This window comes from Elgaria multicarinata, chromosome 11 (assembly GCF_023053635.1).
Source record: "Elgaria multicarinata webbii isolate HBS135686 ecotype San Diego chromosome 11, rElgMul1.1.pri, whole genome shotgun sequence".
NCBI classification, from domain to species: Eukaryota; Metazoa; Chordata; class Lepidosauria; order Squamata; family Anguidae; genus Elgaria; species Elgaria multicarinata.
In genome coordinates this window covers 16065587-16126957 of record NC_086181.1, presented here as the reverse complement: position 1 = coordinate 16126957, position 61371 = coordinate 16065587, and the positions used below count along the sequence as shown (strand labels likewise).

Below are 61371 nucleotides of genomic sequence, written 5' to 3'. Positions count from 1 at the left end.
AAGGAACAGGCCGTGCAAAACATTTCAGACGGGCATGAAACAAAAGTTAATGTTTCTCAGATTTCATTTTAATTGGATAAGATGGTTTACGGAGGCCCTCTAATATTTCTCTGGTAAAGCATCACCCATCCAAGCTCTTTCAGAAAAAGCCAGGGAAACAGCACGTCTTGTCCATTTCAGGTTGAGAGAAGTCTGGAATTTGCAACAGTTGGCAAGCAGGAGAAAATCATGTTCTCTCCTGGGGGTTCTCTGGCCTTTGGCAAGGTTTGTAATGTGAAAGACTGCCGAGATGAATCACCTGTTGTCTTTTTAAAGTTTCCAGCCCATAAAAATATGCACAGTTCCGAGGCAGAAGTGGCCTTGGAAAACAGCATGGCTGAGCTACTGTGAATCTCTTTGATTGGAGTTTTATTATTTTATTATGTTGTCTTCCTATTGTATTTTTCCTCTTTTGTTAGCCCCCCTGGAAGTGCCAGATGGCATTGGATAGAAATCTTAGAAATAGATACATGTTTTATTTATTTTATAACATACACATGCCACTATTCTGTTCAAAATAGGATATTCACAGGGGCTAACAACTGCTGGAGAGGGAGGGGGAAGAAAAATTAAAATATATGTAAAACTCAAATGTAATAAAATAATCAAAATCATAAAATAAACCAGCAGCAACAGAGAGGGGAAAAAATGACCATCGGAACTAACCATCCATCCCAACTAAAAAATGGTTTGAATTAAAAATGTGGGGTTTTTTTTTTGTGTGTGTTTTTACAGAGTACTGGAAGGTGGATAGCTGAAAATCCCAGGGGATTTGAGACAGGTGAACATTCTCAGGATGCCTGTTTGTAAACCTGGCATATGGAGAGTATTGTGAGTAACATCACTTTGTTAGGCAGATTGAGAAGCAACATAGCGCTGTGATAAGGGCACACACATTGTTCATTAAACGGGTTCAGTCCCTGTTGATTCTCTGGCTCTTATCTGAAACCTTGAAGAACTGCTGCCATTTAGTGCAGATCAGCCTTTCCAAAGCTTGTGCCTGCCAGATGTGTTGGACTGCAATCCCCATCACTGGCATGCCAGTGGGGTGATTGGAGCTGTAGCCTGAAACATCTGGAGGGTCCCGACTTGGGGAAGGTTGGTGTTGATCAGAGTTGTGCAATGTGATGCCCTCCAGGTATTATGGACTACAACTTGCAGGCCATTGACTGGAGCTCATGGGAGTTGTAGACCAAAATGTCTGGAGTGCACCATGTTACCGCCCCACTGATGTAAATAATGGACCAAGGATCTGACTTGGCATTTAAGGCTATTTCCTCTGTTTCTAGGTTGCTGGTTAAAAGTCCAGAATGATGTTTCATCGCTGGGAGCCAGAGGCTAGAAGATGGTCACCTAGAAGGGGGGGGGGATTTCTGTGGTTTTCAATGAGTTTCATGCCATGGCCTGGAGAAGGTGACATCCAACCCCGCTGAGAGGAAGGAGCAGCAGAGGCATGCTTTGTGTGTATCTGTGAAACAGGCTCTGGCCATTCTGAAGACAGAAGCAGAAAAAGAGAGAGAGAGAGACAGAGAGAGAGAGAGATTGTTGAGACTTGGCTGGAGGTGAACACATCTTTGGGGGCTTTCTTGGAGGATCTAATGTCAGCAGTTGGGCTACTTGCTATTGGAGCCTTTCCCGAACTCCTCTGCTTACATATTTGCAAAGAGTTGTCACAAGGACTTCATAAGCCTCCAATGCTCTCTCATCCAAAGGGAACTAAAGGCCCCATCCTATTCATATTTAGACACAAAAAAGGCCTACAATTCCCAGCATTCCCCAGCCAGCCATGCTGGCTAGAGAATGCTGGGAGTTGTAGGACTTAATCAAACATGCATAGGATTGCACCCCAAACCTAGTAGTCCTGCCCCTGGCATTGCTCACTACTTAGGGGGAAGTGGTAGAGGGCACCTAACGGTAGGGTGACCATATGAAAAGGAGGACAGGGCTCCTGTATCTTTAACAGTTGTATTGGAAAGGGAATTTCAGCAGGTGTCATTTGTATATATGGAGAACCTGGTGAAATTTCCTTTTCATCACAACAGTTAAAGCTGCATGTGCCCTGCTCTCTTTTAAATCTGGTCACTCTAGTATAGCTGCTGCAGCTTTAACTGTAGTGATGAAGAGGGAATTTCACCAAGTTCTCCATATATACAAATGACACCTGCTAAAATTCCCTTGTCTATGCAACTGTTAAAGATACGGTAGCCCTGTCCTCCTTTTCATATGGCCACCCTACCTAACGGCATAGCAACATGGCCATTTCCTTGACAGGAATCACAAAGGAGGAGCCCGGGATCTTTGAGCTGAGCCATTTTTATTTGAAGATGGTGGGTTCTAAGCAACAGAACAATATGCGTTGCAGGCGTCGGGTTCTTTAAGGGCTCGGCTCTCTGCCAATTTCACTCCCTCTCTTCTGATATTCCAAAGCTCTGGAGTCTGCAGGATCCTCAGGACGACTTCCTCGAAGGCATTTTGCACTCCATCCTTCATCTTAGCGCTGGCCTCTGGGCAGAAACAAAACAATGCAGAACCATCTTTCGTAAGCATAAAAGGCGATGATGCCCTTAAAAGCTAGTCTTCCCCCAACTCCAGCGGTTTTGGACTACAGCTCCCATCAGCCCCAGCCAACAGGCCAATGGTCGGGGGTGATGGGAGTTGTTGTTCAAAACAACCAGAGGGCACCAGGTTGGGGGAGGGCTGCCTTGAATGAGTTGGCAACAGCTGGAGCGAAGAGTCACCTGACTCCCTGCTCTGTTTGTCTAAAAATGAAGCCGGAAATCAGGCAGCAGGAGGAGACAATGGGGACGGACTCCAGACTCTCGGTCTTTGGGGAGCAGCGAGCAGAGAACTGGGGCTGTATTGGTTGGGACGGAGAAACTGTGGTTGTGGCTGGACCATTAGACTTCTGCTGTCTCAAGTCATTCAGGCCTTGGCCTCCCTCTGGTAGTAAAGCTGTCTCTGGGTTGTACCACTCTAGATTTCGGCTGGACGCTCCCATCATAGAATGCACCGGTGGGAAGCTCATTTGTGGGAACTACTAATTTTGGGGAATCAGCTGGAAACCTCCTGCCGATGCCCTTGCCCTTTTCTTAGGGTTGCCATTTTAAAACCCTCTCTGCTCCTTTGATCTTGAACTGCTGCACTCTGACGTGCTGCATACCGACACGCAAAAACTGACACGCTGCCTGCCACATGGAGAAACTGACAGGTGCAGCTTTTCCTGGCTTGGAGATGAAAAGGACTTTGCCTGCTCCGTTTCTTCGTGCTCAGTAGCTCTCCAAGGCACGAGGGCAGGGGCAGTAAAAACAGAAACGAAACGGTGCCTGCTTCCTCTGCAAACTGTTCTTCTCCACTATTTCACCCCTGGCATACCAGCTGGCCCCTTTCCGGGTGTTCCTCACATACCTACGAAGAGCATGGAGTGTTTCCGAGCAAACTGCAAGCCTTCCCTTCTTTCTACCTCGCGATCGGGCTACGGATAGGGAGAGAACACTATTAGGTACTGGGCACGACTGGCCGAACATCTGCATACCAGGATAATTTATCTCAGCCTTCCCCAAGCTGGTGCCCTCCAAAGGCCTTGGACTACAACTCCCATCAGACCCAGCCAGCATGGCCAACGGTCAAGGATTGGGGTTCCGGTTCAAAGCATCTGGAAGGCACTAGCTACAGGAAGGCTGCTTGCTTCCTTCTGAATTGGCAAACGTAGTACGAAGCCAAAGCCAGGGACTCTTTGTTTTGTTGTTACTCGATTTAAGTATTTTCTCAAGAGGTAAAAATAAAACGCTTTTTTAAAAGGAACTTTTAGGATTTATTGCATTTGCTGGATCCTCCCAGGGTAAGAGATGGGCAAGGACTGCTATCGCTGTAATGAGCCGCTCATAGAAAGCTGGCTCTCAGATCTGCGAGGGCACATGAGGTCTCTGCCATGGACTCACTGTGTGGCCTTGGCCAAGTCGCTCTCTTTCAGCCTCTGCTCCCTATCTGTAAAATGGGAAAATAGCAAACTACTTCGCAGGGCTGTCGTAAGGGTGGCTGCAATAGGATTTGCAGAGCATTCATGTCAAGGGGAGGCCCACAGCCCAGCAGGGGAGCCGTGGCCTATCCCTGGAGCCCTGAGGCGGATCTTCCTTCTTGCTGTTACTGCCTCTTGATCTGCCCTCTCCAAGCAGGTGAGCAAGGGAGGAGGAAGAGGAAGAGGAGGAGGAGGAGGAGGAGGAGGAGGAGGGCACAGGTGCTGTGGATTTGGCCCAGAGAGACTGAGCAAGTGAATGGGCATGCCCCAAACCTGGAGCAGACATGGACTAAAGTTATATAAAAATGTCATATAGGACCGATCCTGGTTAGGATAACTCCTTTTCTTGAGTGCACTTGGAGATGGAAAGGGGTCTGGGAATCGACAAAGCCCGCAGCAAGATGAAGGGCTTTCGATTCTTCTCTCTCACATCCCTGCATGAAACAACGGCAGGGCTGTTATCTCTGCTGCGCTGCTGACGTGAACCCACAGTGATCTGTGAATGAACCAAGAGAGTCAGCAACAGCCCGGGATGCCTCGTTTGCACACACAAGGGACTGTTATCCAAAGACACCTCTGGGTCTGATTTGTATCAAACTCCCATGGGGCTCCCAAAGGACAGACAGAAAGCTGCTTGCGTTCCCTCGTTGCTTACTGCCAACTGGAACCTATTCTGGGCATCTCTGATTCTCTGCACTGAAAACACATGGAAACTGGCATGTATGAATGTTCAGAATAAAACTTTTTCTGAACTGAAGGTCTAACCAATTGCCTTGAGACAAAATTTTAGGCTGACTAAATCTGTGCGAACACCCCCCCAGCCTGCTGCCCCACCTTTGGCGTTTTACACTTTAAAAATTGCTTTGAGACTCGGGAAAAAGGCTTTGAGATTGATAAAGAGGGCAAGCCAATCAGCTCCAGGAGAACTGGTTCCCTGACTGGCCGCCCCTTGAGTCAATCAGTGATGAACAAATCCAGCATCTGCTGGCGACCAGAAAAAACAGTTTTCCTCCTGAGTTTGATCCCAGGGGCAAAAGTGTTCATGGGTCAAAAAGGTGTTGCCGAACTTGAGTTCGAATTATGTCTGAATGCACCTGAAACAGCAGCAGAAAACAAGAGCCTCTCTCGTCGCCGGCTTCAGAGGCAGAGGAAACGGATTGCCCTTTATTAAGTCAGGGCGGGAGGAAGATGGAGAGACATGGCCCAGGAAGCTGAGCTATGGAGGCGGCTGGGCCCTCTGGCGAAGCGTTTTGGGAGGCAGGCAACGACGGCCGCAAAGCACCAGCAGGCCCCTGCAGGCTGGGACGAGACTCGGGAATGATACAGAGGGAGGGAGCGGCGGTAATTACAGGCTGCCTTTGGAGTCCTTGCTGCCTTCGCCACGAATGCGGTCTGCACTTCAGCTGCCCCAAAGGCTGCATGCGGTCTGCATGAACCGCCGGCAGACGCCAAATGTGGGCGGCGTCTTCATCGGGCGCGCAACTTAAAACGCTTGGAGGGCCACTTCGAGGCCACATCACATTAACCACGGGAAAGCAGTGCTCTTCCAATCTGAACTCCAACCTTGGCATCCATTGTCTATTAACCCCATAGAGCAGCCTTCCTCAACCTGGGCCGCTCCAGATGTGTTGGACTGCATCTCCCAGAATGCCCCAGCCAGCTGGGGCATTCTGGGAGATGCAGTCCAACACATCTGGAGCGGCCCAGGTTGAGGAAGGCTGCCATAGAGGCATCCCATCAGCATGCGGTGTGGTGCAGTGGTTAGAGTGTTGGACTCGGACTCAGGAGACCCGGATTCTAGTCCCCACTGGGTGACATTGGGCCAGCCACTGACTCTCAGCCTAACCTACTACACAGTGAGCTGCTTTGGGTCCCTTCCATGAGGAAAAATGGTCGGAGGTAAATGTAATAATTTATGAAACAAAATGTATTCTCTCTGCACTGCGTAGCACTCTCTCTCTCTCTCTCTCTCAACCCTCCCCGGGTATATATTTTATTTTTATTTAACATGTATGTATGTTAAAATACATCTATGTTAATGACTTATAATTTTGTTGTGTTTTTTTAAACGTGTTTTTTTTAAAAAATATATACAATGTATGTTTTATACTTTGTAAGGCCGCCTTGAGGCCCAGTATTGGGCAAAAGGCGGGATACTACTACTACTACTACTACTACTACTACTACTAATCCTATTTATAGACTACTTGGCTATATTTAAAAAGACATCTCGAAGCAACTGACAGGTCTAGTATTTCATTGAAACTGTTTTTAGCTGTCTAAATTGTTTTAAATTTTAGCTATTTAATTTTTTGGATGCTGCATTTTCTGCTGCATTTTTGATGCTGTATTTTATTGTCTTATGAACTGTTATAAACTGCCCAGAGAGCTTCAGCTATGGGACAGTATAGACATGAAATAAATAAATTAATAACACATGTATTATTATTTCAAATGTAAAATGCAGAACACCCACCATTGAAACATCTCTACCCTACAGCATTCTCTCTCTTGTCTCCCGGCACAACTGCAATCAACTCTTCGTTCGCTGCCCTCCCCCACCCACCCGGCCCACATGTCTTTTTACAGTCCAATTTCTCAAAGACTCCCATGTTTTTCCTCCTTCTGCTCCCAGAAATCTCTCTGCGCGCCTTTCTCTAACCGCAGCCGTCTCTGTCTCTCAGCTTTCCCCCTCTGTCTCCTCCTGGGGAACTGGAGGAAGAAAAAGTCCATCCTGCTGAAGTAGGGTGACCATATGGAAAGGAGGACAGGGCTCCTGTATCTTTAACGGTTGTATAGAAAAGGGAATTTCAGCAGGTGTCATTTGTATATATGGAGAATCTGGTGAAATTCCCTCTTCATCAAAACAGTTAAAGCTGCAGGCGTCATGCTAGAGTGACCAGATACAAAAGAGGGCAGGGCTCCTGCAGCTTTAACTGTGGTGATGAAGAGGGAATTTCACCAGGTGCTGCATGCATACAAACGACACCTGCTGAAATTCCCTTTTCTAAACAACTGTTAAAAATACAGGAGCCCTGTCCTCCTTTCCATATGGACACCCTAACTGAAGTCCCAGGACAGGTGATCAGCCTCCGCCAGGAGGACACACCAAGACGGGCAAAGGGAAAGCAGGGAAGATGCCCACAAGGCATCTTGCTACTTCCCTCCAAGCCCTGCCTTTGCAGATCATCAGACATGGGGGAAATCGCATTTCTGTACCGTCGCTTTACCTCCTGCTTCTGTCCCACAATAGACAAGCAGCTTCCTCTTTCTTCACACGGGGAAGAAAGCAACGACCATGTGGCCTGTTCAGTGGGCGTTTCTATTGCGCAGCTTCTCCTGCACACATGAGCTCTGGGCCTGGCTCCTTACATTTACTCGTGAGGAACCGGGACGAAACAACGAAGGTGGGCCACACGTTCCGCAGTCTCGGGATCATCCCGAGACCATGGAAAAATCAGAATTGAAGGGTAGGGTGATATCTCGGGCCAAGGGAGGGATCGTCCCTCCCTGCTCCCGGGATGCCCTGAGCGTCATATGGATGCCCAGGGACGATCCCGGGACAATCACCGGGATATCGCCCTGTCTCGCCATGCCCTTAGGCAGGCCAGTCCATGACCATCACCACTGTCTAGGACACGAAGGATGTGGATCCCCCTTCAGCCCCATTGGCTGGCTTTGGGCTCAGGCTACGGCCTCACAACTCACCTCATCGATTTTGTTGCCCACCAGCATCTTCACCACACTTTTCTTTGTATACATCTCCAGCTCTTGCAGCCAGCTCTCCAGGGCCAGAAAAGTCTCTCTCCTGGTGACGTCATAAACTGGACGGCAGGCAAAACACACACACACATCATGAACAAACCTTCCTTTGCCAAGATGACTTTGCGTTCACATAGAAGAGTATTTCAGGAGGACTAGGAGGGAGAAGAGGTTGTAGGGTGACCATATGAAAAGAAGGACAGGGCTCCTGTATCTTTAACAGTTGTATTGAAAAGGGAATTTCAGCAGGTGTCATTTGTATATATGGGGAACCTGGTGAAATTTCCTCTTCATCACAACAGTTAAAGCTGCAGGTGCCCTGCCCTCTTTTAAATCTGGTCACTCTAGTATAGCTCTGCACCTTTAACTGTTGTGATAGAGAGGGAATTTCAGCAGGTTCTCCATATATACAAATGACACCTGCTGAAATTCCCTTTTCTATGCAACTGTTAAAGATACAGGAGCCCTGTCCTCCTTTTCATATGGTCACCCTAAGAGGTTGCCCCAGAGCACCTGATGTAGCTGGGCTGGAGGATCCCTTCATGGACGCTTCGAGATCTCTATGTGGGGCCTGGGAAAGATTTAGTGCAGCCTTTGCCCACCTGGGTCCCTCAAGATCCTCACTCGAGAGCCTTCTAGCCTTTCTCTTTCTCCAACTTTTCTGTTTTTCTCATAAGCTGACGCTTCTCGAGCTTTAGGCTGGGTGAGGCAGTTGCCTCAGGCAGCAGATTTTGGGTGTCATAAAAAGGCAGCAAATTTGTAGGTATTTAGTTTGTTATTATCCATCTGCCAAGGATGGGGAAGAGGAACTCATGGGATGTTCTGCCTTACATACCTTGTCTGGTTTTGGATGCTATGAACCTTACCTTGGGTGGGTGGGTGGGTTACACCATTTGCCGCTCTGCCTCAGGCAGCAAAATGTCTTGGAACAGCCCTGACCAATAGGGCTAGAAACTTGTTTGTGAATTTTTTAAAAAGAAGTGTAACAAGATTGCAGATTGCTGTAGCACAGACCTGAAGAATAACAATGTTTTCAGCTGTCGAAACTTCACTATGCAGTCACCAGATGTTGAACTCTGCCTAAACAGAAGTAACATCGGGGCCTGCTCCTGCTGGACTCTCCCCCCCCCCCCCCACAGGGCAAACTGCCATCTTGGCCCTGTGGGGAAGAAGAAGGACCGAGGGGACAGAGCAGGCAGAAGTAACATCGGGGCCTGCTCCTGCTGGACTCTCCCCCCCCCCCCACAGGGCAAACTGCCATCTTGGCCCTGTGGGGAAGAAGAAGGACCGAGGGGACAGGAGCAGGCAGAAGTAACATCGGGGCCTGCTCCTGCTGGACTCTTCCCCCCCCCCCCACAGGGCAAACTGCCATCTTGGCCCTGTGGGGAAGAAGAAGGACCGAGGGGACAGGAGCAGGCAGAAGTAACATCGGGGCCTGCTCCTGCTGGACTCTCCCCCCCCCCCACAGGGCAAACTGCCATCTTGGCCCTGTGGGGAAGAAGAAGGACCGAGGGGACAGGAGCAGGCAGAAGTAACATCGGGGCCTGCTCCTGCTGGACTCTTCCCCCCCCCCCCCACAGGGCAAACTGCCATCTTGGCCCTGTGGAGAAGAAGAAGGACCGAGGGGACAGGAGCAGGCAGAAGTAACATCGGGGCCTGCTCCTGCTGGACTCTTCCCCCCCCCCCCACAGGGCAAACTGCCATCTTGGCCCTGTGGAGAAGAAGGACCGAGGGGACAGGAGCAGGCAGAAGTAACATCGGGGCCTGCTCCTGCTAGACTCTCTCTCTCTCTCTCTCTCTCTCTCTCTCCCCTCCCTCCCTCCCTCCTTGACTCCTTTTCCTTGTGTGTCATGTCTTTATTAGATTGTAAGCCTGAGGGCAGGGACTGTCTTTTTTGCGAAGTGTAAGCCGCTCCGAGAGCCTTTTTTGGCTGAGGAGTGGGGTATAAGTATGATAAATAAATAAATAAAAATAAATAATCGGAACCAGTTTTTTGACCCCAGCGGCAACAAAATAATATGTGACCTTTGTGAGTCATTAGGGTGACTCTCTTTTCTTTAATTTATTTATATTTATTTATTTATTACATTTTTATACCGCCCAATAGCCGAAGCTCTCTGGGCGGTTCACAAAAATTAAAACCATAATAAAACAACCAACAGGTTAAAAACACAAATACAAAATACAGTATAAAAAGCACAACCAGGATATCAATATTTGGTAGAGGAAACCAATTAATCATATTGGGTGACTCCTTTGACACAGGGTAAATGGTGCTGAAGTTTTGTGTTAACAGTTGTATAGAAAAGGGATTTTCATCAGATGTCACTTGTATGCATGCAGCACCTGGTGAAATTCCCTCTTCATCACAACAGTTAAAGCTGCAGGAGCCCTGCCCTCTTTTGTATCTGGTCACTCTAGTTAAAGAGGGCAGGGCTGCTGCAGCTTTAACTGTTGTGATGAAGAGGGAATTTCAGCAGGTGTCATTTGTAGGGCTGTGCTCTGCTCTGTTTCGGATCAGCGAAGCAAGAGCAGAGCGACCCGATCCGCCTCCACCAAAGGCAGATCCGAATCAGGTTGGGGGGGGCAGCGGATCGAGACAAAGTGGTTTGCTCAGTTGCAGAGCGCCTCACTGCGATCTGGAGCTCTTATCGCCATTTTGAGCCTTTTTGCCCATTGATTTGTATTGGGCAAAAATACACCTGTACCTTCTTTGTTTTTAAAGCTAGATCCCTGAAAATTACTGTGCTTAGAGATTAATGATTGGGGGTCATTTGTGTCAATTTTCAAAAATATACATTGTGCGGTTTGCTTGCAATGAATTTTTATTGAATAAGGATCAATTTAGAAGCTAACATGGTGCCCAGTTACATGTCTGTATCTTGAAAAATGATGGAGATGAATGCAGTTTTGTAAATGGGGGTAATGGTTGAGGGTTAAAACGTTAAAAAAATCGCTAAAAATCAGGGCATGATCTGATTTCCTTCAAAGTGGCCTTGCCTAAGGATCTATGTGGAAGCTATCATGGTGCCCAGTTCCATGTGTGTATCTTAAAAAATAACAGAGATAACTGCATTTCTGTAAATGGGGGAAATATTTTAAATATTCCCAAAAAATCAGGGCATGATCTGATTTCCTTCAAAACTGGCATGAATAAGGATCTATTTAGAAGCTATCATGGTGCCCATTTTGATGTCTCTAACTTGAAAACTAAAAAAGTTATAGGCTTTTCACCTTTGCAATGCAAGTCTAAAGGAGGAAAAGCGGAGCTCTGATCCGGATCCGGAGCAGAGGTGGATTGACGTGAAGCGGAGCGGACCCGATCCGAAAGTAGCAGATCGGGATCCGGAGCGGATTGGGGGGGTCCGTGCCCAGCGCTAGTCATTTGTAGGCATGCAGTTCCTGGTGAAACTCCCTTTCCTATACAATTGTTAAAGATACAGGAGCCCTGTCCTCCTTTACATATGGTCACTCTAGAGTCATTGCTCTTTAAATCAGGCAGATCCATTTTCAAATTCTTCTAGAAGCAGGACACTACCTGAAGTTTCTCAGGGCCTTTCTCCAATGTCTGTTCGTTACTTCTCTTGCAGAGTCCATTTGTCTCCTAAGTTGCACTTCCGCTGTGGGTACGATGCAGTTTTGTGAGCGCTCAAAGGCGAGTATTTTATACCTGGGAAAATGTATTTCCTCCCACGAGAGCATCCAGCACAACTGTAACTGCTGTGCAGGACGTGGTTTTGTGAATGTCACAGGCACACCTAGTGCCTGCAATTAGCGTTCAGCCGTAGAACTTTCACTTGGCGTGACTGAATTGCTTTATGGAACTTAGAAAAACACTTTTCTTTTTTTCAGAATGGAACACAGGGGGAATATTGCAGGAATGTCAAAATGCACTTGGAGGCTCAGTTTGATTTGGAGAAAGGCCCCGAAACTTGAAAGGCTATTTACATTAGCCCTAACTCAACACCAAATGGAAATGTTGTAGAGAAGCCAAGCTATGGGGCCTTCCGCTTTTACATTTAAAGTATTTCCCCCCCAAAAAAGTACATGATTCTCTGCCAAGGAAACAACAACCGCCAACCATCAACGTAGCGGCGTGGGAGTGCAACACTATTAACTGTTGTTCAAAGTCTGCCCGTGCCAGCTACCCTTACAAGGAAAGACGGTACACTTCCTTTTACCTCCGCCTTAATGTGTTTGACTTCAGAGTTGTGCTAATTACAGGCCTGTTCTGTCTGCCACCTACCTAAAATTACACCTTGAGCGCCTCGATAATAGCTGGGAGTCAGCGTTCGAAATCGCTCCTGCCCTGCTGTGTCCTATGAAAAGGAAACAAAGGGATTTCGAACAGAAAGGTCATTTAAAACTCAATGGCACAAATATTTTTGGGGAAAAAAAGTTTATGGGGACCCGGCTGCCTTCCGTATAAATGTCCCGGCTTAGAATACGTTTTCAAGTGGGCAGGGGTGCGTGTGAGCAGAGCAGGGGTGCAGAACCTCCTTCAGCCCAGGAACGAATTCCATTTTAGAGAAGCATTTCAACCTTTTAGAATGGGGGAAAACTGCACTAAAGCTGGGAAGCCACCGAACAATTGATGGATGGGGGAAGAAAAGTGGGGCCAGGGGAAAGGAATCCCAAAGGGCCGGATTTGGCCCCCAGGCCTGAGGGTCTGCACTTCTGCCCTAGACTTAAAAATAATGTCACAACCCAAATAATCAGCAAAAGTGTGCCTTAGATGCACTATATATGTACACACACACACACACACACACACTTCAATTTTATTGAAATGTTCTCCAGGTGCGGTAGCAGTTTGCACATGCTCGGCTTCGTCCATTTTCTTCTGCTGCCCCTTACGCCTGGAACGCTCTTCCAGAACATTTGAGAACTACAAGTTCAATCGCAGCTTTTAAAGCTCAACTAAAAACTTTTCTTTTTCCTAAAGCTTTTAAAACTTGATGTTGTGCGGACTTTATACTGTTAGTTTTACCCTACCCTGTGCCTGCTTACCCTACCCTGTGCCTGTTGGCATTCTCTTCCCTTCCTTATTGTTTTACTATGATTTTATTAGATTGTAAGCCTATGCGGCAGGGCCTTGCTATTTACTGTTTTACTCTGTACAGCACCATGTGCATTGATGGTGCTATATAAATAAATAAATAAATAAATAAATAATAATAATAATAATAATGAATCAGTTGTGAGCGATTGTACAAGAATTATACATGCTTTATAACTTACTTAAAATGCATCAGGACAGAGAAAAGGAAGTACCCCTTCACACCAGATGTGGGGATGGCCGCCAATTTGGATGGCTTTAAAAGGGGACTGGGCAAATTCATGGAGGAGAAGGCTATCAATGGCTACTAGCCCTGATGGCTATGTGCTACCTCTAGGAGCAGAGACAGCCTATATACAGCAGTTGTGGGGGAACATGGGTGGGAGGGTGCTGTTGCACCATGTCCTGCTTGTTCATCCCTGGCTGATGGCTGGTTGGCCACTGTGTGAACAACGTGCTTGACTAGATGGACCCTTGGTCTGATCCAGCAGGGCTCTTCTTACGTTCTTATGTTCATTCCTCCCCTCAGCCCCAACAAAGATAAATAGATGAACTTGTACATCCTTGAACCTGCTCCTGTTGTATATGCGAATAGCCAACTCAATTCTTAAGCGCTTACTTCAGCAGCACATATACTATGCTCAATTCTCCAAGTACCATCACGTATGCAGCCAAAACAGCACCACCCATACCCAAGAGGGAGGGGTCAGAATGCTCAAGGGACCTCAAAGGTTGGCAGTTGTACAAAAAAGCTTTGGGGGGGGGGAATCTTAAAGAGAGGGAGAAGCAAAAGCAGGCCGCTGGGGACTGAGCGTGCTCAGTGACCACAGAATGCTGTGTGTCTTGGGGGAGGGAGGGAGGGAATGGAATGGAGAAGCCTAGAAAGGGGCATGACTGGCTGCAACCCTGAACAGGAGCACTGCATGCTGCAACTTTTTGTTGCAGGCCCCACTTGTAGATTAATATAAAGGATTTTATAAAACATACATGCCTTTATATACTTCTCGTCTGAGTATGATACTGGTATATTCCCCTGTGTAGGGCAGGGGTGGGCAGAAAATAGACCTTCAGACGTTTTGGATTTCAGCTCCCAGCATTCCTGATCATTTGAATGGGTGCAGTTTCTCCTGCAACACTATGATGGGAAGCAGGTCTGCTGAAATTTCCCCTTGTTGCGTGTGCACATTCTACATTAAACTGCGGGAGGTGGTTATCAGGACATATGGACTGAGGTGTCAGCAATATGCAGACGACACCCAGCTTCATCACTCTTGTTCATCAAAATCCGGTGAAGCAGTGGCTGTTCTGAACCAGTGCATGGATGTGGTAATGGACTGAATGAGGGACAATAAACTGAGATTCAATCCAGACAAGGTGGAGGTACTGTTAGTAGGTGGTTCACCTGGCTGTGATGTTCAACCTGTTCTGGAGGGGGCTGCACGCCCCCTAAAGGATCAGGTTCACAGCATGGGGATGCTCTTGGATCCAGCATGGTCACTAGAGAGGCCTAGGTGGACTTGCTGGCACGGAGCACCTTTTATCAGCTTAGGCTGATACACCAACTACGTCCTTATCTGGACCAGAGATATGGTTATCCATGCACTGATAACCTGTTTGTTTGTATTTGGAGGGGGGCGGGGAATATCTGCAATGCTTTATAAACAGTGCTGCCTTTGAAAATGATCTGGAAAGTTCACCTGGGCCAAAATAGGGCAGCGAGATCATATTATGCCAGTACTTTTCCATCTGCATCGGCTGCCAGTCCATTTTCAAAGTGCTGGTATTAACATTCCAAGCCCTAAGTTTTGGGCCCAGGCTACTTGAAGGTTCGTCTCCATCCATCTAAACCCTCATTTGTGAAATCAACTTAGAGCCCCTACTCTGTGCTCTTTTGGGAGCCAGTTGAAGGTTTCTTTGGCCCTTTCTACACTGTCGTTTTTTGGAGGGATCATCCCAGGATCATCCCTGTGCATCCAAATGACGTGCGGAATCCTGGGATCAGGGAGGGATGATCCCTCCGTTTCCCCAGGATAACTGAGACCTCAGTTATCCCGGGTTTAAATGCAGTCCCGGGACGGTTCCGAGGACCACAAGCGGTGTGGGTGCCCATCCCAGCTTTTCCCCTCTTCCCCGCGAGTAGCGGCGGTCATCAGAGGGAAGGAGCTGGGGGGGGGGGAGCCCAGGGCCCTCGGGGGTGGGGGCGGGTTTTTTTCTTTCTTTCTTACCTTTTAATTTTCGCTGGAGTACAAGTGCGCTCCAGCTCTGGCCCTTTCAAAAAAAAAAAAAAAAGGCGTCCACAAAGGGCGTGATGCCCGTGACATTGCGTGACCCGTTTAGACTGAGGGCGACGATCCCAGAAGAAGGTAAGTCCAGGATCGCCCCCTCTGCCTCTCTCTATACCCGTAGGTGTGGAAAGGGCCTTTATTTCCCGAGGCATTTTAGTCTTTCATTTTCGTTTCAAGTCCAGTACTGTATTTTAAAACTTTGCATTGCTGCTTGCTTCTATTTTGGCATTATTTTCATTTTATAACTGAAGTTTTAAACTTTTAAACATGTATATTGTCTTTTATCATGTTGCGTTTTCCGGTTGTAATTGTTGTGGACCTCTCAGAGAGCTTCGGCTATTGGGCAGTATAGAAATGCAATAAATAAATAAAACAAATCCATAGAAGAAACAGCAAAGGAGCAGGGACCAATGCATTGCATGGCATGATCAGCCAGGCCCCCAAATCCCATATTCAAAGCCTGCATACTGCTTCGTCTGAGCCACATCCCCCAGCATCTTTCAGTAGTCATCTCAGTTCTCCCCAGCTGCTTGACACAGGAGGGCCAGAAGGGTTTTGGGCCACTTTAAAATCACTCCGTGCTTTCACAACCTTTCAATCCCTTACATTTGTCTTCTCTAACTTGGTGCCCTCTAGATGTGTCAGACTGCAACTCCCATAATTCACAGCCAGCATGGGCTAGCTGGGAATTATGGGAGTTGCACTCCCAACACATCTGGAGTACACCAATTTGGTAAAGACTGGTTTCCACAGTGTGTGAGAACACATCCAGCTGCATTATTGAGGGCCTGTCTAGATATATGCATAGTTCTAGCATTAATCTCACTGTGGAAACAGGTGCTGTGCTTTGGCTACACATATACCAACTAACTTCCCGCCCTGGACTGAGCGGCCGGATGTTCTGGTTTCCAGAAGCTGAATTTGCACAGCACCAATTGGCCAGAGTCCGTGACAATCTCAACAACTTCTTCCCCCTTTCTCAAAACAATTTTGTTTTAACGTTTTAAACTTCTTTAAAAAAAAGAGAGCGAGAGAGTGAAGCACCCAATGTTTGAGCACAAAGAACCTGCCGACGTTCTTTGGGGTTCATATAGGGTGACCATATGAAAAGGAGGACAGGGCTCCCGTATCTTTAACAGTTGCATAGAAAAGGGAATTTCAGCAGGTGTCATTTGTATATATGGAGAACCTGGTGAAGTTCCGTCTTCATCCCAACAGTTAAAGTTGCAGGAGCTATACTAGAGTGACCAGATTTAAAAGAGGGCAGGGCACCTGCAGCTTTAACTGTTGTGATGAGGAGGAAATTTCACCAGGTTCTCCATATATACAAATGACACCTGCTGAAATTTCCTTTTCTACGCAACTGTTAAAGATACAGGAGCCCTGTCCTCCTTTTCATATGGTCCTAGTTCATAGAAAACAAAATGGCCACTACCACGCTAAACAGAGTGGATGGTGCAAAAGAAGCCTGTTAGGAGGGGCAGTGTTGAATCTGGTGGACGTGTGCACAGTGTCATTTCTCAAGCGGTGGCTGGGAAAATCAGAGGCAGGGAGAAGCAGAAAAACATACCGCATCTCCTGTTTGAAGATATGTCCATAGGCAGCCCTAATGGCAGAGACTGCTTGAGAAATCTCTAAGCACACCAGGAATGCATTGTTATCTTTTCGGCGCCAGGTTATTAAGACTTTTCTCTTCTCCCAGGCATTTAGCAATATGTAATTAGCCTGGGTTTGTTTTTGTATGTTTTTGTGGTTTTCAATTGTATGTTTTTGTGGTTTTTAATTTTTGTATATTGTTTTTAAGTGGTTTTATCCTATGTAAACCACCCAGAGAGCTTCGGCTACGGGGTGATATACAAGTAGGGTGACCATATGAAAAGGAGGACAGGGCTCCTGTATCTTTAACTGTTGCATAGAAAAAGGCATTTCAGCAGGTGTCATTTGTATATACGGGGAACCTGGTAAAATTTCCTCTTCATCACCACAGTTAAAGCTGCAGGAGCTATACTGCAGCTAAACTGTGACCAGATTTAAAAGAGGGCAGGGCACCTGCAGCTTTAACTGTGGTGATGAAGAGGAAATTTCACCAGATTCTCCATATATACAAATGACACCTGCTGAAATTCCCTTTTGAATACAACTGTTAAAGATACAGGAGCCCTGTCCTCCTTTTCATATGGTCGCCCTAATACAAGTGCAATTAATACCAATACTAATAATAATAACAACAGACCTGTCTTTCAGTAGAGGCTTGAGGCTCCGATTTCAGTGGGGTTGTGAATCCATTCTGGGTTTCAGGCAGAGCCACTCAGAACTCTAAATAGGTTCATCACCTTGGATATCCCCTTTAGAGTTCTGGGTGGTTCTGACGGAAAGACAGAATGGATTCACAACCCCACCGAAAGTGGACTCACCAGCCTCCATCGCCATCTTTTCCTATTCTGCTCTGCTGCCAGTTTTGTTTGCTTGTTTTGAATTTTGGTGTCTGGGAAGAGATCATTCTCCAGGGTCCGCACATCTGTGTTTGTGATGAGGAGACTAGTTGCTGCTTACCCATATCGCTAGTTGCAGGGAAAGGTTACCGATCGCCATCTTCTTCACTTTAAAATCAACACCTGACAGGCAGAGAAATACATCGGAGTCAGAGCAGACCCAGCCATTTCCCGCTAGGGCTTCCAGGGCTTGGGGCAGCTGTAAGGCAGGCATAACAATTCAACAGGGGAAGGGCCCCATCCATCTATCATCTCTGTGCTGCTATACTTCGGTTGATCAAGAAGCGGGTTAAGGGCACACAATAACCATAGAAGAAGTGTGTGTGTGTGTGAGAGAGCGAGAGAGAGCAAGAGCGAGAGAGAGCTTAAACTGCACCTGATGGAGAGTTTAGCTAAAATATTTATGTCCTGCCCTTTCACAGTAAAGTATACAAGGCAGCCATACAAATCCAATTTAGATTGAAAAAGCAAATAAACACAGTACTACTACAATCCTGAACCTCATTTTTATGAGCACGGGGAGGCGCTCACATGGTTGCGATTCTCTGCAGTATGCTGGATCGGCTCTGCTCCATCATTGTTATATGGCGGAACCAGCCGTCCCTAAAACCCGGCTTTTCAGTGCTGGAAAGCCAGTACTTCCAGGTGGAGTGAAGTAGAACCAACATCATCCTTGTTATCCACCCCTCTCCAGGTTCCCCCTGCCACTACAGTTTAATGAATGGGAATGGCAAGCAAGTAACTAACCCACAATACTGGCTCCCCATGAGAGCAGCCCACCAGCACAAATAAACCCCGTTCCAAAAGGGATCGCACCAGCCATAACGCTACATCGGAGAACCCAATTAATTCAGCTCCCAACTCTGGAGCTGCGCAGCTCTGGAGCTAACATCACAGAAGTGAATTAGCACTGTCCCCGTGCAACTCTGGAGCTGTGCAGCTCTGGAGCTAACTACACATCAGAGAGATGAATGAATAAAGTTCCAGCGTTACTTAATGCAGGAAGTGCATAGATGTTTCTCAGTGGGAATGCTAGAGGAGCGAATGGGGGAAAGGCCAGTCCACGTCACAGCCAGGTTGCAGGCATGCCTAGGGTTTGATGCGGAGGCATGAGGACACACTGCACCTCAAGAGCCTGGGAGCCGCTTTAACTAAAAAGGACAGAGTAAAAGGAGTCTCTGATACTGTGGCTTTTCCAGGTGGAAACGCCTGGTTGGGAGCACGCTGGCCGCCATGTCATGTGCCGCAAAGGATCTCATGATGTAGCCAAGCTGCATGAGCCCCCCTGCCCCATGAAGACAGCCCCCAGTAAACGCCTACAAGGAAGTAAGTTCAATCCAGTTCAATGGGACTTACGCCCAGGTTAGTATGGATAGGATAGGGCTGGCCCAAGACCTTTTGCTGCCTGATGCAAAGAACAAGATGGCACCCCCTCCCATGCCATCCACAAAAGCCAACTGGACTGGCAGATGAATCTCTCTTCATTGGAACAGCATCTTCCACTGCATCTGAAAGCAGCAGGGTAATTTAGGGGGTGCCACTACTCCCTAGTAACTACCCATCAGACCTCCAAGGATGCCCAGAACAGGGCCTTGGCCAATGACCTCATTAAATGGGCAGGACCATGCAGGGGAAGGTGATGTTTATAGCTATTTCACATAAATAGTTGGGTAGCAGAAGGGACCTCAAGTTTGCTATTGGAAGTGTGATTAGGACAATATACTATGGAAGAGCACTCAACAAACCAGCAGTTTGCACAACAGACCAGAGCCTCGTTTCTAGCGAAAATCTGATCAGCAACCCGCCTTTGAACAGCTGCCGAGGGGCTGGTTAATGCTTGCAGGGAAAGCTTCGTTTGAGCCTGCCTGTCTAAACAAGAAACTCAAGGAGTTGCTTTGGGTGGTAGCTTATTTAGGGGCACCACAGCAGAAAACACAGACACACGCTCCTGTTTGAATGTTCATTTGCATGCAGTCTAAATGGACTGTAATACTACTGGAGTGGAGTGGATCTCACGGGAGCCCAGATGGAAAACCACACAAATGGCCTTGAGTTTCTAAAGAAACAGCATCGAAGGGTAAAAAGCAAGGAGCAGTTGCTGCTGCTGCTGCTGCTGTTTTCACTAGGCACTTTCAAGCAATAACTTGTGGCTTTCCAGGTGTGTTGGCTTACAACTCCCATGATCTTTCACCATTGGCTATGCTACCTTGAGATGATGGGCATTGTAGGCCAAAACATCTGGAGGGCCACAAGTTGCCCACCCCTGTTCTAAAAGGAGCAGCCTGCCTGGAAATCATGTCCCTTGGCAGTGAGAACATTTCTCCATCAACCAATGAGTGGTAAAAGCAAGGCACGCTGCAAATGACCGGAGACACTCCAATTATTTCACGATTTCCGGGGCAGAGGAGCACAGCTTTCTGGTGTTAAACAACCCCCCACGTGCTATGCCCGGGGGAAATCAATGTGAATCAGGGAGAGTCCAGATGCCAAGGCAGGTGACGCAAGGGGAGTTTGAAGGACAGAGGCAGCCAGCGAACAGCGCTCACCAATGGTCGCGTTGAGGTATGGCTCAAACTGGTCTTCAGTGAATCTCAGCAAGAGGCTGCAGGAGGAGAGAAAAGAGGTGAGTTGTATGGAAACACGGCTGGGCAGGGCAGGGCAGGGCAGTGGCGGCAGTTGGCATGGGCCTACGATTTTGAGGGGGCCTACTCTGAGTCCCCCTGGTAGAGGCAAAGGGGGACCCTTTGGTAAAGATGTGTTACAAAGTAGCTCTCCTGTGAGTGAGCAGTACTGAATGGATTAGCAGTTTTGAACATTAACATTAGCAAGGCAAAGTTGCTTGATTTTTCTGTTGTTGATGATGATGAATTTGCCCAAAGAAAAGCAAATAAAGCATTTCTGAATATGAAGAAGTGATGTCTTATATACATCTTGAATAAAAGTGCTTGCCATTACCTTTTTTTATAAATCGTTCTAGTTCATATGCATTTAGAACTGATTAAAAAATACTTAATGAGCAGTTTGAAATGGCCTATATTTCCTTTCTGGCCAGCTTTCCCCGGCCCTGCACCTGGGATCTCTCTCCCTCTCCCTGGAGTGACAGACCCAGCCCTCCTCTCCCATCTATGAGTCCCTCCTTGCCTTTCCCCCACACCTGGATTTCCCCACTGCGCTGTCACCAACCAACAGTAGCTTCAAGGTGGGTAGGGATGCTGCATCCTCTTGTGCCATGGTGAGCCCTATTACCAGATGCACCTCAGAATTTGGCAGCAGGAAAACCAGGGCACCACACCTAGCGTCTCTGCCAGGAACACTGGAAGGAAGGAAGGAAGGAGAGGAGGAGTCAGAATATGGGTCACCCCTGCCACCTTCTCCAGCAGCAAGGAGCAAATGATAGCCTGAAGAGGTACCGGATTGCAGTGTGGGGAGAACAGATTGTAGGACTGATGGGGAGAGAAATGATGTCCACTCCTCTCTAGCATATACTTTGCAGACAGTGATTACTTTCTAAAAAATGAAGTGATATTAGGAATCTTGCCTCCTAATCTGAACAATGGGCGCTGGTTAATCAGTGGGGAAAGGCACTCTGCACATGCTCAAAGGCATGGTCAAGTCTTGTAAAATCTGAACTTGTTTCGGGGTTGAGCCTCGGCTTGCAAAATATGTGGTAGGGGGAATGGGGGCAGACAGACAGACAGACACCAAGTAGCAATCTGACAATACTCACCTTCTTATAACCGAAGGCAGATATTTGTATTTCATGCTCTGGACTCAGCCCCCCCCCCCCCCACTTTCATTATCAAGGTATGGTCTGGAACATGTATGAAGTAAGTAGTAGTAAAAGAGAGAGGCAACTGGTCAGGTGCTGGCAAGCATAGTGCACCCTTCCAAACTTCAGGAGTGGGCAACTTGTGCCCCTCCAGATGTTTTGACCTACAACTCCCACCATCCCTCACCATTTGCCTATGCTGGCTAGGGATGGTAGGACTTGTAGGCCAAAACATCTGGAGGGCCAGAGGTCACCCACACTGGCACTTTCCAGATTTGTTGGTCTGCAACTCCTATCATTTCTCACTAGCATGGCCATAGCAAGCTGAGGATGATGGGACCTATAGTCCAACACATCTGTAAGACACCAGCAGGTTCAGGGAGGCTGCTATAGTGGTTCATGTATTCTGGACTCCAGAAACTGGAGTAAAGGGATGTATATAACCTTTTTTTCCTAGTATAAAGAGGACAGTGCATGTTTTTTCAGAAATCCCACGGAGGTTGATAGGATTTACTTCCAAGTAAGGATGCCTTGGATTGTATCTTTAGGCATAACCTTCCCAACCTGGTGCCCTCTAGTTGTGTTGGATTACAATGCCCATGCTGACTGGGGATGATAGGAGTTGTAGTCCAATGCATTTGGACGGCTCCAGGTTGAGAAAAGGCTTAACCACATTTACCAGAAAGTTAGTGCCACCGAAATCAATTGGTTTCCAGTGAACAAAATCCCACGGGTTGTGTTTGATCACTCATATTAGAAATGAGAAATAGCATCCGCTTTAAAACGGCACTCTGGCAACTACCGTTCCCGTATGTGGCACTAATAGGCAGGAGGGGAGAGCGAGGGGGCAAAAACAACATGCTTCTAAAAACGGTTTGAGTCCGAGAGAGGAGAGGTGGGGCCATTCATGCGGATAAGATCCGAAGCACCGCAAGGTCATACATAGCTAAGGTTTAATTCGGAGCCAGGCCCCTTTCAACTACCTATCGTCAGTGCGAAAGGTCTCCTCCCTGGGGCAGGTGAAGTAGCAAGGCAAAGCTTTGGAGCCTTTCCGTCAGACACAGCCCAGCCTCACACACCTGGAACGAGGGTTGCCCGGTAAACTCGATTCCTGGCACCTGTAGCTTTAAAACCGTAAATATAAAGACGAATGACTCCGGCGTACAAGAGTGCGTGCGTGTGCTTTTCCCCTCTCTCTGCGTGGCCCGGGAGCAATGTAATCCTCCCAAACGACCACGGTGCCAATCGGGACGAATCAATCCCCAATCCAATAACTCGGTGCGGGACAGATGGCCTAAGGTTCCGGTGGCGGCGGGGATCCTGATGGAGGCCAATTTCTCCTGGCGGCGCGCCCAGGGCGCACGATCGGCTCCGCTTCCTCCTGGCCTGGTTGGGAGTTGCCGGCCGCGCACCAGCTGATCGCGGCCCCTCCTATCAGGCAGGGCCCGCGGAAAGGAGCGGGGAGGCAGCCCTGCCCATAGCGGCGGGGCGAGCGAGCCATGTCAGAGTTCCAGATTTCGGTGGAAGAGCTCAACGACCTGCTGGCCAACGGCAGCGGCTGTTACAGCCTCCCCAGCGCGCACAGCAACGAGGTGGCGCCCCGCATCCACGTGGGCAACGCGTGAGTTTCTTCGTTCACCCCCCCCCACCCCGCCGCCGCCGCCGCACCCGGCCCTGGGAAGGGGCAACACCAACCCCCTCCCTTGCTTTAGGCTGGCTGTAGGCCTGGGAGCTAGCAAGAGATGAGCTCAGGAGGAGTGGTTCTGTTTACTCGGACGCGGTGGGCTAAACAGGAGGAAGGGCGTTGCTAGAATTGGGGGCGAGATATGTTGCAGGGAAGATGAGCCCCCGTCGAGAGATGGGCCAGGGGTTGAGCTAGGAGCACCCCTCACCATCACCAAATGGAGACCAGGGATCATGTCCCTCCCCGACGTGTCTAATCGGATTTATAGCTCTTTCTAAGGCTGTGAGAGCATGCAGCACATCCCTTGCCTTTTGCCCACTGGGCTGGGTGGCTGGTCCCATTTTACAACTTGGGGAACTGAGGCCAAGTGTTAAGTTGGCTTGTCCAAATGTCCCAGATGTGGCACGGCTATAGATGACTGGAGTCAAGGATTGTATTGGGGGAATGAGAGGCTCAGAGTTGGCCTGGAAACTTGCCTGGCAGCCACAGCTTCTGACCTGGAAGCCCATTCCCCACAAGAAGGGATGTGAGAATATATGGATCTATCTGCAGGGAACCTGTAGCCCTCCTGATGTTGCCAAATTACAACTCTCAGTAGCCATAACCATTGTCTGTGATGGATGGAGCTGATGGGGGTTGGAGTCCACACGTGTCCTGTGACAGGGAGTAGGGATCCCCCAGCGGAGTGGACCAAAGCCTTCTCCAGCTGACCAATAAAAACGCACAGCACAGGTCTGCTTGTGTTTCATGATGGGAGGGAGAAATGTGCAGATCAGGATGAGTGTCAACTAAAATTTGGGGACAGTTTTGACTGGCCTTGGGCCCACTGGTTATTCTTTCACATCCTGATGCTAAACACGCTTTCTAGGAAGTTCAGTGCGGTCTGGTGTGCCATTGGGCTGTTTCTACAAGGGCTGCTTAAAAAACGTGAGTTTTGTGTTTGCAGGCGGTATGAGAAAGCTTTGTTGGCTGGAGTGTGAAGTTGGCTTGACTTCTGGCTTTCCATCTTTCATTAACATTTTACAAGTCTACGGAAGAACTATAAGAGTTCTGGGTGCCCATTTATGAGAATGCTTTTAAATAGGCCTGGAAGAAATAGGGTGGGAATAGGCCCTGGCCCTTCTCTCCACATTTTGAGAGAGGAAACTTTGAAATTGGCTAACGCAGTCTTCCCCAGCCTGGTGACTTCTAGACAGTTTGGACTTCAACTCTGATCAGCCGCAGCCAGCTTGGCCAATGATTGGAAATATTCCTGACTATTTGCCATACTGGCTGGGCTAACGGGAGTAGAAGTCCAAAACATCTGGAGGGGATGGCAGGCAGGAAGGCTTGGTTTGTAGAGGAGTCCGCATTGCTCCTCTTTTCAAGCCAAGCACTGTGAGCTGCCTCTGCCCTACATCAGTGGTGAGCAACTTGTGGCCCTCCAGATGTTTTGGCCTACAACTCTCATCATCCCTGACTGTGTTTTATACTAATTTCTATAAAGCTACCTTATATGGAATCATGCCATTAGATTCTCTGATGGTGTGCTACCTCTAGTATCAGAGGCAGTAAGCCTGTGTACACCAGTTGCTGGGCAGGAGGGTGCTGTTGCCCTCGTGCCCTGCTTGGGGGTATCCCGTGGAGAGCTGGTCGGCCATTGTGTGAGCAGAATGCTGGACTAGATGGACCCTTGGTCTTGTCCAGCATGGCTCTTCTTATGTGCTTATGTCTAGGCCAGTGGTATCTTCTCTGACTGGTAGTGGCTCTCCCAGGCTTCAGGCCTAGAAGGGTGTCTCACCTGGGTTTTTTGAACTGGACATGCTAGGGACTGAATCTTGGACCTTTACATGCAGAACATATGCTCTACCACTGAACTATGTGCCTCCCCCCTCCCCGCACACTTATAGCAATGAGACCGAAAGTATTTGGGTTGGATCCAGATTTTGTCATACTTGATAGTAAACCCATGGAAATCACGACTAGATTAAATCCCAGTTCAATTGGTCTGCGCTAGGTATGACTAAATCTGCACCCAACCTTTTATTTGTTTATGCCACAGCCTTGGGTATCTTTAGAAAGCACCCCAATGTCTTTTCCCCTCAGCCATTAAGGCTGGATCTACATGCCCAGCAGAGTGGGAATCATGGGGTGGTTGAACGAAATAAACCACTTCAGACTGGAGGAGAAGAATGTAATTTTTGAACACTTCCACGTGTATTAAAAATACAACAACCTCAGATTCCTGAAAGAAGAAATAGGTGGAGAGATATTTGGCTAAAATCTTCCCTCACTTCTATACTGTTTACTCTGTCCTCCCTCTCCCCGGCAGGGAGCTTTTTACATGTGTTTGTGGGCCATGCTACCACATGGAGCGACGGTTAATTGGATTGGGGCATACCACTACCTGGGGCTGTTGCCACCTCAGAATTTTCCCTCCTTATTTTTGTCAGGAATAGTCCAGGCCTGAGTTGAGGCCTTGTTTACTACAGACTGGGGCAATCCCATGAGCCTCTGAGGGGCTTTGTGAAAGGGCAGCAGTGTATAATCCAGCCTTCCCCAAATTGGTGCCGTCAGGATGTGTTGGACTACAACTCCCAGCCAGCAATTCCCCCCCCCCCCCCCGCCCTGAGCTGACTGATAACCCCCCTCATGTGTGGATGCTGCCATTTTTACTATGTAAGGATCCACAGTTGGAGAATTGGATCACTAGTATTATATAGGGCTATAAAACATGCAAATATATTTTGGATTTGGTTATTGAAACTGGTAGCAACAGGTTTAACCACAATCCCCAGTGGACTGATCTGACTTAGCCCTAGATCTGCTGTCCAGAAATATTAGAGGGTATAAGCAAAGACTCTTATTATGTACATATCTGCTTCACTTCATTTCAAACCATATAACGTCAGCAATGCTTATCTTTCACATTCAAGCTGGCTATCTAAAAATATAGTTTGGGTAGTCAAGATAAGCAGGAATGTGTGTCTATGTTTACAGTATGCCTTTCTGTATGTTTACTCAGATGTAAGCCCCACTGTGTTCAGTGGGTTTTACTCTCAGTTTTGTCTGTACAAGATTGTCACTTTAGCCTGTTTGAAATGGAAGGAAAGGTCGTCAGGTCGTCGTCATTTTTAATCAGCCCTGCTCTTTGCCTTTAATAGCAACAAATGTATTCCCCGCCGTGGAAGTAAGTGGTGTGAAAACCTAAACCTGATATATTTCTATGTCAGGCTGCTATTCAAGGCATGCAGCAAGGGTAAGTAAAGAAGAAAGGAAGGAAAAGAAAACACCAGCATTCTTTATTATATGGCTGAAATGTAAACATAGGTATTAAACTGCTTTTATATATATATATATAAACTATTTTTTCTGGATTGTAGAGGAAGCCAGTTAACCCATGGAACTCATTGCCATCTGATCTTATGGTGGCCAGTGCCATAAATGATTAAATCTAGAAAGCATAGCCTTGATTGGCCAAAAGAATGACCTGCCCCTATTTTGAGTTTGTATACCTCCTGCACCCCAGTCCTATGCCTAGTCAGTGATGCCTACATCCATTTAGATTGATGGGCTTTGGTCCTCCTAAACCTGTGAGCTCAAGCTTATGCAGTGTCTAAAAGAGAATAGGTATGGTGACTATTGGTGCTTCCAGACAGAGAGATCCTTGCACTAAGTATCAGAAAGCATTGTGTAGCTATCTTGTCTTTTCTTTAATGGATTTTCCGTGGTTAGAAAAAAGATAGAAGCTGTGGGAAAACATGGGATGGTTACAGCAGGGCAGGGTGATTGCATGATAAAAGCCTCACCTGGAAGCACCCTATGCCCTGTTTTGCAAATTCCCATTGGCACAGCTTGACATCTTCGAGGATTACACTCCAGTAGGGGTTGCTTATCCATTAAGATCCTGTCCTGATGTAATTTCAGTCATGGTTGTCAAAGTAGGGATCCTTGTCTGTTGCACTTCCTTCCTGTTTGTGATTTGAGGATCCTAATTCTTGTTGGTGATTCAGAGTACGTAGAACAACGGTTGATACTTCCTATACAAGGTCGGTGTTGTACATGTAGTTTTGGAAGCTCTGGGTAGATCATTGGTCTAACGCAGCAACGAAGCTCATATGTTCTTAAACTTTGGTACACTTGGGAGAGAATCTCAACTTAGTATGCACCGATTTATGTAGCACTCCTAATTTGCAAAGTATTTTACAATGTTTTGGCCTTCATCAGCATCATTGGCTCAATTGAGACATCATGCCAAACCACGATTTGTGCTAACCACGTTTTAGCTTTAGCATCCAAAGGTACAAGCAAACCATGGTTTAGACTGAGCTACTTGCCTGTTTTCATGTTTTGCTTTCTCTGGACTCTAGTTTCTAGATGCAGTGGCCTCTGTAGGCAGTGAGCAACAGCTATTTAGTTTGTCAAATCAGGCAACATGCTTCAAACCATAGTTTCTAACTCTGATTTGCTGGCTCACTACAGACCATGGTTTGTCAATTCAGACATCACATCAAGCTATGGTTCAGCTTTCTTTTGGGATGTTGTCTGAATTTATCTTGTGAGGTAGATCAGCTCTATTAGAGGCTGCTATGGTGATTTCCTTAAGATCACACACAGAGTTTTTGGTGGATGAAGGAGCTTGAACCCATGTGTTTAGCACCGTAATGAACTATGCTGGCTTTCAGTTAGGCAAGTAGATTAGATATTGGATAAAACATTTATGAATATCAATAGCACCCAAAACCTTTTGTCTCTGACTTCACTTCTATTTTTTAAAAAATCAGGAGGAAAGTTTTTTTTTAAAGTCATTGAAGATCATGTTTGAAGAAGACATTGATTGGTACAAATGCTGACAAGGACATTGATACAGGATTGCCAACTAAGCAGGGCATCAATGAATTCTATGCATTTTAATGCACTGAAAATGAAAGGTCAAACTTCTCTGAACTAGAAATAACAGGATGGAGAATTGCAGCATCTGCAAAAAGAAGACGACCAAGACGACAACCCAGGGAGGACAGGTTCAAGAGGTGTTAAAAACAAAATTTAAACCCAAAGGTTAGATCAAGGTATAATCTAGGAGATAATTTTGCTCCTACATTTACTTTCAAGAAACATCCTCTTTCCTTGTGTACATCATAACTCCAAATGTTTTTTTTCAGGCCCTTTTGTATGTGTGTGTGTGTGCAATAGATGAACTGCTATTGCTCGCAGATTCCTTTCTTTAGCAGGGATATTTCAGTTTCCCAGCGCACTGGCAAAATGTAATCCTGTCTTTCCCCCCACTCCCTGCTACTTGCATGCATTGTTATTGGGAGCACTGTCTGGAATTTGGATGCAAGTGTCTCATGGTTCTGAGATCTCATGCCACCCCCTTGCATGCCATTTTGTGAAAGATTAAAAAAGTTTGGGGATTCTTGTGTGGGGAAACCCTTGTCAGCAAGGCTCCTCCTGCATGCTATGCTCTGTTATTTTACAGATTTTTTAAAAAAAATCAATGATTCTTTAAAAACTGTGTCCATTCCCCAGATTCTTTTTCTTGTTGCAAGATGCTCTCTTCCATTATGTAAGGACATCATGTTCTTGATGCTGGATCTGCGCCATCACGTGTATCGTATTTAGGAATGTGTGTGTAGTTATCTGGAAGGGTCCTTACAGTGTTTTATGGTTTGACGATTACTTGCATGGTCTTTGGGTTGTGCCAGAATGATCCAAATGAGAGACACTGAATATGAACATGGAATACCTATCTCTGCCATTGATTTTCCTCAGGCAGGGAGAAACTTGTCTTCAGAAAAAAGAGGGTGAGTTGAAGCATACAAGATGTTTCTGGAAAGCCTACAAACCAGGCATGTAGGCAACAGACCTCCTCTGCTATCTGCCCCAACTCCCAAGCAACTGGTATTTGGGGATCTCATTCAGACATAATGGCTCGGTTCAGACAACACGTTTCTCTATGCAGTGGGAAAACTCCACTCAACGGTTGAGTTTGTTGGGGTACTCCCCACACAGCATGTTCTAATTCCACCGTCGTCTGACTGTGGGCTACTGTGAAGTTGAGTAAAAGGCAATGTGACGTGACGTTTGATTGAAAGTTCCTCCGCCCTCTGTCTTCCCGATGGTGTCCTATCAGCCATTGCTGCAAAAAAAAACCAACAACCAATCCCAGTGGCTCTTCTAGAATGGCACACGCTTCTTTCTCTGCTCTCGCCAGGGAACTCTGTAGCCAGTAGGAAAAGTCCACTCAACGCAACAGGAAACTCCACAGAGCCTTCCACACACCACACCACAATGGTTGTGCAGCAACTCTCCTCTGTACAGCGTGGATATTTAGCGTGGAGTTTTTTGTTTTTTTTAAAGAAAACCCTGCCGTGGGGTGGAGTTTTCCCTCCAGACAACACATTTCTCAATGGTGGTGTAAAAACTCCACTGTGTTCTAAAACCACCATTGAGAAATACGTTGTCTGAACTGAGCCAATGCTAAGCCATAGTTTACCGTTTCATGCCTGAGCCTGCTGTCCGCCTGCTCTCCCTCTGCTCCTCTGGTGTGACTCCATGGAAGAGGTGAGAAGCATTTTCTTCCTAACCTTGGTTTGAGTCAGAACATGTGGTTGGTCTCAAATGTAGTTTGTCTGAGCAAGCCAGCTTCAAAGTGTGGACTGTTTGGATAAACGATAGTTAAGATAAACTGTAGTTTGCCCTAGTTTGACAACAAATTGTGGTTACTTATAATGGAAAGCTTCCAATTCCTTCTTTGCAGACATGTCTGAGGAAGAGAGGGCTTATTGCATGAATCCGGGGCTTGTTCATATAACACAAATCCATTGTTTAGTGTTGCATCCAAATAAATCTAGGTCACACTGCCTCTAAATGTGGAGATTCCATTTATCAATGGCCATTACTAATGAGAATTTAACCTTTCCTGCATGAATTTGTCCAATCCCCTTCTAAAGCCCTCAAACCCAGTAATACTCTATGCTGTGTCTCTTCTAAAGCTGGGCCAAATAACGCTCTACTTTTGCTCCCCTCTAAAATATGGAGGGTATTTGGTGACTTTTGTCTTGCATGTAAATATGAAGTGGTGTTGCCTTTTCTTTCTTTAACACATATTCCCCCATAGATGGTGGAAGTGTAAGAACAAAATTTATTTTGGCAGATGGTGATTAAGTTTAGCTTTTTCTATTGAATCAGAGCTGCTGCTACATCTATTGAATTGTGTAAAAGTAGTTGCTCCTTTAAATAAGCAGGAGCTGATTTTAATATATACTTCACAATTGCAAGAATTTTGTTTGCCAAAAAAATGGAAGTGTGATACAAAAAATCTGTAGAAGAATAAAATTAAGAAAATTTGGGATCAATTTGAGGCCTTTAAATTCATGGCTCTGCAGAATACAGATTTTAAAAGCATAAAGGGGTAATAAGTGATTTAATACATTATAATGTAATAGGTTTAAATGATGGGGAAATTAGCTTTATGACAAGTGTATTTTATGGCTTTGATTAAGATTGTTGGTAGATATAAGCTTATTGATTATATTATTAAAGAGCAAGTTATTTGTATATTTTAATGCAGGGGTAGGCACTGTGGTGCCCTCCAGATGTCTTGGTCTACAGCTCTCAGAATTGGCCATGCTGGCTGAGGCTGATGGGACTTGTAGTCCAAAATATCTGGAAGGCACCAAGTTGCCTACTCCTTGTTTTAATGTTTGTATTTATGCCTTCTAATATGGCTGTTTATACTTTTTATGTAATGTATTTATACTTAAGTATTAAGCGTATGTATACATTACTATTAACTTTTTAATAAAATGAACAAAAAAGTCTCTTGGCTGCTCTTAGCAGTTGGCTGCGTTCCTAGGACCAAATGCCCCAGGACCAATACTACATCTTAACATATTGCTAGTAGTATTCGCTTGGTGGTCGGGGGTGGGGGGCAAGGTAACTGCCCCCATTAACCACAGCACTCGTAGCCTTTTCCCTCCCCCTGAATGCCCCTGGGGATGAAGCTACATAGCATATATACTTTACAGGTATGTGGCTGAGCAGCTGAAGGCAGCAATGTTTTTTCGAGAGCCTATATGGTGTAGTGGCTAGAGTGTTGGACTGGGAGTCGGGAGATCCGGGATCTAGTCCCCACTCGGCCATGGAAACCCACTCGGTGACTTTGGGCCAGTCACAGACTCTCAGCCCAACCTACCTCACAGGGTTGTTGTTGTGAGGATAAAAATGGAGAGGAGGAGGAGGATTATGTATGCAGCCTTGGGTTCCTTAAGGGGGAAGAAAGGCAGGGTATAAATAAGCTAAATAAATAAATAAATGAGAGAGAGAGAATGAATGGCCACCTCTTATTTAAAGGTAAGATGAAAATTCTTAGAATTTGCCCCACCCCACCCATAAGATTAATCCAATCTCTAGGGGGTGCCATTATCACCCCACCCTCTGAAATCAGAGGGCAAACTCAGGGCCAAATGTTTCAGCCCACAACCCATCTCTTCAGGCATCTTAGGATCACCTCTGATTGTTGCAGGTGGGAATAATGATGGTAATAATAAGCCAGAGGAAATTTCCTGCTGGATGATGATAATAGGCCAGAAGAAATTTCCTGCCTGACAGCACAGAAGCTATTGGCCTGTGTGTGTGTGTGTGTTTGTGTTTCCAGAACTATCACCATGACAACATGTTTCCATATTGGGCTCCCAAGGGGCTGGTTCCTTTCCTGCAGGCTGTGGGAAGTTTTTGCTTGAATCTAGAAGACAGAAGAAAGATTGTTAAGTAGAAAAATTAGCAGGCCACAGTGCAAATGATCCAGGCTTCATTATGGCGCTGTCCTCTATGGTGGTCTCTTGAGGGCCAAAGAAGACCTGGAGGTCAAATGCCTCTCTGCCTTTAAACTTGCAGGTTTTACAAAATGCAAATAGCTTCTTCTGGTAATTAAGACATGGTAATGGAATTTAACTCTTTCCTCTCCTGTTGGAGTCCTAAGGAAATGCCTTCAAAATATTTGCTTTGAGGGGAGTTCATTCCCCATGGAATATCTTCCAGGCTGAATCAGTTCCAATCCTCTAGCACAGCCTTCCCTAACCTGGTGTCCTCCAGATGTGTTGGACTGCAACACCCACCGTCCATGGCTGGAATGGGGATCACGGGAGTTGTAGTCCTCCCATGTTAGAACTCAAAGGCCGTTTATTTGCAGTTTCCTTGTGGTCTCCCATCCAGACCAAGGTCTGTTTAGCTTCAGTAAGGTTGCTGTGTCGTGTGCCTTCAGACCATGCTCACAAGTGAGAGACTGGTTCAAATCCTCACTTGTCTGAGAATATCACTGTCGGTCAAATCGCTACCTCTTGAGCAGTCCTTCCTTGCAGAGATTATGAGGATAAAATTGGTGTATGTGGAGAGTGAACCGTATATACTGGCCTGAGCTGCTTTGAGGAAGGGCAAGATAAAAACGTAAGAAATTGTGCCAGAACCCAAGGTCCTTTGAGGGATTTTGGCATCACTCTTTCAGCTTGCTGTGTGTGGGGGAAAGAGAACGGATGGAGAAGGACCTGAGCTCTTTATATGCCAGTTTGCTTTAGAGCACGGATGGGGAGCCTGTGGCCTTCCAGTTGTTGTTGGACTCCCAACTCCAATCAGCCCCTGCCAGACCGGCTAATGGTCAGCGATGATGGGAAGTGTAGTTCAACAACAGCTGGAGGGCACCTGTGCTTTAAAATGTTCTGTTTGAGTCTTCAGTTTCATCTTTTCTCTTTCCCTTGCTTCTGTCCTTCTGGTTGATTAAAATACCTTAAACTGTTGTATCCATCCATTCATCAATTTATTTTATTGGTATCTGTTGTTATAGCATTTCATTGAATATATATTTATTGCCTTTCTGTTTGTTTTGGGCATGTTTCTGTGTTGTTTTTATCTTGTCCCCTGCCTTGAGAGGGTAGCCTAAAAATTATTTTAAATGAATAAAAATAATGTCCATTCCTCTGAAGGAATAAACTTGTTAATTTCGACTCTGAGGCAAATCTTCTGCCTCCAGCTAGTCATATCAAAGAGGTTGCTGCTGAGTTTTCTCTGAACTGGTGACAGCCAGTCTCTCAGCTAGTGTAATATTCCTCAAAGGGTAACATTGATCTGAGGGTTGGAGTAACGTTACAAGGCTTGCTGGGGCGAGTTCCATATTTAGACCAGGCGAGAGTCCATGACTTTCCTTGGGGATGACGGCAGGAAAGGTCTGTCTCTCCTTCCCCTTCTCCCGGAGCTGTTTGTTTTCATGGTGTCTCCGCTTAAGGGTGTGTGTTACTGTTACAACAGCCTTTCCCAAACTGGTGTTCCCCAGATATTTTGGACTTCAGCTTCCGTCAGCATGGCTAACAGTCAGGAACTCTGGGAGCTGTAGCCTAAAACACTGGGTCGGGGAAGGCTGTTTTTATAGGTTTATAGTTCAAGGCTTTTTAGCTAGGGCAGTGGCGCAGTTCAAATGTCCCGCCAAACCATGCATGGTCTAGGAAGCTTAGCTGTGGTTTCATGACAATTGTCTGAATTGACTAACTACAGTTGACTGCTGTTGCTGTGTCTCCAGAGGCCCCTGTGCCTGTTGGAAAAAGACGTGGTGAGCAGATGGGAAATACAGCTTGCAATCTGGTTATTTAAAGGACAGTCTGCCCCCTCCTTCAGAGGTTGTGGCAGGTGGTGACTGGAGAAAGGGCCTTCTTCAGTGTGGCACCCTATCTATGGAATGTTCTCCCCAGAGTGGCTTGCCAGGCAGTGAATCTCTTACCTTTTTCAGCACTGGGCGAAGAGTACTTTTCAGCACTTATCCAAGTCTTATATACTGTGCAATCCTAGGTGTTTGTACTTGGAAGGAAGACCCACTGTGTTCAATGTATATACTCCCAGATAAGCATGCAGAGGATTGCACTGTTAATTGCAGTTTTAGACAATGAGATAGAAGAAAGGGGCGGATATATTGGTGACCGTATCACAATCAATAATCACATATAATATAAAGGTAAATGAAATATTTAAAATACCTTTAATGTACTAAATGAAATTGCTAATAGATTAGAGATTTTATTTAGTACATTAAAGGTATTTTAAGTATTTCATTTACCTTTATATTATATGTGATTATTGATTGTGATACGGTCACCAATATACCCACCCCTTTCTTCTATCTCATTGTTTCAACCACAGTGGGTCTGGATAAGTTTTTCTTCCTTAATTGCAGTTTTAGGCCATGATTCTATGCATACTTTTACCTGGTAGTAAGTTTCATTGCATTCAGTGGTGACTGTTGAGTAGAAATGCAGAAATAAATGTGCAGTTATCCTGCAGCTTTTGTTCTGGTGCTCTGCTGTTTTAATGCTATTTTTGTACTGTTTTTATTTTTGTCTTAAAACATTGTTTAGGAGCGCCCAGGAGGTTGTCAAACTGAAAAGCAGGGTATTAAATTCTTTAAACAAGCAGCTATAAGGCTGCAATCCAAACTTTGCGAGGGAATAAGTCCTGTTGAAGTTAGAGCTCTGTAAACTATGGTTTGCTTATACTTATGGAAACTCAATCCGTGGTTTGGGTTCTAAGTTTTGGTTCAGGAGAACCATGTTTTGATACAATGTCTGAAAACTGAGTTTGAGCCAATGAAAAAAGAGCTTTTCTTTAGCCCCCAACTAATTTTTCCCCATTACTTTGGATGCCTGTTCGTATGATAGGGTATGTCTTTTAGGATGCTTTTAACAGTGTATACTATGTTTTTAATCAATATTTTATGTATTTTATGCTTGCTGTTGTTCCCCGTCTCAATCCAATCGGAGAGGCGAGTAAGAAGTATGTTGTTGTTGTTGTTGTTGTTGTTGTTGTTGTTATTATTATTATTATTATTATTATTATTATGTTCTATCTTAGTCCTTGTGATTAGTGCTATAGGTAGGACATGATTCTAGCCATAGGCATGCAGAAGGAATCCCTCCAAAGCGATCACTCTCACATATAGGTGTTCTTTTGACTGCTCCCCTGTTTCTGCACACAGACTGCATTTGCTGGGGAATATGTGTGCAGGGTCAGGGATAGAGATTACCGTAAGAATCACTTCCTGCCATGTATGCTTACCTGGACTTTGAGACCATAATCAGAAGCTCTTTTCCAGGTGTCCCTTGCCTAGTGAGATCCAGATGATGGAGAAAGGAGGAGCAAGAAGGTCTTCTTAGTGGTAACGTCCCAGTTATGGAATGTCCCCTGCGTTCAACTAGTGCCTTCTATGTATTTTTTTGGGTACCAAGCATTTGTAATTCTCCTGGTCTTTTAAAAATGACTTTGTAGCAGCTTTTAAAGGCTTTCTGAAGTCCTGGTATTTTGACGTTTTTAAAGATCTTCCTGTGCAAGTTTTTAGTATTGATTGGGGTTTTTGTTGTTGCTTTTATCTCTGCTGCGTTGTGTGTTACACAGTAATTGTATTTTTTTAATATTTTGTATTGTTTTTTCCAATTGATATATGCGGCTCAGAGAACCCTAATTATGGGGCAGCATAGAAGTACCAGAAATAAGCAATAAAATAAAATTAGATTATATTTTTGCACGCCTGCAAGTCTGTTCTCCTTTTGCACCTTGTTCTATTTTTTTTTCTGTTCCCCCACTCCCCAGATATACAAGTTGTTCCTGACCAAAAAGGCTTTCTCATCACTTTGACAGCAAATAGCTCTTGTCAATACAGCAATTTCAAGTGCAGGAAGACTTGACATTTGATGTGCTATGTGATCGTTATAGCTTTGTGGGTGGTGGTGGCTGGTTTTTAACTGGTGGCTGGGGCTGTGTTCCAAGATTTGCTCTCTGCCTTTGCTCTCTGTCTTAGCACTGACACGTTGTCCCCTGGCATTGCTTTGGAAAGCTCCTGGCAAGGGATTCGATAAGTTCACAGCAAGGGGATACGATCCCAGAGCAGAGGTGGGCATATTTTAGACTTGTGAGATGTATTATTTACTAGAATTCTTCTGAGATCTACCAGCCGGAGGCACATATAAAATGGGAGGACGGGAGCAACGTAGAATGAAAGAACAGGATGTCTCTGAATATATGCTCAGCCCAGGAATTTGCTTTCAGCACCAGAACTGAGCTCACTGTCCTGTCAGCCCAGGACCAATACTACATCTTAACCTATTGCTAGTAGTATTTGCTTGGCGGTCCGGGGGACAAGGTAACTGCCCCCATTAATCACAGCACTCGCAGCGTTTTCCCTCCCTCTGAATACCCCTGGGGGTAACGCTACATAGCATATGTTCTTTACATATATGTGGCTGAGCAGCTGAAGGCAGCAGTGTTTTTTCGAGAGCCCATGTGGTGTCGTGGCCCAAGACATTTTGCTGCCTGAAGCAAAGGACAAGATGCTGCCCTCTTCCCTTTCCATATCCAGAAAACAAGTGGGCTGACAGCTGAAATGCACTGCAGCACTGGCAATGGGAGCGTGTCCTCCACTACAGCTCAGGCGGCAGGCTAATTTAGGGGGCTGAGGACAAGTTGTGTGGCCTACACAGCTGTCTTCCAACACAGAGGAATAGCCATGGAGTCCAGGAGGCCTCCGCCACTGTCCCCCTGAGGCAATTGCCTCGCTCTGTCTAATGCAGCCTTCCTCAACCTGGAGCGCTCCAGATGTTTTGGACTGCACCTCCCAGAATGCCCCAGCCAGCAGAGCTGGCTGGGGCATTCTGGGAGTTGTAGTCCAACACATCTGGAGCGCCCCAGGTTGAGGAAGGCTGGTCTAATGGTAAGGATGGCTCCCCCTTTCTCACTGGGAAGTTTGCTTCCCAAATACAATTTGGTAGGGTGGGACTGCTGGCAGGCCTCCAGGAGGAGAGATGGAGCTCAGAAATGCAGTGTGGCTAGCAGTGCCTCATTCTGCAACATCCTGTGATGTCCAACCTTGGTGACAGTATAAAATGCTAATGGGGATTGCTTTTTAAATCTGGTTACCGAGCCTGAAGGTGGGCTAAAAATAAAACACATGCATAATTATAGAGCAAAAAAACAACTCAAAGTGCAAGGGAGGCATTTGCCCTTTAGTAGATGAACTGAAGTTGAAATTGCTCCAAGCACAAACTTTTTGCATTGCACGACGGATGCTCATTTGGGATGATCGTCCTTGCTTTTCAGTGTGCGTTCCCCGGAAGGCTGAGGCTTCTCAGTCAGAAGATCAGCACTGGAGAGTGCTAGCTGCAAGTTTTGGAGGGACCCTTGCTCTTGGTGGGCCCAGAATAATAATAAAAAATTAGGGTGGAGCAGGGAATGGAATGGTGTGTTTTGAGCAGGAGAACTCCGCACTGTGACTTTATGTTTCCAGATTTCAAAGCCCCTAGATGCAAAGGTTGAATTGACATTTCCCTGGATTTCTCTGAAAATTGGGCAGTTCATTGCTTCTTTACTTATTTGTTTCTCTTTGTAGGTTCATAGCCAAAAATGTCATGCGGTTGCAACGCCTGGGGATCACCCATGTTCTGAATGCAGCGGAGGGCAAGTCATTCATGCATGTGAACACCAACGCGGAGTTCTACGAAGGGACCAACATCACTTACCATGGCATCAAGGCCAATGATACCCAGGAGTTCAACCTCAGCCGCTACTTTGAGGAAGCTGCTGACTTCATTGAGAAGGCATTAGCCCACAAAGATGGTAAGGTGCTGGCCCAACTCAAAGGATCTTCCATAGGTCATGCCCATTCCAGACCTCGCAATTCTGCTGGTTTGTTAGATCTGCCTTCCCTTGCCTTCTGCTGCAAACTCATCTGGTTGCTGTTTGTGTCACATTATGACCTGGGCTGCACAGGTGGGTGGATATAAATGGTGGGCCCATTCAGAAGACACCTTAAGTGGTCTAGTTTCAACTTGGTAATTCAAAGAATCTACTTTGACTGGGTCCTGAATAGTTCAGGCCTCCAGAATAACAGACTAATGGTCTGGCTCAGAATAAGGCAGCTTTCTATGGCCCTGTTCAGAAGACACTTTAAACCATGGCTTTAACCATGGTGGTTAAGCCAGAAAGCCAGGCAGTGTTTAGAAGACACCTTAAACCACAGCTTTCACCATGGTGAATAAGGCTTTTTGCTTTATTTACCATGGTTAAAGCCATGGTTTAAGGTGTCTTCTGAACGGGCCCATAGAAAACTGCCTTATTCTGAGCCAGACTATTGGTCGGTGTTATTCTGGATCTATTCAGGACCCAGCCAAAGTAGATTCTTTGGATTACCAAGTTGAAACTAGACCACTTGTGAAAGGAAACAGCAGTTAATTGATAGAAAATGGATTTGGAATAGAAATACGAAGAAAGCTCACACTTCTCTTCAGCCCACGGAGCTGGCAAATCTCAAATAGCTGGCATTTGCTGGGGCTCCAATTCAACAGCAAATAGACCTCGTTTCTTGAACCCCAAGTTCTCCAGGTTGGTGTACATGTTCCCCCTAGGGCGAAGCCAAATTGATTAGGCCTCAATTCATTTTTTTTATACCCTTTCCTGATACTTTGTACATGCTTGAAACATTACAGGCAGGTAATGAGTTACCTGTCAATTGACTAACCAATTCCAACAAGGAGGGGGGGTGGAATCCTCATTTTCTCCATGCGATAGAAAAGTGAAGCGAACAGAGGAAATTAGGTAGGTACTTAATACGAGGATTCCACCCACATCATTATCAGACAACTAGCAATCTTTAGCATGTGGATTGGTGTCTGAACAGTCTCCCTATGTAAGAAGCTGACAGAGTTGCCCAATATATCTAGGGCCTACTCGAAGAAACAAGAAAACTGCCTTTTAAACAGGCTTTTATACATTTAGGTTGTGGGCTCGCCCACACTAGAGGCCTTCAAGAGGCAGCTGGACAACCATCTGTCAGGGATGCTTTAGGGTGGATTCCTGCATTGAGCAGGGGGTTGGACTCGATGGCCTTGTAGGCCCCTTCCAACTGCTATTCTATGATTCTATGATTCTAATAAACAGTTTATAGGACAATGTGCAAGTTTAACACCACAGCTGACTCCTCATTTCTTCTGGTGTCAAATCTAGCCCAATTTTGTGGACACTGACTGGCAGCAGATCTCCAGGGTTTCAGGCAGGTGTTTTTCCTACTCTATGTGGAGATGCCAGGGATCGAACCTGGAAGCTTCTTCATGCAAAACATGTGCTCTACCACTGAGCCACGGTCCCTCTGCTAGGCGGGTGATTTTTTAGTCCCTTCCCATCTTGCATTCTGTGATCCTTCTCCGCTCACCTCTGTGCTTTTCCAGTGCAAAGCGTGGAGTTTAAGGGACACAAGAACCATGGGTTGGAATCGAAGGTAGTGTGGGAGGCTTAACGGAAGAAACATGTAAATTATACCCATTTAGTCTTGCAGAGAAGTACAGCTTTTGTCTGCTTGCTGCATATGCCTTTCAGTTGGCTGGTGATTTCTGTGCTTTTATTTTGGGGGTGTGGGGGAGGGAGGGAGGAGGGGTGCAAGCCTGTGAAAGTTAAGTGTTGAATTTCAGCCCTAAGTCATTATGGCTTTACAGCCTGCCAACGCTTTCCTTTTAGAATTGGGTGGGGCTAGATGCAATTCAGCTGCAGCGCTTGACCGTTCGTTGCCTTGCAGCTGGTCCTGCACATGCTTACAGAGAAGAAAGTTCCACGTTGACAATCGGAGTTACTCCCGAATAAAGTGGGTACAGCAAGGATCTGGAGCTTGTGGTCCGCCAGCTGTTGTGGGGCTATGATGCCCATCATTCCTGATCATTGCCCGTGCTGGCTGAGGCTGATGGGAATCAGAGTCCAACGAAATCTGGAGGGTCTTAGGTTCCCCACACCTGGTGTAGAGGTACATGATACATCCACCTGGCTAAAGCCAAGCAGGGCTGTTCAGTGCCTGAGTGGTAAGCTAGCCCAGTACATGATGAATTTTCCTTCCGGCCATAAAGGATCCCGTTTGGTATAGTGCAAGGATGGACAGAAGAGAAATCTCCAGAAGTTTTGGACTCCCAACTCCCAGTGCCCCAGATTTCTGGTATTAATAGTTTCCAACTGTTAGATATGATGTTATTGCACCTACGATTTAAAATTAATATTGAAGTTACCTGTGGTTGTAATAGTATACTCCAGCCTTCCCCATCCTGGTGCCCTCCAAATGCTTTGGATTTCAATTCCCAGAAGCAACTACCAGTTTGGCCAATTCGTCAGGAATGATGGAAGTTGAAGTCCAAAACATCTGGTGATTCCCCCACTCCTAGTGTAGTGGTTAGAGCAGCCCCCTCTCCTTGGTACTTTCTGGATGTTTTGGACCCCAGTGACCACCAGGTCAGGGAAGGCTGGGTTGAAGTGTTGGACTAGGGTTGGGAAAAGTCAAGCTTCAACTTCCACTCAGCCATTGGTGGCCTTGGGCTGATCACTACTTCTCAGCCTAATCTGCTTACCTCAGAGGGCTCTTGTGAGGACAAGGTGCTGGAGAGAGAGCCATGTACACTGCTCTGAGCTCTTTGTTGGAAAGCTGGGATATGAAATGTGGTGATGGTGATAAAGGAAGTGGGCATGGCTGGGAAATGGAGTGCTGCCTAAATCAGCCTTCTCCCAAACTTTCCAGATCTGCCGGACTGAAAGAGTGTCATCAGATGGGGGGAAATTGCAGTTCCCTACTGTTGCTTCTCCACTCCCACAATACTTCTTCTTTCTACCCGGAGAAGAAAGAAGTAAACAAAGACCAAGCGGCCCATTCAGGGGCCATTTTTATTGTGCTGCTTTTCCTGCACACAGCAGGAAATGGCGGCACCTACCATTTTTAAAACAGGTCAGATTGAAAGGGGTCCATTTTGTCACGGGAAGAAGGCAAGAAGGAGCGGGAGGTGGATGTCATGGTCGTCTAAAGGATGTGCGAATATCCGTAAGTGGGCAGTAGCAAGCGTGCGCTAAAACGCTTGTCTGATGACACTCCAGCTCTCATCATTCCAAGCCAGCATGGCTACCTCAGGTTTTTTTTTAAAGGGCCTTGCTTTCAGGGGGTCTGATGCAAAGACGGGAGTTTGGTTGCTGGAAGCATTTGCGTTAAGTGGAGTTTCTCTCTCAGCTCCTTTGGGAGTTTGCGACCTTAACTTTTGAGTTAAGGCAGGCCTTGAGAACTGGCGATGGAATGGGACTTCCGAGACATTGGCATTCTCTTGACACGAGTTGTTGCTTATGCTGAGTATCCTGTTTGTTTCTTCCCCTTTGCCAACCAGGCCGGGTGTTTGTCCACTGCCGCGAAGGCTACAGCCGCTCGCCGACACTGGTCATTGCTTACCTCATGCTCCGGCAGAACATGGATGTCAAGACTGCCGTGAGCACCGTCCGGCAGAAGCGGGAGATCGGCCCCAACGACGGCTTCTTGAAGCAGCTCTGCCAGCTCAACGAGAGATTGGTGAAGGAGGGCAAGCTGAAGAAACCGTAGTGGTGGCTGTGCACGGCCTCTCTGCGCGGCCTTTAGTAGCTTTCAGTTGCCAACTCCCAACTGCCAGGCCATGCAAGGGAGGCAGGAGAATGGTCTGATTTCTTCCACAATGAGAGGGTGGGCCTACCTCTCTCTCTCTCTCTCTTTTTAAATAGGCACCAGAGTTGCGGCAATATTGAAACACACTCAGTGGTAGACTCCCACCCCACCCACCCTCCGCCAGGCATCAGCTTCTCTGTTGTGTCTTTACTTTGGAGTTTGCCCAGTGTAACGTGTGTGTGACTGTGTGGGATTTCCCCCTGTTGTTTGGAGACATTGCGCACCACACTTGTGAATCCCGTTTTAGTTTATGTTTCATAGTGCCCGATACTATTTCAGCTGGACCTGACTGCCTTCGGTCTCCCCGTTTGCTGGGTCTTGGGCACCCTGCGGATCACCCTTTTCTTTTTCTCCCATTGAGGTTTGAATTGAGGGCTTTCTTGTTTACATGTGAAGGGCCATCTGCCTGCCTGGCTACTAATCCGTGGCGTTCCGGTCCATACGATCTACGAGCAGTGTCCACGTGGGCTCTTAGCTGGGCTACTTCTAGTTCTCAAGACGCTCTGGGGAAATGGCACTCTAAGGCACCAGCCCTCAGGCGAGCAAGCTGATGGGGGTCTTGGCGTCTGCACTTTGGGCCGACCAGCTGTGGATTAAACTCCCCAACTGCGTAGTCTCGGGAGGGTTTCAGAGCAGCCGGTCCCACCTTGTTGAGCCAGGCTCATCTGTTGCACTGCTTCTCCACTCGGTTTCGGTCCATTCCACTATTTATGGAATTGTAGAATTTCAGAGCTGGAAGGTGCCTCAAAGGATGTCTAGTCTAACCCTCTCTGCTCAGCGCAGGCATCGGGCAGCTGCAGAATGCCTGACCGGTAGCTGCCCAGCCTCTGCTTAAACACTTCCAGTGAAGGAGAGCCCACCACCTCCCCAGACAGTCTCTGTGCTGCCATCAAACAGCTCTTTACCATTAGGAAGCCTGTCCTAATGATTAGCTGAAATCTGCTCCCTTGCAGTTTCCGCTGATTCGTTCTAGGCTTGTCCTGTGGAGCGACAGAGACCAGGTCTGCTCCGTCTTCTGTGTGACAGCCCTTCAGATGCTTGAAGGCTGTTACCATGTCTTCCCTGTAATCTTCTCTTAGTGGTGGTACGATGGACTCCCTGGTTGTGTTTCTCTTGTGGGAATGAGGTTGCCACAGAAAGTTTGTCATGCATGAGCAGTAAGTTGGCTGGTGTGGCAGCCAGGCTGTGAGACTGGGGAGGACGATCAGGGGAGGACACCTGCAGAGTGGCAAAGCTGGGCCTCTCCACTTGGCACTCTTTTAAGACCCCCCCCCATCCCTCCCCTCTCATGCGCACGCTTGAGGTCTGGCCTGTAGGAGCATCACGAGATGGGGAAGTTGTATTACTCTTAAACACACGGAAACACTCTCTCTCCATGTAACCTTTTTGTATAGTTCTGTGTTCCATATGAATCTATGGATATAAAATATATAAGTAAAACTAATATATCTATATATGCACACGAGCAATGAAAAAGCCATTTGAGAACATGCTGTTAATGCAAGTAACCTTTTGTATATGTTGTTGATATAGCTGTGTTCACAGTTTTGGTGTCAAAAGCACATTAATTGTTTTCTTTTTACGGTTAATATGGCAAAGGTCCAGTGTCTTGTGCTCACGGATGGCACACGAACCCCGTGTGGCCATTGCTGCCTTGCGGGCCATTGGACAAAGTTATTAAGATGTTGCCTCTGGCTACACATAGCTGGCATGCTTTGGACAATGCTTGGTTATATTCAAGATGATGGCTGCCTGTTGAAAGTCGCCAAGGGAAGTTAATCTGCTCCTTTTTGGCTGATCTTTGCCAATAATAGTTTTGGTAGTCTCCAACTCACATAAAACGCCATCTTAGCCATAAGTGAAATTCTAAAATCCACATTCATGTAATGCCTTTATTAGGCCAACCAAAAGATCGCCCAAAATGTGCAAGTTTTTGAGATCTCCATATCTCTGCAAGATGTTATGAAAATCAGGCTGGGGGCGGGGTGGGTGGGAGGCAATCAAATGTGGGGTTCAGAAATTTGCCTTTATTCCTCCCAGCAACCATAGCTGCAGCTTCAGCACCTGCAGGTGAAACCTGGAACCTTATTTGAATATCTGCAGATGCTTACTTCTCCGTTTCACCTCGAGATCGTGATCATACTTTCCCCCTTTTCTCCCTCTCTGCTCTGCCCCGACTCCGTTTTGTACAATCTGATCAGGTGATGAGATCTGGAGATCTCAAAAGTTTGCAAATACTTGGTGATATTTTGGTTAGCCTAACAAAGGTATTATATGGATTTGGGAATAATAATTCCAAAATCCTGGATTTTGGAAGCAAAGCAAATTAGGCAAAATAAACTGATAGGTACACATGTCCTTTTAGCATAATAGGAGAGGATGTGAGGATAATTGATCTCGAATTCATATGTGGTGGGAGTGTGGAAAGGTAAAGAAGTTCTGGGACAGGGTCTCTCTTTAGAGAAATAGAAAAAAAATACTCACCAAAAAGTACATAAAACGCCAGAGTTGGCTTTATTAAATATTTTTGTCAAAGAAAATAAAAAGATAAGAGAAAAAATGCTAATAGGATATATGCTGACAGCTGCAAGACAACTAAAAGCAAAAAATTGGAAGACGGCAAGGATGCTGACAGTAGGCACGTGGAAAAGGAAAATTTGGGAAATAGCGATTAGTGAAAATTTGATGCAGAAGTTACAATTTCAAAGAGGAATAAAGCAAAGAGATAATTTTAAGAAGGATTGGCAAAAATATATAGAATATATGAAGAAAGAAAAGAATAGAACAACTTTGGCAGAAGCTTATAGGACTCTCTGGGACTCCAGAAAAAGAAGTAGGGCTTAAACAAATAAAATAAATAAAATGGAATCAAGGAAAAATAAACAGATGTATTTATAGTCTCCAAAAAAAAAAAAAAAAAGGGAAAAAAGCATATTTTATTCTGATAATAAATCTTGTGTGTAAAGTATGCATAGCCTTATGTGAGAGCTGGATTGTATGGAAAGTTAGGCTATTATATAAATTAATGTGCAGCCCTGTTCAGCCCTGTTCTTTTCTCCCACATGGCTTCCTTTGGAGCTGTTGTGCAGATCTGTATTGGCACCCACACTTCACTTACCATGCACAAGTCCCCAGCCTTTCTGGGCCAGTGGGCGGCTTTGGAATTTTGAGAGTGTGTCATGGGCGGTCTCACAAAATGGCTGTCTTGGGGGGCACCTTGCCCATTCATAAAATTGCTGCCGCAGAATGCTAATTTCCCAGACTACAAGAACAATAACTTGCCCAAGAACTTAAGTGTAATGCAGAAGTGGGGTCTCCTGAACACAAAACCACTCTTTTTAATCCAAATAAAGGTGGCGCTGGAGGGCAGCGCCTCACTTTGCAGTTAGCCAGCCTCCCAGGTAGGTAGGTAGGTAGGTAGGTAGGGGTGTGTGTGTTTGTTTGTTTGTTTGTTTGTTTGTTTTTAAAACACCTTAAGAAATAAAAAAAAACTAGGAAAGGTAGAATTCTCAGGATGGATGTACAGATTTTGTAAAATCCGTTCTGTGTTTTGTGGTCAGCCAGGTGCCTTTTGTTCCATTGTCTGCTCATTGACAGAATCAGATTCCGTCCCCCCCAAATTTGCAATTGTGAAATGCGTAAACACCCCCCAATTCTGTAAACACCCTTCCCAAATGTGCATTTCCATGCTTTAGCCTATAGGGGAAATGCACATTTTTTATTGGTGTTTTTCATTTTACGTATTTTTCTACAACCAATTTCGTCTAAAATTCCAGAAAGTTGGTCCGCTGCGGAATCCACAAGTTGGATTCGCAGAAGTCCGAATTCATTTGATTCTGTTGCGGATTCATTGAAGTCCAAATTAATTTGATTTCTGTGATATATCTAGACCCTGGTTAGTGCTGAGAGAGATATCCATGGCTACATTGGCAGCCCCAGCCTTGAAATCATATTAGTGTCATTGTGGTCTGAAATAGGAATTAAATGTTGCTGTCCTGGACCCTGGGGGAGGGGGGAATGTTATAATAAGAGGAAACACCCATCATAATTATTTTTTAAAAACCTTGCAAGATTTAATTGGAGGCCTGGGTATGTGAATATATCTAAGAGCATGTACGGAGCGTATTTCCACCTCTTCGATGCCTGCCTTTGGGGTCACATGATTAGACGTCAGAGCTTGCTTCTGGGTTTGCAAGCACAGTTTCTGGGCAGTCTTGAACACTGGCAAATGTTTTAAAAGGAGAAAGGATTTAACCACTGCCAACCAGTCGTCCACTTCCGCTGCCTTTTTTCTTGCCACGCTCTTCCCCAAGGAGTCGAGTCTGACCCCTCCCACCCAAGAGCAGCAGTGATAAGAGCGCATGTTTTGTGCGCAATTCGGTTCCTTGGATCTCCAGGTAGAAAGCATGGATAGCTGAGATGATGGAGAGTTGTTGGCAGAGTAAACCGCACTGGGCTAGGTGGATTGATGCCCTGACTTGGCGTGACGCAGCGTCCCGTATTGCTTAAAAGCAAGGGTGGGCAACCCGTGGCCCTTGGCATAATGTTGGACTCCCAATTCCCGTCATGCCTGGCCATTGGCTGTGCTGGCTAGGGCTGTTGTGAGTTGCAGTCTAAGACGTCTCCAGCGCTCAGGAACACTTGCCGTGGAACATTTAGCGTTGCAGCATCCGCCCTGTGGAACGCTTGATGTTAGACAAACCCCACCATTCTGATGTTTAAGCACCTTCTTAAAACCCATCTTTTTGCCTTGAAGTGTGAGCCAGCCAGCCATGGTTTATAGCATATAGCAGAGTGTGTAGCTTTAACTGCTCACCAATATTTTACTGTTCTGTTTTCTTGCTGTTCTGATGCCACTGCATTTTACGTTCAATGCTTTGATACCTCTGCGGCAAGTGGTAAATCAATTCGATCAATAAAAAAACAAAATGCAACATCTGGAGGGCAACACATTCTCCATCCCGGCTATAAACCTCTCTCCTCAAGTGAGAAATGAAGCTGCCATCCTATACCCCCAGGGTGGGGAATGTTTGGCTTTCCAGATGTTGATGGATTCCAGCTCCAGTCAGCCTCAGCCAGCATGGCCAGTTATCAGGCATGATGGGAGCTATAGTCCAACTTCATCTGTAGGGCCTCAGGTTCTCCATCCCTGGTAGATGCATTTCTTTTCAGGGGTAAGCCCAATTGTCAATGGGGGATTTTCTTCTGAGTAAGCTTGTGTGGGATCAGGCTGCACCATCGCGGTCTTAAACATTTTCTGTGCAAGTCCGTTCCTTTGAGATCAGTGGGACTTACTCTGAGGAAAGATGGCTTTGTGTGTGCGGCAGGTGAGGCTTTGGCAACGGTTTCTGGGTGCACTCTGCATTCCGCTGGAGCCCCAACTATTTGCGACAGACGGATGGATGGATGTTGGTGGGCTTTACATTCACTTGACTGGATGAACAAACGAGCAGTTGAGAGTCGATGTACTTTCAGGGAGGGGGCGAATCGCCAATGTGTAGTGATGAAAGTGGGTGAGAGGGGGATAGCTTTCCAGAAGGATCTGTGTTCTTCTCTTTTAAGTTTATTGTGATTTTTGTAACCCTTTGTGGAAGGGGAGACAATCCACAAATGTCCAATAAAGTCTTACTACGTGTGGCATTGCACTGACTGTGATGTGTGGTCTTTGCAGACTTCCAGGAGGAGCTGCGGTGTGTGGTGGTGGTAGTGAGGTGGGGGGGGGCAGTGGCCATTGGCAGGGGTGATGGGAGCTGTAGTCTTAACACATCTGGAGGGCCCAGGGATGAGGAAGGCCGCACCAGAGCCAAACTAGCCCTCCTGGCTTCCTGTGAAAGCTGCTGGGACAGAAGAGAGGGAGGGATCCATCCTGCTGGTCTCCTGGGGCTGATGCTGCTATCATCTGAACACGAGTCCAGAAGCCCAGCGTGCTTCTCTTCCGACTGACTCCTATGAAGGATCTCATTATTAGTCTCTTTGGTGCCACTTCCAAACAGTCCATGGAGTGTCAGCATTTCTCAAGCGTACACAAGGATTTTCAGAGCCCATGCAAGGGAAGGCATGGGTAGCTGCCTGGCTTTTCAGATGGCAACTGCTATTATTGTAGATTCATCCCCAAGTCTCTGCATGTCTCCTCGCAAGTAAACAGGTCTCGTACTGGAAAATGCGCACCTATGCAACAGTTCTGCCTGCCTGGAAAATGCACAGCTCAAACCCTTTGCGATCACTCAATTCTTTGCAGGGTATTTAAAGATTAATTGCCTTTAAATACCCACTTATCTCCGATTAGTGTTCAGAGATAATAATAATAAATTTATTTCTTACCCGCCTCTCCATTTGGATCGAGGCGGGGAACAACAATAATGATAAAATACATAAAACTGAATTAAAAACATAGTATATATTATTAAAACATCCTAAAATTCCACTGGACAGGCCTGCCGGAATAGATTAGTCTTTATAGCTTTCTTAAATGCTAAAAGACTATTAAGTTGATGAGTCTTCTCTGGCAGGCCATTCCACAGTCTGGGAGCAGCAGAAGACAAGGTCCTCTGGGTAATACCTGCCTAATTTTGGCTGACTGTTCCCAGAGGACCTGAGTGTGCCGGGCGGATTGTACGGGAGAAGGCGCTCCCCCAGGTAGCCTGGACCCAAACCATAATAAACAGCAACACAAGCTTGCGGGCTAGATGGGGATCCCCAGGGCCACATCTGGCCCACAAACTGGAGGTTTCCTAGCCCTGTTCTAGAGCATGTTAGCCAGCCCCACCCCATCCCCAGGCACAAAGAATAAAAGATGATCTCAACATGGTGACTAGCCCAAATATGCGGGTGAATCTGCAACAATACCAATTGCCGATGCTCTGTGTGGTAGAATGAATTGGTTCACAAGACACATAATTTTAAGTGGCTTGCTCTACTTCCAGGTAGATTGGACTATGACTCCTATCATCCCCAAATTTATTATTTATTATTATAATTTATTTATATAGCACCATCAATGCACATGGTGCTGTACAGAGTAAAACAGTAAATCGCAAGACCCTGCCGCATAGGCTTACAATCGAATAAAATCATAGTAAAGCAATAAGGAGGGGAAGAGAATGCAAACAAGCACTGGGTAGGGTAAAGAGGCACAGGGTAGGGTAGAACTAACAGTATAGAGTCCAAGCAACATCAAGTTTTAAAGGCTTTAGGAAAAAGAAAAGTTTTTAGCTGAGCTTTAAAAGCTGCGATTGAACTTGTGGATCTCAGATGTTCTGGAAGAGCGTTTCAGGTGTAAGGGGCAGCAGAGGAAAATGGACGAAGCCGAGCAAGGGAAGTAGAGGCCCTTGGGCAGGCGAGAAACATGGCATTAGAGGAGCGAAGAGCACGAGCGGGGCAATAGTGTGAGATGAGAGAGGAGAGATAGGAAGGAGCTAGACAGTGAAAAGCTTTGAAGGTCGACAGGAGAAGTTTATATTGGATTCTGAAGTGAATTGGAAGCCAATGAAGAGATTTCAGAAGTGGAGTAACATGGTCGGAGCAGCGAGCCAGGAAGATGATCTTGGCGGCAGAGTGGTGGACAGAAACCAATGGAACCCCATCTGTAGGGCACAAGGTTGGGGAAGGCTGACTTAAAAACATCTTCCCCTTGGGTGGTAGGATTGAAAAGTATGTTACCCATTTTTCATTTGCTTTGCCCCCCAGTTTCCAGCTTCCACCATCCCCCTGCTATATTAATTTGCTATCTTTGCAATTATAATTTTTCGACACCAGATGGTGCTATAACTCTTTTGTTGGCCAGCTGGAGCTTTAGCTGCTGGCTGATCATCTTGCAGTCTAGTTTTTCCATCTGATTGCAGACAGTGGAGCAGGCTGCCATCTGCTCAAAAGTCACTGCTCCCATGCTGAAGAGGATCTGGTCTACAAGCGCCCCATATATATATACAGTACATGGGATAACATGCAATTAACACTAGCATTTCCTCATGGCTAGATTCACCCATTAAAACAATTCCCAGAGGGTTGGTTTTAAGGCACAATCCTGTGTATGTTTAGATAGGGGGGAAAGGCCTACAACCCCCAGTATGCTCCAGCCAGACCATTAAAGACTAACACATTCTGGCATAAGCTTTTATGGACTACAGCCCACTGCATTAGATGCATGGAGTATTATGGAGAGGTTCAGGTTAGTCTACAGTACATGTAGGTCTGGTGGGGAGATGAGTTGTAAGAATTGTAAATAGTATGTTGTTGGCAACAACTGCACGTTAATAATGTGATTGTCACTGTCACTACTTCCTGCATTTAATGTTAATAATGTCATTATCACTGTCAGTGCTTTCTGCATTTAATTTCCTTCTGATCTTACTGTTTGCAATGCCCCCTGCCAATATGTACTGCATATAAAAGAGGTGCTGAGGAATCAGCTCGTTGTCTGAGATCCCCCTTGAAAATGAACCCGTAGTGCTGCCTTGCTGGGAGTCAGATCATTGCCCCATGTAGCACAGCCTTCCCCCAGCCTGGGGCCTCTCAAATGTTCAGGACAACAGCTCCCATTTTCTCTGGCCGTGGCTGTGCTGGCTGGAGCTTGGAGTTGTACTTCAAAACATCAGCAGGGCCCCTGACTGGAGGAAGGCTGATCTATTCCGAATGGTACTGGCTTGGCAAGGCTAAAGGCTGGGGATTCTCTCAGCCATGCTATCCTGTCTGACCCTTGAACAGGAAATGCTTGGGATGGAGCAGTGGAGGCTGGTGGCTCCTATGTCAGTGGGGCAGTGAATCCGCTCTGGGTTTCAGTCAGAACTCTTAAAGGAGCTATCCTAAGATCCAGCATTTTGGATAGCTCCTTCAGAGTTCTGATTGAAATCCAGAGCGGATTCAGTAACCGACTGACATGGGAGCCACCAGACTCCGTTGGGATGGAGTCCGGTACCCTGTCCATGTGAAGCATGTGCACCACTCCTGAGATACAGGATCCTCCCAAACAGTGCAAGAACAGCTTGGCTGGGGCTGAACTGGGAGCCTTAGTGACAATCATATCGCCTAGGCCAGGGGTAGGCAGCTCAGTGCCCTCCAGATGCTTTGAACAACAATCTCCATAACCCCTGACTGGCTGGGACTGATGGGAGTTGTAGTTCAAAATACTTAGAGGACACCAGCCTGCCTGCACTGTCCTAGAGCAACAAGCCAACCATATCACAGAGAATGCTGGATTGCAGCTTTCAAATCACTATTTTATTACATTCATAGCCCACCTTTCCTCCAAGAAACTCAGGGTGGCATATGCAGTTCTCCCCATCACTTTCTCCCCATTTTATCTCCACAGCAACCCTGTGAAGTAGGTTAGGCTGAGAGAGTGTCTGGCCCAAAGTCACCAAGTAAGCTTCATGGCCGAACTGGGAGTAGAACCTGGATCTCTCGAGTCCCAGTCCAACACTCTAACCACTACACCACACTCGCTCTCTTGCTAATGACATACCTCTGCAGCTGTGGGGCAGCAGTTTGCTGGGCTGCTAAACAATCTTTTGCCACCCCCCTGATTGCTTCCATCTGCTCTGAGGAACTATTTTACATACGTATCTCTCGATTTCCCTGCAACCCAAAAAATACGTTGTTGCCTCTAGGTGTCACTGTTGTGCCCATTCCTGCTCTCATGTATCATCTCACTCCCCAAACCTAGTGAGGACACCATCCTCATCATCTCAGCTTCAAAAATTGTTTTCCTCCCAAGGCGTCTTACAGAATAGCAGAAACAGCTGAAGTCAACAACACAACATGTTTCAGATCCTGTGCGGAATTACTTGCAGAAGGCCATGCAGAATGTTTTTTTTTAACAGTTGCCAAAGCCTGCCTGAAGAAGAATGGCTTGCTTGCTAGAGCTGCCCAAAATTCAGAAAGAGAATTCTACAACTGTGGAGCCACCAGCAAAAAGACTCTGTCCTTGGTACCTTTTCTTTGCTAACAACGGGCCAGAGAGCAAGGCCTGTAACACTGATCGTGGTCTTTCATATGGCTATTAAGGGTATTTCAGATAACCTGCTCCTCCTAGGCCACCTTCCCCAACCTGGTGTCCCCCCAAAGTTTGAATGCAGGATCCATGGATGGGAGGCCACTGCTCAAGGGTGGAATCTCCATTTGATTTTTGGGGATCCCCCTGCACCACAGCTCACCCTACTTAACAGGGACTATGACCCTCTGTGTAGCATGAGGTGGACCTGAGGTTCTAGAACACTGAGGTCCACCAACCCTGACAGCCTGCAACCCTGGGCTTTGCTAGACCTGCCGGGATAAGCCGGCAGGGAGGCGAGGCGACAGCGCATTGATGTTAGCGCGCGCCGCCCAGGCTTCCAGACGCGGGACGCGCAGGGACGTCGGATCCCTGCAGCATCCGCCATTTTTTTTTAAGTTTAAAGGGGCCACGTGCGGCCCGAAGACTGCGGAGAAGGTAAGTTTTTTTTTTTAGTTAAACACCCCCCATCCGCTCCTGTATCTTCTCTCCTTCTCCCTCCGTGTGTGTGTGTGTCTGTGCTGTGTCGTCTCTCCTTCTCCCTCCGTGTGTGTGTGTCTGTGCTGTGTCGTCTCTCCTTCTCCCTCCGTGTGTGTGTGTGTGTCTGTGCTGTGTCGTCGTCTCTCCTTCTCCCTACTGAGATCTCCCCCGGCAGATGGGTGCAGCGCTCAGCGCTGTGGCCAGTCCGCGGCTTTTTGCGGCTACTCGCATAAGCGAGTAGCCGCAAAAAGCCACGGAAGTAGCTAGACTTTCCCCAGCCCCTGCCTCAGGCCGGGGCTGGGGAAAAGGCGCGCCATAAGCGACTTTGCTTATGGCGCGTTAGAGGAGGCTTCAGTGCAACCTGGAGCCGGATTCCCCTGTGCGTCATGTGGAAGCACAGCAGGGAAACCGGCTCTCAAGGCGCGCTAAGGCCTCGTCTAGGAACGCCCCTAGACATCTGGTCACTCATGGCTGAAGCTGATTTGCTCCTGCAAGTGACCCCTAACCTCCAAGTGTGGAGGGAAAGAGAGGCTTGAAATGCTAGAGTTTGGTGATAATGCGCCTCTTTTGCATACAGAAGGTTCTGGGTTCATTTCAAATGCAATAAAAACAATAATTTCCTTGGCATCTCCATTGAAAAGGTAGCCAGTGTTGGGAAGGCCACCTCTTCCAGCCAGAGCAAGCAATACTGGTCTAGATGGACCAGCAGACTGGAACTGATGTGTTATAAGGCAGCATTCGATGCCTCCCATTTGGGCCCCTCTTTTGGTTTTTAAGACCTAAGGGCCAAACTAGAGCCCTCTTTCCATTTAACACCCCCACTTTTTTCGTAATGCAAATAGCAGCAGTTGGGGAAGGAGGAAACTGATTTTGATACGAAGTGCAGCAAGGAATTTTAACTCTTCCCTCCCCTGCTGAGGCCCTGGTGAAATGTGCTTCTCTAAAGCTGCTATCTGCATTGAGGCGCAAGCTCCCACAGATGTGAAAATGTAACTGAAGGAGTACTGCTTGAAACAGCCTTCCCCAAGCTGGTGCCGTCAAGATGTTTTGGATGACAACTTCAGGATCCAAGTTGGGGAAGCTTGGGTTTGAAGCAATCCACATCAATGCTGAGTTTGCTTCCCACTGTCGTGTTTCTCAGAAAACTCCTGCTTTCGATGGGAGGCAAATGATGAGGCTCGCTAAGTAATCCACAAAGCTTTTATTAAGCAACAATCATCTCTTCTACCTGAAGTGAGTCTAATCTCTTGGAAACTTCCCCTTAGGCAAAACTCTGCAAACTAAGCAAGACAATTGTCCGCTCAAGAGGAATAGGAAGCCTGTTCCCAAATGCCCATAACTTCAGAGAGCCTGGTGCGGAGGCAGGTTCTGTCATAATCAAACTGACTTTCTCACGCCTTCCTTCCGTCCTGTGTGTTTGAGCTTCCAATGGACACTCTCCTCCGGAAGAAAGCTCACTTCCCACTCAGTGTGTAGGATTTGGCCTTGAGGAGATAAGCTTTGGAGAGGGCTGACTCCCAGCTGGGGTATCGCCCATGAGAGCTTCCTCCCCCAGTGGTATAGGTTGGTTGGTGTCTGGCACCTCCTCCTCTAGCTCTGATTCTGATTGATTACCTGAAACACCTTCTCCCAAAACAGGGGCAGTAGGGTTAGAGATGACACCCACCTCCTTGATTAAAAAATTAAGGGCGGGAAAGTCCGCTCTGCAAAGGGACTCCCCTTTCTCCCTGTTTGGCACTGATGCTCTTTTGCAGAGCAGCAATAAATGGTGCAACCCTGTATAGCTTAGCAAGCTATACTATACTGTGTACATATCGTGGCTAGGGATGTACAGATCTTGTTAAATACATTCCATCTGTGTTTTGTGAATTGTCAGGCATTTTTCATTTCATCAATGGAATCAGATTTGTGTGGAGCTTTTTTAGGGATGTACAAGAATTTTCTTCCAATTATGTTTATTTGCACTTGCACTAATGCGTATTACCGTCAGTGTCAATTCCATTAGCGCAAATGTAAATCAGTGCTAAGGTACATTAGTGCAAGTGTGAATTTCCACAAATCACCCCCAAAAGAAAAAAAAACAAAACGTTTTCACATGTTTACAGAATCTCTGCGACTTGGGGAAAAAAAAGCCCATTGTAGAATGTGTGGGCCTGATTTCTAGGAATTTGTGATCAGTACTAGAAGCAAGCTCACCAATCTTTTCACACAAAATCCACTCCTGGTTTTCCTCCAATTCTTTTTTCAGCAAGATATTCGCGGGCAGGGGGTGGTGGTGGAATAATTGTAGCTGTTGTTATTATTACACAATTAGGATTCAGAAACCTTTGTGGGTGGGCTGCAAATCACCCAGAGATCTACCAGTAGATGCAGATCTAACTTCTGCCCACCCCTGAATCTAATCATCCCCCAGATTAATAGAAATTTATCTTTATTTGAATCTGTTGTGGATTTCTCAATAATAATAATAATAATAATAATAATAATAATAATAATAATAATTTATTTGTTGCCCGCCTCTCCCTCTGGATCAAGTTGGGATACAACACAAATGCAAACTCCATAAAATACATATAATTGATTAAAACATATAAAACTAATACATTATTAAAAGCAGCACATTATTAAAAGGCATCTTAAAATTCAACTGGGTAGGCCTGCCGGGAGAGATCAGTCTTTACAGCTTTCTTAATTGCTAAAAGACTGTTAAGTTGAGGAATCTCTCCTGGCAGGCCATTCCACAATCTGGGAGCGGCAGAAGAAAAGGTCCTCTGGGCAAGGGTCGTCGGCCTTGTTGTTGTGGCCTGGAGTAAATTCTTCCCAGAGGACCTGACCGTGCAGGGCGTAATGTACATCCCTCATTGTGACCTGTCCATTCCATTGCTTGACAATGGAATTCCTCAGTCCCAGACAGGCTGCCAGAACAGGAAGTTAACGGCCTGCTCGGTGGGCCACCATCCACAGCTAGTGGGGTTGCATTTAGCTGGGTTGCCGACAAGTCATTCTGGCCCGAAGGAGTGCAATGCTCAATTTCCAGTCTAAGAGAGGACAGGGGTGAACAACCTGCGACCATTGTGTCACACGTGGACCTCAGCCTAATTTAAAAGTGGTCAGTTTGGACCTCTGGCAAGAGCAATCTGTCCCTTCCTGTGGGAAGGAGGAGAGAGAGAAAAAGGGGTGATCCATCCACCTTTGTTCACAGAATAGCAGAGTTGGAAGGGGCCTACAAGGCCATCAAGTCCAACAGGAATCCACCCTAAAGCATCCCTGACAGATGATTGTCCAGCTGCCTCTTGAATGACTCTAGTGTGGGAGAGCCCACAACCTCCCTAGGTAACTGTTCCTGGCCCTGCTTGATGCTGGCTTCGACGCTTGACAGAAAGAAGGTTGCCATCCCCCCTCTCCTCCCACCTGAGATGGAGTAGCTGTGTAGCAGCAACTATTATTGCTCCCTGGCATCCATTGAAAATGGCTTTCTCAGTGCAGGAGAGTTAACTGAACAGTGCTCAAGGGCATTGCTCTGCACTCTTCAGGTTTTTACTTTGGTTAACTTTCTCCCAAGGAATTCTAGTGATGGCCCCATAAAACTACAGGGGAATGTGACATTGCCTAGGCATGCTACATTGCTATGCCTCAAGGCATAATTTCAAGTGAGCGCCTGGCACCTGTTTTTAGTGCCAGTGACCTGGAACCTGTGAAGTAATAATAATGAGGAAGGAAGGGCGCAATCCTATGGAAATTTAGACAGAAAAAAATAATCCTGCTTTTGTAGGATCATGTCAGCATCCTTCCCACTCCACTCTTGTATAGTAAGAAACTGCTGCTAACAAAGTCTCTATAGGACACGTTCCATAGCCTAGGTGTGTGTGTCTGTGAGAGAAACGAGACACCTTCTGTCTGGCGAGGAGCGCTCAGACCCCACGTTCCCTCGAGGACTTCTGCAATTAAGCCCTTGTGGCGAGAGAGTTGCAGAAAACACGCCACTTGTCGGGGAAGGAAACGATGGTGCTGGGATATTGTTTTGAAATATCCCAGTAAAGCCAGCTGGGGATGCTTCGTATCAGTGGACCGTTTCCTGAGAAGTGTCACACAAACAGGGAGCCCCATTCATGAGGAAACAGGAAAGCAGGGGGGGGGTGGCAGTGGGGGAAAAGCAACCCCAAATAAATAAACACAAGGGAAACTGTCTGGTGCAAGGCGGGCGGAGGAGACAGACGAAGAAAACGGGATGAACGAAACATTCGCTTTTAGGGTCTGGGCAAAACCTCCGGACAGGTCAGGTTTCCATGGTGGACAGTCGGAAAAGACAAAGGACAGGAGGGAAAAGCCTACATTTTGGAACAAAGAAGGAAGAGGCAGCTGCAACTGAGGGTTAAACTAGCACTAGTAGTGAAGGCTGGTGGCTCTGATTTTGGTGGGGTTATGGAGCCATTCCGGGTCTCAGTCAGAACCAGACAGAATTCTGAAGGAGCTATCCAAGGTGGTGAAACCTATCCCCCCCAAAAAAGGGTTAGTACTTTGGATAACTCCCTTAGAGTTCTGGCTGGTTCTGACCTAAAGCCAGAATGGATTTATAGCCCCACCAAAATCGGAGCCACCAGTCTCCACTGAGTACCCTGTACCCCTCACAATCACATTTACTATTTAAAGCAGGGTTGTGGCACATGCGGTCCTCTAGAAGTTGTGTGAGTCGGCCACACGTTCCCCCAAGAAGCTACAATGGCAGCCTCTTCGAGAGAAAAGCCAGGGTCAGTTTGGAGGAGCGGCATAGAGGGACAAGGGTGATTCCTGTTCCTTGCCCAATATGTTCTCCCTGCAGACTACTACTTCAAGGCACTCCTTCCATCTTGTGGCAAGTATCCAGGTGTATATCAGATATTCCATTTCAGGTGTATGTTTCTAGTCCTCATTGGCAGAGTAAAAACAAATCAGTGCGTGTCTGTGCAACGGATGCATCAAAGCTACAGGCTTCGTAGCCTGTAGTCCTCCTACCCTGCTTAATTTGTAAGTGCTGCAGCCCAAGCAGCAAGCTTTCAGCAGGATTACTCTTCCCTCAGTCCATGATGGGTGAAGGCAGGTTGCAGTTATTCAACAAAAGTGAAAGCTCTCTCTGCACAAAGTGCTCTTTTCTGCGTGTCAGGTGCGAAGTTGTATTCACATCCCACTTTGTGATAGGTAGGGGGTGTCAGCATTGCCTGGTTTCTTTAGCTATTAGGGTGACCCTATGAAAAGGAGGACAGGGCTCCTGTATCTTTAACAGTTGCAGAGAAAAGGGAATTGCAGCAGGTGCCATTTGTGTGTATGCAGCACCTGGTGAAATTCCCTCTTCATCACAACAGTTAAAACTTCAGGAGCTGTACTAGAGTGACCAGATTTAAAAGAGGGCAGGGCACCTGCAGCTTTAACTGCTGTGATGAAGAGGGAATTTCCCCATATATACAAATAACACTTGCTGAAATTTCCTTTTCAATACAACTATTAAAGATACAGGAGCCCTGTCCTCCTTTTCATATGGTCACCCTATTAGCTACGTTAGGAAAAATGTCAGCAATCAGAGTAGCCTTGTCAAGTAATTGGCAAATGCACCAATAAACTATTTGGTAAGGGAGTGAAATTCACTATTGCCCATTTGTATCACAGTTGTGCATGTGCAGCACCAGCAGCTGGATTGTATGATCTTTACCAGTTTGTCACACCATTCCTTGTCTAGCTGGGAATAGGCTGCACACGCAGGAGCTTGCATCCATATGCATATGACCCTAAATGGATCAGAGCATCTGCATTTAAAGTCAACAGGACAGATTGACAGTTGATCAAGACGTTGATGGATCTGCTTAATCCCTTCTCTGCTGAATCCCTTCCCACCACACAGCACTATCTCACCTCAGTCTTTTTGTGCTGGCGTTTTATATGACTGAGCAGTTGAGATGTTCATAAACATTCCGTAACAGCACAGTCAGCACAATTCATCCAGTGCCAAAGGAAGCAAAGGATCTAACGATCCATAGGTATGGAGGTGTCAAAGACTGTAGCCTGTGTTTACCTTAGGATCCCCCCTTTTATTTTATCTGATTTGAAGGGTAAATGGGCAAAAATGTTACCTTTTCCCAGCACATGTGTGAGTTTTGTACTGGAATTTGTTCATTAATCATGAATATTTAATATTTTCATTAGTAAGTGTGCTAGGAGATTACCCAAAGCTGGCTTCAACTTCGCAAATAGATATATGAAGTCAAGTTTATTGTCAAAACTGTTGGTCATCACAGGATAACCCCCACCCCAAAACTTCCCTTAAATGCCCCATAACCTCTCCTCCTAGCAATCATAATAATGTAGAGCTATTCTTGCATATTGAGAACACATCTCAGTTAGACCTACATCATAAGTTGAAACAAACCTTTCAGGTAGGTGAATATTACCCTCATATTACAGATGGGATGGGGGAGGCTGAAAGGCTTGCTTAATTCTACTTAGGTAGTTCTTGACTGAGCTGAAAATTGAATCAGGGATTCTTCAGTAACAGAACAGTGGGGGAAAGATAGCTTGAAATTAATGATATATCCATAGCCGGTTGTCTGTTCCTTTCACTTTCAACATAGCTCTCTCTTTTTGCTTCTTTATGAGGAGGTGTTCTGTGTGACTGGATAACCCTGCATATTGCTTGATTCTCATGACTCACGTGAAATATGGACTGGAAAAAGTTCCACCTAAATTGTGGAGAAAGAAAAGAAATATTCCTGCTTGGAGAAGCCGATGTCTGAACATGTTGTACAGATCTGAATGTACGAAGAGGCATTATTATATGCTGTAAGGCAGAGGCAACTCTTTGGCTATTATCTTCCAAAACATTCTTGGGATGTATCCAGAACACTCCATCCATTTACAGAGGATGTTAGCCAATGTTTACCTTGCTAAAAAATAAAATAAAATAAAAGTACAATTGGCTCATCATGTCAATCTCATTGCAAGGTAGGGGTGTTTGTCCCTCTCTGTTTCAGTGAGCATATTTATCAGGTTAAGTATGGTGCTTGTGTACATTTTTGTAAACTCGGTGTTTATTCAGAACAATGTCATCAACATAAAAACCTCAAGCTCAAAATGTTAGGAGTAAGAAACAGGAAGTACATCAAGTTAGTCCTGGGACAAATGAAGAATGAAGCAAAAACCAAGGAAATGTGTCTGGATTCTCCTTTGCATTTGTCCAGAGAATTGGTTTAGGGGGAGGAAAAATGGGCAGAAGCCTATGCATGTTTAGCCAGAAAAAAAGCCCTACATCTCCCATCATTCCCCAGCCAGCCATGGGGCATGCTGGGAGTTTTTCAATCCAAACTTGCATAGGATTGCACCCTAAGGTAGCCATGATTCAGGGTTTTGTTTGTTTTTTAATGATTTATCCCATAGAGGACAAGGAGGGAGGGAGAGAGAGAGAAATGTTTTTCTTCATCTCTTGTAATACTAGAACTCAGATTATCTGATGAAATTGATGGTCAAAAGATTCAGGTAAGAGGAAATGTTGTAGCTTTGCACTAGCACAGTTAATTCCCCGCTGCAAGATGTGTGAAGGCCATTAGCTTAGAAGGTTTTAAAAACGAGATTAGAAACATTCATGGAGGATAATCTGTTATTGGCTACCAATCCCTGACTGGCGTTGTGAGTAGTTTATCCTGATGCAGAGAGTCAGGGGAGGGTGTGTGTGTGTGTGTGTGTGTGTGTGAATGATGGGTTTTTGGTCCTTCAAACTATGTGATTCTGGAGGTTGGATCCAGATTTAGGGTGCAATACTGCACGTTTAGGCCAAAAAAAGTCTTAAAACTTTCAACATTACCTAGCCAGCAGGATTGCAGCTTTAGTCATACTTAGAGAAGGTTGATTGAATTCAATAGGCATTAAGTTAGGCATGACCAACAGGCCATGTAACTTAAGTTAGGCCTGACTAGGAAAGTAAAGGAACCTCTCGTGCAAGCACTTGAGTCATTGCTGACTCCTAGAGGGACGCCTGCTTTCGCTGACATTTTCTTGGCAGACTTTGTAGCGGGGTGGTTTGCCATGGCCTTCCCCAGTTGGCGTTACCTTTCCCCCAGCTAGCTGGGTACTCATTTTACTGACCTCAGAAGGATGGAAGGCTGAGTCAACCTGAGCCGGCTGCCTGAGAACCAGCTTCCGCTGAGATCGAACTTGGGCCGTGGGGAGAGTTTCGGCTGCAGTAACTGCCGCTTACCGCTCTGCGCCACACGAGGCTCATAGGCCTGACTAACAAGTCCCATTTATTTCACTGGGTCTACTCTAAGGATGATTAAATCTGGATCCAACTCAAGGATTCTAATCATTCAGGACATTCCGCGAGTAGGTGCTTAAATATTAAACATCATCATCATCATCACTGGGGAATGAAGGGGAGAGAAAGAGAGAACAGTTTTGTTTTAAGTGAAAAAGTGACATCTGGCCAATCTATAGAGAAAATTCTCTTTCTTTTCTTTCCCTTTTCTGGCCGGTCCTAGTTGTAGCTGCTCAGACCCCTCCCTCCAAGGGACTGCCATGACTGAGCCCCCCTCCCCACTACTCCTGGCCCCTCCCCCTCCCCCTGATTGGCTGGCTGGATTCTAAGAAGGAATTTAAAAAGGAGAAAGCCTGCTCGCCTGGCTCAGGATCCGAGAGAGGACCAAAGGACCGCGAAGCAGGCAGGCAGGCAGGCAGGCAGGCAGGCAGGCGAGCCCACCTACGTTTCCTCCCCACTCAGCTGGCGACATGCAGACCTCCCGGGCTGTTTGCTCTCTCTGCCTCGTCGTCTTCTTCTTCCCGATCGTCCTGCCCTCCGGACGCGGCTGGCAAGTGCTCAAGAACGACGCCACGGAGCTCGTGCCGGACTTTCCGGAGAATACCGAGGTGCCCGAGGAGCAGGTCTTGGTCCAGAACGACACCGACACCCTGAACAACCGGGCGCAACAGCCAGGGGAGAGGCACCCCCAGGTCTCCCTGAACAGGATGGGTAAGAGAGAAATAAAGGAGGAGGAAAGAGCCTTTTCGTTTGCTCGCTTTCTCTCTGGTTGCTCGCAGGTGCGCGGTGGACCTGTTTCGTCGAGGCAATACTTGGCTGGCTCCTGTATACTCACAAGTAAGCCTCGGGAAAGCAAATGGCTTTGTACACCAGCTCTTTGTCCATCTTGCCCAGTACTGTGGGCTCCAGCCTTTCCCAGCCTCAGTGCCTTCCAGGTGTGTTGGACAACAGCTTCCATCATCCCCAGGCAGCAGCGCCATTGTAGTGTCTGGGAGCTGTAGTTCAACATCACTTCCCCTGAAGGTGT

The 61371-nt window shown here is 46.4% G+C and overlaps 3 protein-coding genes across 5 annotated transcripts in view; 2 read left to right on the top strand and 1 right to left on the bottom strand.

The window, feature by feature from the left end:
• Positions 1–2346: 2346 nt before the first annotated feature.
• Positions 2347–22719, bottom strand: LOC134406886 (ras-related protein Rab-18-B-like). Of its 3 annotated transcripts, XM_063138523.1 has the most exons (9): positions 22501–22535; positions 21380–21463; positions 20807–20965; positions 20199–20254; positions 17714–17775; positions 12063–12135; positions 7763–7878; positions 3445–3511; positions 2347–2543 (listed from the first exon to the last, which is right to left on the bottom strand). In XM_063138523.1, the coding sequence occupies exons 2-9, from the start codon at positions 21412–21414 to the stop codon at positions 2374–2376; spliced, it is 738 nt and encodes a 245-aa protein (XP_062994593.1). In that variant the 5' UTR covers positions 21415–21463; positions 22501–22535; the 3' UTR covers positions 2347–2373. The 3 variants fall into 3 exon arrangements, with proteins under 3 accessions (XP_062994593.1, XP_062994595.1, XP_062994594.1); XM_063138525.1 differs by lacking the exons at positions 21380–21463; positions 22501–22535 and adding an exon at positions 22587–22719; XM_063138524.1 differs by lacking the exon at positions 21380–21463 and having other exon boundaries at positions 22501–22574.
• Positions 22720–22839: 120 nt separating this feature from the next.
• On the top strand, positions 22840–41690 carry DUSP3 (dual specificity phosphatase 3). The gene is made up of 3 exons (XM_063138526.1): positions 22840–23042; positions 37504–37730; positions 41294–41690. Exons 1-3 carry the CDS (start codon positions 22921–22923, stop codon positions 41500–41502), a joined length of 558 nt encoding a protein of 185 aa, XP_062994596.1. The 5' UTR covers positions 22840–22920; the 3' UTR covers positions 41503–41690.
• Positions 41691–60814: 19124 nt separating this feature from the next.
• SOST (sclerostin) overlaps positions 60815–61371 on the top strand; it is a 7860-nt gene continuing 7303 nt past the window's right edge. Inside the window, exon 1 of the mRNA XM_063137749.1 lies at positions 60815–61055. Within this exon, the coding sequence (XP_062993819.1) occupies positions 60815–61055 (241 nt within the window). The remainder of the gene's footprint in view (positions 61056–61371) is intronic.

Excerpts from the sequence above, each read along its gene's own strand:
- LOC134406886 (XM_063138523.1), bottom strand. The coding sequence starts at position 21,414 with ATGAAATACAAATATCTGCCTTCGGTTATAAGAAG. Across the intron at positions 20,966-21,379 it reads CTGCCTTCGGTTATAAGAAG|TGTTCCTGGCAGAGACGCTA; the intron begins GTGAGTATTGTC and ends CCTTCCTTCCAG. Across the intron at positions 12,136-17,713 it reads CCCTGCAACTAGCGATATGG|GACACAGCAGGGCAGGAGCG; the intron begins GTAAGCAGCAAC and ends TCCTTTTCATAG.
- DUSP3 (XM_063138526.1), top strand. The coding sequence starts at position 22,921 with ATGTCAGAGTTCCAGATTTCGGTGGAAGAGCTCAACGACCTGCTGGCC. Across the intron at positions 23,043-37,503 it reads CGCATCCACGTGGGCAACGC|GTTCATAGCCAAAAATGTCA; the intron begins GTGAGTTTCTTC and ends TTCTCTTTGTAG. Across the intron at positions 37,731-41,293 it reads GGCATTAGCCCACAAAGATG|GCCGGGTGTTTGTCCACTGC; the intron begins GTAAGGTGCTGG and ends TTTGCCAACCAG.